Source organism: Lactuca serriola, chromosome 5 (assembly GCF_051521515.1).
Source record: "Lactuca serriola cultivar US96UC23 chromosome 5, Lser_US96UC23_V15, whole genome shotgun sequence".
NCBI lineage: Eukaryota > Viridiplantae > Streptophyta > Magnoliopsida > Asterales > Asteraceae > Lactuca > Lactuca serriola.
In genome coordinates this window covers 23,363,351-23,423,293 of record NC_136412.1, presented here as the reverse complement: position 1 = coordinate 23,423,293, position 59,943 = coordinate 23,363,351, and the positions used below count along the sequence as shown (strand labels likewise).

Here is a 59,943-nt window from a genome sequence, read left to right as displayed (position 1 = left end):
ACTTGATCTCGCATTCATAGTCGTTTAGCAATTCCACCCATCTTCGTTGTCTCATGTTCAGCTCTTTCTGATTCAAGATGTGCTGGAGGCTCTTGTGGTCCGTGAAGATGGTGCACTTTGTACCGTACAGGTAGTGCCTCCAAATTTTCAGAGCGAAGACCACGGCTCCCAGTTCTAGGTCATGGGTCGTGTAATTTACTTCGTGCGTATTTAGTTGGCGGGACGCATATGCTATCACCCTTCCACGTTGCATGAGGATGCAACCTAAACCCTGATTCGACGCGTCACAGTAGACTACAAAATCTTCCGTTCCTTCAGGTAGAGATAGTACAGGAGCGCTACAGAGAGCTTGCTTCAAGGTTCGAAACGCAATCTCTTGTCGGTCTGTCCACTTGAATGGCACACCCTTTTGCGTAAGCAAGGTAAGTGGCTTGGCGATCTTAGAGAAGTTTTGGATGAATCTCCTATAGTAGCCTGCTAGGCCTAAGAACTGACGAATTTCTGTGGGCGTAGTCGGAGTTGCCCATCCTTCCACAGCTTTGACCTTAGAGGGATCCACATGAATTCCATCTTGGCTAACTACGTGGCCTAGAAAATTCACGCTCCGTAGCCAGAACTCACACTTAGAGAGTTTGGCGTAAAGCTTTTCCGATCGCAGCGACTCTAGGACTTGTCGGAGATGTTGGCCATGCTCCTCTTTGCTTTGAGAATAGACGAGGATGTCATCGATAAACACAATGACGAAGTTGTCAAGGAACGGTCGACAGATTCGATTCATTAGATCCATGAATGCGGCAGGTGCATTTGTTAGACCGAAGGGCATTACGACGAATTCATAATGTCCGTAGCGGGTTCGGAAAGCGGTTTTAGGAATATCCTCTTCTCGGACTTTGAGTTGGTGGTATCCGGACCGTAAATCTATTTTAGAAAAATAACTAGCTCCCTGGAGCTGGTCGAATAGATCATCGATTCGTGGGAGTGGGTAGCGGTTTTTAACAGTGAGTTTATTTAACTCTCTGTAATCGATGCACATTCTGAAAGATCCGTCCTTCTTTTTGACAAAGAGCACCGGAGCTCCCCATGGCGAGTAGCTAGGTCGGATAAATCCCTTGTCCAGAAGCTCACTGAGTTGGCTGGACAATTCCTGCATTTCAGCAGGAGCCAACCGATATGGTGATTTAGCGAGAGGAGTTGCTCCTGGAACGAGGTCGATTCGGAACTCAACCTGTCTCTCTGGGGGTACTCCTGGAAGATCTTCAGGAAACACGTCCGGAAATTCACACGCTACCGGAATATCTTGGATGTTAGTTTCTTCTTTGGTCTTGTCCACTATGTGAGCCAAGAACGCCAACTTGTTCTTTCGCAGATGTTTTTGTGCTTTGATGCACGAGATAAGACGAAGATTCGTGCTAGGTTTGTCTCCGTAAATTACTAGGGTTTCGTGATTCGGGAGACGAATGCGAACGGCCTTCTCGTGGCACATAATCTCAGCATGGTGGGGGCTTAATCAATCCATGGCGATAATCACATCGAAACTCCTAATTGATACTGGCATTAGGTTTATTCGAAAAACGTGTTGGTTGAGGGTTAGGGTACATCCGATGTAGATTTCCCTAGTGGATTCGGTTTTCCCATTGGCCATTTCCACCATATAGGTTTCATTTAGCTTCTGGGGTTGTTGTCTTAATAAATGTTTAAACTTCTCGCTTACGAAACTTCGCTCCGCTCCGGTATCAAATAGGATGCATGCATAAGTGTGGTTTAGGAGAAACGTACCGGTCACAACTGCGGGGTCCTGAACTGCATCACTCTGACCCATAGTCAGTATTCTTCCTGCTCCCCTGTTTCCTGAGTTGTTGTTAGGGCAATCTCGGCGAAAATGCCCCGTCCTTCCGCACCCGAAACAGGTGTGGCTAGGCCCTGCATTGTTGCTGCCGGCGTTGGTGTTGTTGGTATTGCGGTGGTTGTTGTTGTTGTTCTGATTGTTTCCCTGACTCTGATTCTGGGGAGGATAACTCCTGCAGAACCTTGCAGTGTGTCCCCTTCGGTTGCAACTGGTGCAATGGAACTCCCTACATTCTCCATGGTGATGGAAACCGCACTTGTTGCACTTGGGAAAATTACCGGAATAGGGTCTTGAAGCATTTGAAGCAGCTGAGGCTGGAGCATGTGGTGTGGCTGGAACCGGTGCGGTGACAGCGTTAACTGCCACTGTCTGCTGCTTTTTAGAGGCCTCGGGGCCCTGACGCCCCTTTCTCTTGTTGTTCCACCCTTTCTTACCATCACCCTCCTTTTTCTTCTCAGTCTCCACTGGCTTCTCGCCCTTCTTGTTGTTATGATCATATAGCCTCTTTGCCAATCTCTTCGCACTGTCAAACGTTTCAGGGTTCGCAGCTATCACATTCCCCTGAATGGGAGGTGTCAGTCCCCAGATGAATCGTTCGATCTTCTTTCCTTCTGATGTGATCATACCCGGGCACAACAGAGATAGTTCGCTAAATCTCGATATGTAGGCATCGATGTTCGCATTCTGCACAGTGAGGTTCCATAGTTCCTGCTCCATCTTTTGTATTTCGCCTCGGGGGCAGTACTCAGCCATTAACATTTCTTTCATTTCTGCCCAGGGGATAGAGTTGGCGACAGGGAGTGTCATAGCTTCCACGTGTCCGTTCCACCAAGTGAGTGCTTGGTCCACAAAAGTACAGGCCGCGAACTTCACCTTCATCTGCTCGGGGCAATCGCATATCTCGAATACCGACTCTACCTTCTCGATCCATCGCTTCAGAGTGATCACTCCTCCAGTGCCGTTGAAAGTTCGTGGTTTAGCGTTTGTGAAGTCCTTGTAGGTGCATGTTTTAGTGGGTCCTTGATTCGTCCCGTTGTTCGAACTTCCGGATCCTTGCCCGTTACCTCCTCCGTTGTTCCCTCGGTGAAGTTGTGCCATAGCTACTGTGACCGCAGCAGAAACGGCTGCCTGGAAAGCAGTGGTGTCAACTTCGGGCGGGGTTGGTTCGGGATTTCCGCGAGTAGCTCGGCGAGGCATCTTTCTGTCATGAAACGGAAAGATGTTGAGTGTACGTGGTTCTTGTGAGGTTGTGATCCTACTAACTAGGTGTATGGTACAAACCTAAACTTTACTACTATCGGGCATACAATCATAACGTCTCAACACATAACAACTGGTAGTATCATAGCAAAACACACAAAAGTTCATTAATATTATCCGCATGTAATACAAGAAAATTTGCTCGTAAGAGCATACATAAGTGACACTAATCCGACAGCATAACGGCTCCATGAGTAGTGTAGTCACTTAAACATAGAGCCGGAGTACATAACATAGTTCCTAATGACCTACTATGATAAGTCTATCCCTAACCGTGATGAGCTGTGTCAGGAGGTGGTGCCGAAGATGTGGATGCTCCCTGAAGACGAGCCACCAAGCGTTCTACGTCCTGAAGTCGAGACTCCCACCTTACCTGCCTCATGTGAAACTCCCGGAGGACGTCACGCGTCTCCTGTTCCGCACGCTCGACCCTAGTCCACAACTGGTGTACTTGATCAGCAGTGCCCTGAGCAAGGTCGCCGGTGTCCCGTAATCGTCTCACCATGACCGGTAGGGCTCGGTCGGCCGGTCCTCCGTCCCTCAAGTCAAAGAACTCACGTGACATGCCAAACGGGGGTCGCTGTCCCTGATGTCTGCTCCATCTCCAAAGATCAATGCCCCAAGGAGGGGTAGGTCCAGTGGGACCCACACGATAAGCAGGCACCCTGATCGGGTAAGGGGGGTTGATGACCTCGGACTCCGCGTCCGAATCACCCCCTTCGCTGTCATCGAGCTCCTCTTCGAAATTCTCTTCGTCTTCTTCGGGGTCGGCAGGCTCGCCCTCGACTTCAGCCTCTGGTTCCCCGTCAGATTCCTCTTTGGGGTCTTCTTCAGGTTCCTCTTCAGGCTCTTCCTCAGGCTCCTCCTCCTCCAGCCACCCGTTGTTTCCCTGATTAGGGAAGTAGGGGTCTCCAGGGTGATGAAAACCAGCCATGCTGTCTGCGCGAGTACGTAAATATGCTAACATTATTCCTAGGGTACTATGACTATTATACAGGCTAAGCGAACGTTCTCTTTTTGGTGATAAGAGTATAGTTTTAGGTTCCCTAGCTATCCCGATCTCATCAAGACGTGTGTTAGTTTTACTTTGGAGGGAATGTAGTTGATCAGGCTACATTCACTCCTTGGTATCACTAAGTACAGTCCCGAATTACCCGGGATGCCAGCATTGTTGTGTTTGGTTCGGCGTTAGGTCTTTATTCCTAATGCAAGCAGGTGTGTTTTATTTACTTGTTTTGTTCAGAGTTATGTTAGTCCTTCTTTTGGTTTATAGTTGCATATCAATGTGTGGCTCGACATGCTAGTTCACTATAAACAAAGCTCTGATACCAACCTGTCACACCCCCGAACCAGACGGCAGAAACGTCCGGGGGCTGTTGTGACTCAATTGAATACCATAACATTGAATATATATGAAACATAACAACATTCGTCACCATGCATTAATATAGTACAACCAGTAGCGTTTATATGAAATACATTGTTTAAACATTACATTCCCAAAAATAAATTGTTCGACTCGTACATAAATAAACTGCAGGCCACCACTGAATATTATTTCCTTGGTATCACTGGTTCCCTGAGAATACAAGTATTTTGAAAAACGTCAACATATGAAATGTTGGTGAGTTCATAAGTAGTGTTTGAAATCCAATGTTTTGTATTGTTTGAAAACCACCAGAAAATCTGATATTTTCTGAAAATAGTATAGTCAAAAAGGTGTGAAGATCCATAGGTATGCTTGTTTGTTTCTATACTTGTAAAAATTGTTCATTAAAATTGTATGCATTTCGAATCCGTTATGTATTGAAAAACCCTAGGAAAACCCGATGTTTTCCTAATCCTTTGAATTCCATGAAGTTACGTTGAAACCATTGCAAAAAGAGTAGTCTCATTCCCAGGCGACGTTGGATTATTTTTGGGCATGATTAATTGCTACAAACACGCATTACACAAACGACCAGTTTATAGCTATACTAACGATCCCGTAGGAGTCGTCCGTACTAATCACGTTATCCAACCGCCCTGACTACGTGTAGTCCCACATCCGAAGAGGAAGAGGACACGAAGACCTCGATGACTCCATTAACCAGTTGGGGATAAAAAAAATGTGTACGAGGGGTCCCCGACCCGCCTCGCAAAAATGTAGACTTTACTAGCAATACCAAAGGACCCTTGGGGACCAGTAGTATACAAGCCATTGAAATTCCCTCTACGTTGTACCAAGTCGGTGAAACCCAACACTTTGTAGAATAAAGGTCTTCGGGCCTTAAGATCAGGTCATTGGGCTAGCTAGGCCCAACAAACAAGATTTTACACTTTTGGGGCCCAAAGATGGTGCGTAGACGTCTGTGCACACTCGCATGTATATTGAATTCCCAAACGTTACTTGTATGAATCGTAGTGTCGTCGTGTTAGTAGTTTCGGATTTTTATTGGTTCGAGACCGAACCAATTCGTTTAACAACGACTTTTGGTATTGTTGTGTATTGTATTTCATCGATAGTCGCAGTACCATTGTTTGATCAAATTGCATGTATTGAATTAGCCTTGAAAGTTTTCTGTTTCAGCCCCTCATTGTTTGTAAAATTTACTTTTTCAACCCTTTAGTTAAATACTTTCCGGTTTGGTCCTTAAATCAATTTTCTTGACATTTTAACACCAAAAATCATTGAAGTTGATGTTTTTCAGCATATTTTTCAATGAAAACAGTTTAAGTCCCTGAAATTTCAGTTTTCTCGGTTATAACCCTTCTTTTTCGCAACTTTGACAATTTTGGCCCAAATTGTAAAATTTTTGCAATTTTGGTCCTTTTTAAATTTAAAAAGCGTTTTAAACCTTTGAAAAGGATTTGGAACACTTATAGTCCATTGTTTTACAGAAAAATACAGTTTTGGCTCTCCAAAACAGAAAATCTCGCATAATGGGCCTCATTGGGCCGAAAATGTCATTTTTAGCCCATTAAGCTTGAAATTTATGTTTTTAATCCCCTAAATGAGTATATTTCCAGAAATTGTTTTATTAAAACTGTTTTGGCACACCTCATCCATCAGAATTCGTGATATGCCAATTTGGGCCCTTAATTTTGTATTTTTCACATTTTAGGCCCAAAGTTTGTGTTTTTAGCCCAAATTAAATTGTTACTAAACCACTTAGCCATTTTTCTTGAAACACTTTGTATGTAGAAATATATTTGATGCTAAAATCATTTAACATAAGATATATCTCGGTTTTGAGGGGTTTTATGGCTAGATCCAACATTATAGCACACAAAAGCATACATGTAAGCATGGAAATCATACAAGGCATACAAAACACATATAGATCTACACTTTCACTTGTATTCCCCCCCCCCACAAAACTCATAAAACAGAAAATAGGGGGTATGAAGCTCACCTTGGGTGTGGGTTCGGTTTTGCTAAGAAAAGATGGGAGAAAACTTGGTGATTTTTGGCCTTAGCACCCTTTTCTTGAAGATCTCGAGTTTGAGATGGTTCTAGGATGCAAGATCACGATTTTTGCCTAGATTAGGAAAGGATTTTGTTAACAAAAAGAATCTAAGTCATAGATCCAAGCATAATCTTACCTTAGATGAAGAATTTGTGGAAATTTCCTCTTGAATGCTTCCTAAAACTCGAGATTTTGAGTGGAGAGGGAGGGATGTTCTTGAGAGAGCTTGAGAGATTTTTGTGAGTGTGTGTGTGAGTATGGCCGAGAGTGAGAGAGATAGGAAGAAGAGATGACTTTTGAAGTGATATGCATGGAGATATGGACTAAGGTGCATGGAAACATGTTGGGTATTAATGAGGTGGCAAGCAAATAGTCAACTCTTCCATTTCCTCTTGGACTTGGGCCTTGGGCCGAGAATTTGGAAGGGAAAAGGAAAATTTTGGGCCTTTGCCCCTAAGCCCAATATTAGAGTTAATTTGGGTATGTTTTAAGCCTAAAAGAATGTGGTAGCATTTTTATATTTTTATTAGACTAGTTGAGGTCATTCATGTATCAAGGCTTTTAATTCATTTCATTCTAGGCCCAATATAGCTCAAAATGTTGAAATAAATTAGTGTGGATCCAATTAGAGCCCAATTAGGGTTCTAAGCCCATGATAGTCTAATTGGAAGCTTATTGGTCCATTTGGATCCAATAAGGGAGTCCTAGTCCAAAATGGACTTAAACAAAGACTTCTAGGGTTTCCAATTGTTTGATGACTATTTGTAGTACTTGTATAATGTATTTGATTGAAGTTTTTGAAGTCATAATCATAGGTGTCAATCATGTCCTTAAGTTTTTGATTCACATTGACTTGAGTGTATAGATTACATGACACATAATTTCCAGTTGTGACATCATCCCCCCGTTAGAGGGAATTTCGTCCTGAAATTCTGTTTGAAAGCTAGATTTGAGAATGCTAGAATAGGTGAGGGTACTTCTGCTTCATTTGATCTTCGCGTTCCCACGTGAATTCTGGCCCACGCTTTGCGTTCCACCGTACTTTCACGATCGGGATGCGACTTTGCTTAGTACGCTTCACCTCCCTGTCCATGATTTCGATTGGTTCTTCGACGAACAGGAGATTCTCATTGATTTCGATTTCGTCAAGAGGAATGACAAGGGTTTCATCTGATAGGCACTTTTTCAGATTAGAGACATGAAACACGGGGTGTACACCGTTTAGCTCCGCGGGTAGTTGTAGTTTGTATGCTACTGGGCCTATTCGAGCGACGATTTCGAAAGGTCCAATGTATCGCGGGTTCAGCTTTCCCCATTTTCCGAAACGTATAACCCCTTTCCAGGGTGAGACTTTCAACAGTACTCGATCACCGACCTGGAATTCTAAGGGCTTTCGTCGTTTATCGGCGTAGCTCTTTTGTCTGTCACGCGATGCTTGTAATCGAGCTCTGATCTGAACGATCTTTTCTGTGGTTTCGCGAATGATATCCGGTCCTGTTAGTGCCCTGTCTGACGTATGCGTTCTTGCTAGTTGGGTGTCACCTACTTCAGCCCAACATAACGGTGATCTACATTTACGCCCATACAGTGCTTCGAAAGGAGCCACCTTGATGCTCGAATGGTAACTATTGTTATATGAGAATTCGATCAACGGTAGGTGGGTATCCCAAGACTTTCCAAAGTCTATCACACATGCACGAAGCATGTCTTCAAGCGTCTGAATGGTTCGTTCACTTTGACCGTCCGTTTGTGGGTGATATGCGGTGCTCATATCGAGATGAGTTCCCATTGCCTTGTGGAGTGATTGCCAAAAGCGCGATGTGAACCTACTGTCCCTATCCGAGATGATAGATTTTGGCACTCCATGGAGTCTTACGATTTCTCGTAGGTACAACCGCGTCAGTCTCTCCATCTTGTAGGATTCTTTGATTGGCAGGAAATGGGCAGATTTCGTCAGTCGGTCGATTATTACCCATATGGTGTCCAGTCCGTCCGACGTCTTGGGCAGCTTGGTCACGAAATCCATAGAAATCCCCTCCCATTTCCACTCAGGGATTGCCGGTTGCTGTAACAATCCGGAAGGTTTCTGGTATTCCACCTTTACTTTGGCGCAAATGTTTCCATTTAATCCGTACTCTTCTCAACTAATGGGATTTTACCACAACCAATCTCAACCAATACCTCGTCCGAATGTGGATCTTGATCCGTTTGAAATGGTTTAAGAAATTCAATTCTTTTCTTAACCCCAACCGTAAACTAACTTTCAATCCTAACCACGCCGCCTACTCGACGAGTCAACTGATTCTTCCGAAGAAGGCCCTGTTGAAGATCCTGTTCAAGAATCATTTCAAGAGCCGGAAGTCCAACAAAAAAGGAAAAGGGAGGGCTTCATGCCAAGGGTGGTGTAACACCTGTTCCGTGTATCCTTTAATTTTCTTAAAATTTAGGGTTTTATGTTGGAACTCGACGAGTTGGGGAGCTCCAACTTGTCGAGTAGAAGTCATTTATGAGGATGCGGAATTTAGATCCTACTCGACGAGTCCGAAGACCTCGACTCGACGAGTAGGCGTTGTAAAGGACTTAATCTTACCACTTTTGGCCGACATGATCCGTACACACTAATGAAGACTTATGTATTTGAGATTCTGGGATATGTTTAATTGAGATAACATTTGATACATTGAGTTTTTGGAATGATTTATGCGAGACATGTTTTGTTTTAAGAATGAAAAATTGTTTTAAATTTCCATGCTGTTACAAGTTCCATAGTCCTTAGAATGCTAAAAACTTCGACCTTACTCGCCGAGTCTTTCAAGAGCTCGTCGAGTTCTCCTTCTAACAAAGTCAGGACCTTCTACAACTGACTCGTCGAGTTCATCCCTGAACTCGTAGAGTCCTGCATCATGCAAGATGGCACATCTAGTCCTAGACTCGCCGAGTTCTCCATGAACTCGTCGAGTTCTTCTTCATGCAGTTGGGGCTTAGTCTTGAACTCGCCGAGTTCCATGATCTTCAGGTCCACAATGAACCCAATTGGTTGAGTCTTCTTCCAACTCAACACATTGTTCATTATCAGAAGAGGTTTGGGGGAAACTGAGACCCGACTCGCCGAGTCGTATGAGCGACTCGTCGAGTCCCTCCATGTCTAAAAATTATTCAGTCGATGTCAGTCGGCCTTAATGCATCCAGAACATAGATCTAACCTCCTAGAGTCCATATTTCACGTAAAGTCACAAACTTTACGTCCATGCATGGTCTTCAAGCTCAAAAGACCGAAAAATGAGGTCCACAAGGTGCATGGGACTCCCATGGCCATAAAGTTGGCACCTTTATGCCATGGGAACCCTCAATGGTTCCAGATCTGAAGTCATACCCCCTTAGAACCACAAATCCTGAAAATGGCTCTACTAAAGCTTAGAAAAGGTAGAAACTTGCCATAACTAGAGATCTAAGAGATAAATGGTCAAGGTTGAAGCTTTTTTACCTTAAACAAGCTGGAAATGTGCCAAAACTTATGGATCTACTAGCCTTCTCTTGATCTCCCAAGTCTCCTCTTTTTTCTCAAACTTCTAACACACATAAAATGGCACAAGGAGCTTAAAATCACTCAAAAATTGATTAGGGTTTCGTAAGGATGGTCTGAGGGTGCTGGAGGCTGTAAAGGAAGCCGGTTAAGGTGTTTAAATAGGATGTAAACCCTTAAAATTAGGGTTTCATCCAGACAAGCCTACTCGTCGGGTCGGGGCATCCGACTCGTCGAGTAGGTCCTCGCACTGCGTCCAAGTTTCGCCTCGACTCGACGAGTTGGGGCCTCCAACTTGCCGAGTCTCAGAGTAAAATGCAAAAATTCATATTTAAGGTACGTTCCAGGAACCGAGTGTTACAAATATATTGAAGTTAACAAGTTAAATATATCATATTGATAAGTAATGAAGTCTTCCACTTACTATAATGTTTAAAACTAAAAACATATTTAAGTTAATAAATTAAGTATATTATATGGAAATATGAAGAATTAGGAGTTTTCAAATGAATGTGGTGAAAGAAAAAATGTTTCCTATAATATATATATATATATATATATATATATATATATATATATATATATATATATATATATATATACACACACACACAAAGTTACATGTGATTTAAGGTGTAGTTATATATATATATATATATATATATATATATATATATATATATATATATATATATATATATATATATATATATATATATATATATATATATATATAGTTACATGTGATTTAAGGTGTAGTTGGTTGCAGGTGGTATGAAAGAAATGGAAAAAATGTCATCAAAGCTTTAATGGTGCTACATTGTGGTGGGGACACCTTATAGGTTTTGTTATTATGTATAATATGTGAATTATATTTTTATTATCGATGTGTTTGAAATGATGGTTTTAATATTATTTAAATATTGATTTTTTTTTCTTTTATATTTATTAGTTTTAAAATATGGATTTGATGTCTATTTTGAATATATAATAAATCTGGATATTCATGAAATCTAAAAATTACTTTTATACTGCCAAAATTCGTCAATAATCCATTACAAGAAAACATGTAGATAATTTGTGGCAAAATATTTCGTCGGAAGTCCGTTACTAAATTATTCTGTTGGTATTCCGTTACCAATACAAATCCGTCGGTAATTTGTTATTGATTACCAACAATTAAATCTGTCGCTAAAATATGTCGTATCCGCCGGAAATCCGTTGCAAAGAAATATAGACAAGAATATACCGACACATTTGGATCCATGGCAATTCCACTGGTAAAGCCATTAGCGACGGATTACTGACGGTGTTGGCCGTTGGTAACGCCCTTCCTTTTGTAGTAGTGAAGGAAACCTATTATACTTTTCTGAGTGAATGTGGTGAATATCAAAAAACAAAAATTTGAAGGGTTTAATTCAAGGTTGTTAAGATCAGGATCTTAACCAAGATCGTCTTAGAGTTTTCAAGATCGTAATCGTAAGATCGGACCGGGATCGGAAGATCCTACTAAAATGAACTTGTATTCAAATTTGCTCGTAAGATTTTTGGTGTGTAGTATACATTATAATTTGACGTCGATTAAGCCATCAAAATGAAGTCAAATTTACATTTTTAAACATGAATAATAGTTTTTGTTGCTGTAGACCGTAAAATTAGGAAGAAAACATCTTAATTACAAACAAGATATCATGAGTGTAAGTTGTGTAATTTGAGATGAAGTAACAATGATTTATGAGGATTTTGCAACTTGCGATTTCAAGTTGAATATAAATTTTTTTAAAGTTTAACTATATAATAAAACTAAATTGGTGGGATCAGATCGTGTTAAGATCTTAAATCCTAGTTGGGATCCTAAGATCTCAGATCTTGCTTCAAATAGATCCTAATGAAATTCGGAATATTTTTGGGTTGTAGGATCTTAAAATAAAAAGATCTTAAAGATCAAGATCGGATCTTAACAACCATGGTTTATTTTATAGTTAACTTATTTAGCAAGGACTAGAACTGCAACGTGCTAACAATTCGCCGCAAACAGAGATTCTTATCGGAAAAGAGTCGGAAGACTCGGAATTGACGTTAACGTCTGAGTATTGGTTTGTTTGTGGTTTGCGTACAGATAAATACGAATCGTCCATTGTATTTTTGTTCAGTTGCAATGGCTTCGACGACTACGGCGGCGAGGGAATATGTGGAGAAGATACGAAGGACGAAGTTCTCCACCGACAGGGAACCGAATCCGTTTACGGGGGATCTTCATAATCATGCTGTTAAGAATCTGTCTGCCAAGCTTTACGCCAAGGACGTCCATTTTCTAACGGAACTAATCCAGGTATTTAATCATGTATATCATGTGTTAATTAATGTAGTATTTCGTTTCATTTTTTTTCTTTCGTTAATATATTTAAAGTAGAATCTGGTGCTCATACTTGATGTTTTCACTACACATTTTATGTTTTCTTTTGATTCTTCCACACGTAAATGTTTCCGGTGGTTAATCAGTCGTTGCTTCTTGGTTTTTGAAGTTGATCATTGAGTTGGATTACCTTGAAAGTGTACGAAACTTTTTGTAATATATTTAACAATTTTAACTTGATTTACAATTTTTGAAATATAAAACAGAGTTGTTAAATTTACTGTGAAAGGGCTATATGCAAGAAATAACAATGCACTTTTTTATTCTTCTTGTAGCATTGTACTTTTATTTTTCCTATTGCACTTTCAAATTATTTCTTAAAGCATTGTACTTTGATACGATTTACTGCTGATAATTAATCTTAACATGTGCAATTTCTTTGCACACATAGATTGCCCACGCTTAATTTACTGCTGACGTGGCAAAATATAATTTTATTTTTCCTTATGAAAAATTGCTCACATCAGGATTTTTCTTTAACCATAGCATCAAACTTGTATATTTATGCAATTATACATGTTTACAAAAGTTAAACATAAATTACAGAAGATAACAAAACTAAATATTAGTGGAATGGATTGTAATGGTGACAATGGAAATTAGATAATTTCCAAAAAGTGTTGCAGTTTTAAATTTTAATAGAAGTGCCGGGTTACTATGACTACTGCTACAAACTAATGTACTCTCATGTAGGTCAATGTGCTTTTTCTTAGCACTTGTATCTAACACCTAAAAAGGTTAAAAAGCACTAAATCTACTAAACTTACTCCTGTGTTAGAGAGAGACACATAATGAATGTGCTTTTTCTATAAGCATACAACTTCAATAGAAAACAAGTAAGACAGTAATGGAGGTTCATAACATTCTTGTCACCTTGGAACCAAACAAACTATGTGTATAGTACTGGCATGATTAAAATCATGCTGATGATTATTTTAAAATTGAATAGTAAATCATAAAAATAAGATCGAGGAGAATGGAATAAGGTACCGAGCAAGAACATCAGATTTTCAAGGTCGTCATAATTTTGCCATGTCAGCGAAAAGAAATAGAGATATGATAGATACAACATGTAGAAGGTTATCTATTGCTAGAGTGGTAAATTAATTTAAAGTGTAATGCCCTAATAATGAACAATTTGAATGGACAATTTCCTTATTATGATGTTTTTTTTTGGTTGAATGCTATTTCACAGAATGCAGAGGATAACGAGTATCCTGAAGGAGTTGATCCTTCCTTGGAATTTGTGATTACATCAAAGGACATAACAGAAACCGGAGCTCCAGCGACATTGTTAGTTTTCAACAACGAGAAAGGGTTTTCTGATAAGAACATTGAGTCGATTTGTAGTGTGGGACTTTCTACTAAGAAAGGCATTTATCAGTATGGTTATATAGGCCAGAGAGGTAAAATATTCTTATGTTTATCTTAATTTTTTAGGGTTAATGTCATTAAATAGTAATCAAGTTTCAACTTTGTTCCACCTTGATACCTCAAACATTTTTTAAAAAGGTTTTACCACTCTCGTGTCATTATTGTTCAATACGATACCATTTCATTCCTATGAAAAGTTAAATTGTTTTTGACACGTATAACACCTCCAATCAAGAATGAGTTCTTTAGCTAGACAAACTAATATTTTATTTTCCTCCATTATAGCCCGAATCTTCAGGACCAAACCCTTTTCTAAAGTACTTATGTCAAAATTATATAATTCTCTGCTTCCTAGCTAAGATGATAAGTATCTTTTTATGCATCAAACCTTTAGATAGACTGCTGGTCAAATGTCGCCCGTTTGATCTAATACCTCAAAAAATGTAATGTTATAATTTATTTTTTACATACTCACAACCGAGAGTTTAGAATATGCAAACAGTTTTATAAGAAATAGACCATAGTATCAATGGGAGCATCTACCTGATATATAATTAAAATTGTATATGCTATCAAGTTAAATTTACATGCTCACAACTATGATTTTGGAATTAGCAAACTCTTTTACAAGAAATAGATCTTAATTAGTATCCTCTGATGATCTGTTATTTTATTTTATTTCTGTAGTTGTTCTGATACATTGTGTAATTTGTCATCAGGAATTGGATTGACGAGTGTCTTTCTGATAACGGACCAGCCATACGTTTTCAGTAATGGGTATCAGATTAAGTTTTATGAAAAACCTTGCCATCAGTGTAACCTTGGTTATATTGTTCCTAAATGGGTCAAAAATATCTTCCATTCAAAGCATATATGGATCGGCTTCTCCACTACCAACCACAACTCTAGTATTGCCTCTAAAACCAGAAAAAGTCAAACTAGTCAAAGACCAGCTTTCAAGTGTCCATCCTGAAGTTGGTTTTATTTCTTTCAAAGATAAGGCGACTTTCTGTCAGGGAAGTCAATGAGGATCCTAAGCTTAACACTGTAAGCGCATTATCCATTTCCAGTGAGAAAGACTTAGTTACTTCAAAGAGCATGGATGTTGAGTCCTACACACTTCATGTTACTGATGGAATTAATAGAGAATGTGAATTTTGTGATGAGCCTCTCGGATGATGTTTATATAGAGCTATTGGCATTCATCGCAGAGGGTTGGAAGTCCTGCTCCTGGTTTTACAAGGCCAACATCAGGAATACACCATTGATCAAGTACGTTGGGCGTGATGGCAAGGTCGATTTATTCACAATTAATGAAGTCTCCGGTACAAACAAGTTGCTGGCTGCATATCCTGGTTACATCTCATGGTTGAGTGATTGGAGTACAGAATTCCGATGTGCAACAGGTGAGTTTTTTCTTCTCAAAGCTACACAAGAAGCCATACAATCACATTGGAAGAAGTCAATGCTAGTGTATTGGCTTAAAGAGGAGGTGAAGTTTAAATTTGTTAGTGTTTTTCAGTACGCTGAGCTTGTTAGTCGTTCACTCAACAATGACCGTGTCTTGGTTGTTTCTTATGCCCATTTCCTCTACAAATCTTTAAAAAAGAATTTCATGCGGTTGCATGATTTTCAATGTCTGTGTAGTGAGATGCCCATTGTTGATAACTACGGGAATGTACACATGGCAACAAGTAGGGTTCTTGTACCTTCCAAAGGAAGCAGATGGGTGAAGTTGATTGGTTCAAATCCTTGGAGGCAGCATAATTATGTTGAGTTGGGTGAAGATTATACACGTGGAGCTTGCTATTTTGGTATGGTGACATCTGGTGAAGAGCTTGTTTCGTTTCTTAAAAAATATGTTGGAGCTTCTGATGTTCCTTATATATCTCCCCCTGATGCTGCTATTCCTACTCTATCTTCTCCTTTATCTAAAAGAAGCACATTCTTGCTTTTGGAATGGCTTAGGAATTTAAGGGCATCGGGGGTTAGTTTACCAGAGAGATTCTTGTCTTCCATAAAAAATGGCAGCTGGTTGAAGATTTATTTGAGCGGAAGGCCTGGCTACCTCCCACCCTCAGAGTCGTTCATGCTAAAATCATCAATGGGGAATCTTCTACAGAATGGATCAGTTCTTCTTGATATCCCATTGGTAGATGAAAAGTTTTATGGTGATGATGAGATGAGGAAATACAAAGAGGAGCTACAAACAATTGGTGTTAGGTTTCATGATATGGAAGCTTGTTAATTTTTTGGTAAGCATATATCTCATGTCTCTTGCAGCTTCCTCAAAGCTTACCAGAGAGCATGTCCTTTCGATTCTGAAATTTATCAAGTATCTAGGAGCGAATCATATCTCCCCTGTAGAATTCATTAAAGTTATCAAAGGAGAAAGGTGGATTAGGACATCTCGAGGATATATGACTCCTAATGATTCTGTTTTATTCAGTCGGGAATGGAAAGCTGCTTCACAGATAAGTGACATCCCATTCATAGATCAAAAGTACTATGTGAATGACCTAATTTCTTTCAAGAAAGAACTAGCTCTTTTGGGCGTGGTTGTGAATTTCAATTATCAGTTAATTTTAGACAACCTCAAGTCCTCGTCTTCATTAGTTTTGTTGTCATCTGAAGCCTTGTTACTGATTTTAAATTGCATACGAAATTCGCAATCACCGGATAAACTGGTGCAAGCGATTAAAAACAATAGGTGCTTGAAGACTAACTTGGGTTTCAAATGCCCATATGAATGTTTCTTGTTGAACCCAAAATCTCAGTGGGGTCGTCTTCTTCATGTGTTCAGATCATTCTCAATCCTTGATGAAAAGTTTTATATCTTTTCAATGTGTAACGAATTAAAGAAAATCAGTGTGATGGTGGATCTTGATGATGCCATCGAAGAATGAATTTACTCGTACTTTCAAGCAACATGTTACCCTATCTTGTATCAGAAAAGAAAACGTATTTTTGTTTCTGCTGTGTTATGGAAGGTTAAAGAAAATGAAGGTCAAATTTCCTTTACAACTCACAAACTGCATATGCCATGAGAAATGGCTACAAACAAGACTCCGGGACTATAGATCATAAATGAGTGCATTCTTTTTGGTAAAAATTGGGAATCAGTTTCTCCAATCTCTCTACAGACGTCCTCATGAGTGCTTGCTATTCCATTCTGCTTGGGATCCTTTCTTGAAACGCAATGATGGTCCTTTTATTGATGAAGGGTTTTATGGATCTGTCATCAGTTCTTACAAAGCTGAGCTCAATCTGTTGGGAGTTATCACTGATATTAATAAGGGAGTCTAGTTGATGACTCATTACCTCAACTGTCACTCCAACTTTGAAACAATTGGTCGTATCTACAATTATTTGTCTACATTTAATAAGGGGTCACTTGATCATGAAGGCAACAAAAGCATATGCATCCCAAAAGTAACAGGAAACGGAGATTGGGTAATGCCTCAAGATTGTGTTCTCCATGACACAAACAATCTATTTGGTGAACAGCTGAACGTTTTGGAGAGTTGCAAATATGAGAACAAAATTCTCGACTTGTTTGCAAATACTTTCGATGTGAAAGTTCACCCCTCAGTTGAAGACTACTGCAAGCTGTGGAAGTCACGGGAAACTTCAGAAGGACGTCAAATCACACACAAAGAATGTTGCACCTTTTGCACTACAAGAAATGTTGGCATTGCCGGCGACGCCGGGCAATAGCGGCGACATGTAATGACATGTCACCGCTATCGCCCAACGTCGCCGCTAAAGAGGTCACCGCTAATGCTCACTAACAACGATCCGCGTCAAATTACCCCCATCCGTCCGAATGTCCGATTTGTTTTCAATCCAATGGTTGTAGAGGAAAGCGAAAACGCGTTGATTTTTCCCTCCAAGGTGTCGCCGCTATTGCCCTATTGTCGCCACTAATACCTCTGTGTCGCCGCTAATGCCCCTTACAGATAACACGTTCCAGTTTCCTTTTCTGTGACATTTTTTTTTCTGTTCTCTGGTTTCATTCTCTTGTTTCTTTGCTGCTTCTCATTTTCATCACTTGCAGGAGTAGACTTGCTGGAGGACGAAGGTAAAAGTCGGTGCTAGCCCCTCCTGCCGCTACAAGACCACCACACCTTCCCCCAAAACCTCCAAAACCGGTGACCTTTGAGCTCAATTCCGAAATTGCCCATATTCAAGGTCGAATTTCTCTTATTTTCTATTATTTTTTCTGTTTTGGTGCTAATTTTGGATGATAAATTGATAGTAATTTTCAATTTTGTTGAGTGATTATGTTTGTATTTTGAGATAAGAAGTGTTTTTGCATTTTGTTGGATTGTATATATTTTATTGGATTGTATGCTTTTTCATATTTGTGGGAAGTTTTTATGCATTTTGTGTATGTTTTTGTAATTTATATTTATACCACATTGGCTTAAAAATGAAATTTGGCATGAAATTGAAATTAGATATTGAAATTGGATGTATATATACATTTGTTTGATTTTGTATTTAGATGTATAAATTTGTATACATTTGGCTTAATTGTATGAAATTGGATGAAATTGGAATATGCAAATTGGATGTATACATTTGGCTTAATTATGTTATTAATAGCAACGTACTCCTAGTAATGTATTGTATATGGTTTCAAAGTGCTTAGACTTGTTAGTGACTTAATGTTTGTCATTACAACTTTAGCTTTAGTTAGGTTATTAATAGCAATGTACTTCTAGTATTTTTAATTTAATTATAGAATAAAATTAAATTAATTTTTAAAAAATCAATAAAAAATAATAAATTAATTGTAAAATCAAATTAAATTAGTTTTAAAATCAATTTAATATTAATATTAAAATAAAATAAAATTAGTTTAAAAAATTAAAATAATAAAAAAAATAAAATATTAAATTAATTAGAAAATCAAATTAATTTACCTTTAGAATCAAATTAAGTTACCTTTATAAAATCAAATTAAATCGGTTATAAAACCAACTTAATAGCAACATACTTTTAGTGACTTAATGTTGGTCATTATAACTTTAGCATTAATTAGGTTATTAATAGCAACGTACTTCTAGTAATTTTAATTTAATTATAGAATAAAATTAAATTAATTTTTAAAAAATCAATAAAAAAATAGTAAATGTAAAATCAAATTAAATTAGTTTTAAAATCAAGTTAATATTTATATTAAAATAAAATAAACTTAGTTTAAAAAACTAAACTAATAGCAAAAAAAGAAGATAGTAAATTAATTAGAAAATCAAATTAATTTACCTTTAGAATCAAATTAAGTTACATTTATAAAATCAAATTAAATTAATTATAAAACCAACTTAATAGCAACATACTTTTAGTGACTTAATGTTGGTCATTACAACTTTAGCTTTGATTAGGTTATTAATAGCAACGTACTTCTAGTAGTTTTAATTTAATTATAGAATAAAATTAAACTAATTTTAAAAAAATCAATAAAAAATAATAAATTAATTGTAAAATCAAATTAAATTAGTTTTAAAATCAAGTTAATATTAATATTAAAATAAAATAAATTTAGTTTAAAAAATTAAACTAATAACAAAAAAGAAAATATTAAATTAATTAGAAAATCAAATTAATTTACCTTTAGAATCAAATTAAGTTACCTTTATAAAATCAAATAATCAATTATAAAACCGACTTAATAGCAACATACTTTTAGTGACTTAATGTTGGTCATTACAACTTTAGCTTTAATTAGGTTATTAATAGCAACGTACTTCTAGTAATTTTAATTTAATTATAGAATAAAATTAAATTAATTTAAAAAAAACAATAAAAAATAATAAATTAATTGTAAAATCAAATTAAATTAGTTTTAAAATCAAGTTAATATTAATATTAAAATAAAATAAATTTAGTTTAAAAAATTAAACTAATAACAAAAAGAAATATTAAATTAATTAGAAAATCAAATTAATTTACCTTTAGAATCAAATTAAGTTACCTTTATAAAATCAAATTATATCAATTATAAAACCAACTTAATAGCAACATACTTTTAGTGACTTAATGTTGGTAATTACAACTTTAACTTTAATTAGGTTATTAATAGCAACGTACTTTTAGTAATTTTTATTTAATTGTAGAATAAAATTAAATTAATTTTAAAAAAAGTCAATAAAAAATAATAAATTGATTGTAAAATAAAATTAAATTATTTTTAAAATCAAGTTAATACTAATATTAAAATAAAATAAAATTAGTTTTAAAAATTAAACTAATAACAAAAAAGAAAATATTAAATTAATTAGAAAATCAAATTAATTTACCTTTAGAATCAAATTAAGTTACCTTTATAAAATCAAATTAAATCAATTAAAAAACCAACTTAATAGCAACATACTTTTAGTGACTTAATGTTGGTCATTACAACTTTAGCTTTAATTAGGTTATTAATAGCAACATACTTTACCTATTTCTGATTATTTGTTCATGTGTTCCTGTGTTGGGATACTTTTTGAATCATCAACTTTATGAATACTCTACTTGATTTTTGTTTCCCGTAGAGTAAACATTAAAGACTAAATTATGTTTCAGTTGCATCATGTCTATTGATAAAAGATGGACTACTAATCCACATCATCAATCTCCCGAGTTCCAACTAGGACTCGACTCTTTTGTCGAGAGATCCATGTTACACCTAGATTGTAAAGGTGAAACCAGATGTCCATGTGAGAAATGTGATAATCGTTACTTCATGGATCCGAAAGCAATGAGACATCATGTTCGTATATATGGTTTCAGTCAATCATTCAAAACGTGCATATATCACGGTGAACCTTTAATCCCTCCAGTTGTAGATGTCGTATCGCCAAGCAAAGAGATGGCTGATGTTATTGACGATGTTATGTGGGAGTCGAGAGAAAATGATACAAACCTCAATGAAGGAACCTCGAATACAGGGGGTAGCGGTGTCGATGATGATTTTAAAGAGTTGTTAGAGGTAGTCGAAACCAAGTTATATCATGGTCGTACATTTTCTTTCCTTGATTTTTTAGCAAAGCTGATACATATCAAGGTCAACAACAAATGGAGTGATAGTTCATTTGATCAACTCCTTGAGTTGTTGCATTCAACATTTCCACCAAACAACAAGGTTCCCCATTCATATTATTTAGCAAAAAAGAAACTGAAGAAGTTAGGTTTGGGTTACGAGTCAATACATGGATTGTTTTCTCTTTTGGAAGGAACACAAGTCATTGCAAGTTTGTCCCATTTGTAAAGAGAGTCGGTGGATTGATAAAAACACCAAGGGTAAGAAAGTGGCTCATAAGATGTTACGGTACTTTCTAGTGGCCCCTAGACTATGTCGTTTGTATTGTTCACGGTACACTTCCAAAAATATGATATGGCATAGTACTGGGAGATCAGAAGATGGTGTCATGTGTCATCCCGTTGATGGAGAGTCTTGGCAAAAGTTTGATGTAGATTACCTTGACTTCTCGAGTGAACCTCGCAACGTACGTCTAGGGCTGGCAGCTGATGGCTTTAATCCATTTGGTAACATGTGTAATCCGCATAGTACATGGCCGGTTGTACTCACCACATACAATCTTTCACAATGTCTTTGTATGAAAGAGTCATCATTCATGTTGGCCTTGTTGATTCCGGCCCTAAAGTGCCTGGAAAGGACATAGATGTTTTCCTTAGGCCGTTAGTGGAAGAGCTTAAGTTTTTGTGGCAATCAGGTGTACATATTAAAGACGTAGCGACAAACACATTCTTCACGATGAAAGATATGTTGTTATGGACAATAAATGACTTTCCCGCTTGTAGTAGTTTATCGGGCTGGAGCGGACAAGGGTATTGAGCATGCCCGACTTGCAATGAAGACACTCCCTCATACCGTGCAGTAAATAAAGCCGTTTATATCGATCATCGTCGGTTCTTAGATCCTGATGATCCATTAAGGATGAGTTTGAAATTTAACAGGCAACCCGAGACAAGACCCGCTCCGAGACACTTTACTAATGAAGACATACAAGAGCAACTAGGTCGTCTAATACTTTGTAAATGGGGTAAACATCCTAACACTCTCAAGGCAAACATGGATTGGCAAGGATTCGAGTTGAATTGGTTGAAGTGTAACATATTTTTCGAGCTCGAGTATTGGTCTTCTCTACAGTTGAAGCACAACATAGATTTGATGCATGTCGAGAAAAATGTGGGTGAGAGTCTTTTGGGTACTTCTATGATGAATGATAAGATTAAAGACACATCAAATGCACGTGAGGACTTGAGAAATCTGAATATCCGGTGTAATCAATGGTTGCAAAAAAAGGGTAACAAGTTCACTAGACCACATGCAAGGTACTCATTCAAGAAACCTGACCGCAAAATCTTGTGTCAATTTATAAGAGATGTTAAATTGCCTGATGGGTTTGGATCTGACATCAGTAAGAAAGTGGTAGATAATGATACTAACATTATTGGGTTGAAATCTCATGACTATCACATTTTTATGCAACATTTGATACCGATTGGAGTAAGAGCATTATTGGACAAAGAAACTTCTACACCAATTGTAGATCTTTGTACGTTTTACAAGCAAATTTGCTCCAGAACACTAAAGATGGAGGATATGGGGAAAGAAAAAGAAGACATTTTTAGAATCTTGTGCAAGTTAGAGTTGATTTATTCTTCAGAGTTTTTCGACATTATGATTCATTTAGTTTTGCATTTACCTGATGAAGCGATTGCCGGAGGCCCGGTATGTATGAGATGGATGTATCTGTTCGAAAGGTATATGAAAAACTAAAAACTATGTCGGCCGGAAGGTTGTATAGCTGAAGGTTATGTTGTTGAAGAAGTTTTGTCATTTTGTTCGATGTACCTTCGAGATGTCAATCGCCTTGAAAGAAACGAAGAAGACGTTGTCATTGAATTTCTTTTTTGGATGTTTGAGTCCAAGTGTCGACCGACGAGCGCAACGCAAATCAAACATCTTGATATAAGGGAGAAACGTAATATATAATGGTTTATATTGAATAGTTGTCAAGAAGTCAGACAATACCTCGAGTAAGTGTTCTTACTTTTAATTATCTTTCATTATTTATTGTTACTTTTTTCCATTCATCAATTATATATATATTTTTTCATCAATATAGAAAATTCAAATCTGAACATCCTGAAAATGACGAAAAGACCGAATTTCCCAACTTGTTTCTTGAAAGGGTAATAATAATTAATAAACAAATATATTTGATAAAAATAATGAATCAAGAATACATAACACATCAACATATATTTAATAGGTTTATCAGATGGAAAAAGAAAACTCTCCAGAATTCCACAAAGGGTTGTCAGCCCTTTTAATGGGTTCACAAATTGATGTTTATACTTACACCGCGTGCATAGTCAACGGTGTTAGGTTTATGGTACTTAGTCGTGATGCACAACGCAAAACACAAAACTCTGGGGTTCTAGCGGTTGGTGAGAATGGAGAGAAGTATTATGGCCAGTTAGAAGAGATATGGAGGTGCAATATCCATATGATTATTCGACTGTAATATTTCGGTGCAAGTGGTTCGATACAGGAGATATTCCTGATGATAATTTCATCAGTATCGACACATGAAAAGAAGCGTACCAAGATGATCAAATCAAATATGCTTTGCAAGCCAAACAAGTGTTCTACATCCGCGAGCCTGTTAATCATCGAAGAAACCAAAACAATAACCCTCGTTGTGTTGTCGAGCATGTTAATCATCGAAGTATTTGGGATCTACCATCCAACAATGCTCATTTCCAAAATGCTTACAGTGACTCTGTCCAAGATGTCGACAATGTGGAGGCCGAAAATGTTGACGTAGTTCAAAACAACTCTTCATCTGGAGCTAGACTTTTTATCGACTTCTCACAATACTTTCAAAACAATGTTGATGTAGCTCAAAACAATGTTGATTATGACGATGAAGACGAGACTGAAGTACCTCCGCCAACGGGTAGAATCGATAATGTTTCCGAGGAAGTGACTGATTATGATGATGACGATTCTGATTATGATACTGATGAATAAGACATTGAAGTATATGATGAAGATTCTGATTAAAAAAATCAAATATTTTTTTTGTAATAGAAACTTTATTTGAAATGTACCTTTAATTCATATTGTTTGTCTAACTTTTATTTATGTTGTTTGTCTATATTGTATATCTTACAATTTTCGCAGGGTAACTAACTTTTATTCATATTGTTTTTCTATATTGTACATATTGTAATTTACAGGCTATAGATGAGGTTTACTTTGGCGATACTCTTTGCCATGATGGCCGATGTTATGGGGCTTGGACATGGAGGTGATGGAGTCGGGGATCCACCACTTCCAGTAGGCTTTGGTCATGGTTAGCACGAACAGGATGGTAAGTTTATTATGATATATTTGTTAACTATTTTTATTATTTTATTATAAGTTATCGTGACTAATATTTTTAATTGTATTTTTTCAGCTGAGCTTTCAAAAAAAAGGGGCACGTCAAAAAATATCGAGTTGGGAAAGTTGATACGGGCAAACAAGGGAAAGCCCGTGGATTTGGATTTTGACAGAGAGATCACATATTCCCCTGTCGGGAAGCGTGGTAATTGGTTCACACATGAAATTAGGAGGTATTTGTGGAACAACATCCCTTTCAACGTATCTGGTTGGGACAATGTTTCCCCCGCCTTAAGGAACGCAGCAATTGTGCATCTAAAGGTAACTTGGATACAATTTTAAGTTTAGTTGTGATTGTTATTTAATTAACTAATTTTTTTGTATTTTGCAAAATAAATTTGATTTGGATAAGGTTAACATGGATCCAGAGCGTGCTCAATTGTTGCGGAGCATTGATTCGAGTCTTGCAAAAGTTTACAGAGGCCGAAAAAGTAAAGCTCATTCTTATTTTAAGGAAATCAGGGGGGTTGCAGATATCCCAACCGCATTAAACAACCCCCCCCCAAGGGTATGTCATATGAAAATTGGGCGAAGGAAGTCGAACATTTTCAAACGCCATAATTTTTAAGGCGTTCGGCGTCAAACATAGAATGTCGTGCAAAAGTAGTTGTAAACAGAGGGGGTCGAGCTCGTACAACAATGCATGTTTCAAAGAAGTAAGTTATGATATATTTAAGAGAAAATGACAAAAATAGCCATTTACACTAATTGCATTACAAAAATAGCCAAAAAAAAATCAAAATTACAAAAATAGCCAGCGATTTCGCAGATGATTTCGCAGGTGGAATTATTATTATTTTTTTTAATATTTTTGCTGTATATATAAGGGTAATTTCGCAGATGGAATAGGTCCATCTGCGAAATACTCTCACTCTATCTGCGAAATCGTGGTATTTTTTGTATATTTTTTTTTAAGTTTGACTATGAAATGAATTGGTTTGACTACGAAATCATGTTGCTATATAAAAAGTTTTGTAGAAAAAAATATCATTTTGGTTGTTATTTGTTTAGGAACTCTCTCTATAATTTTCTCAAAAAATGATTGAATATTTGGTTTGTCTTGTAACCGGTGGGAGATGGCAAGTTAATGGAACTAATCTGGAATACATATGTCCACAGGGAGGTATTTCTGAACTTGCTTTGATATTTTCTGAGTATATTAGTTATAGTGATTTTGTATCTTTGGTAAGAAGCAAAATTGGTTTGTTAGACAAATATAGAATTAGTCTTCGTTTCCACCATCCTGAATTAAATTATTATATAGCTATAGTTGAAGACATGGATGTTAGAATGTTGATAAATGTAATGAAATGTAGTGGAGGAAGGGCTGTGAAAGTGTTTGTGGTGGTTGATGAAGTTGAGGAGGTTAATGGGGGTAGTGAAATTGGAAACCAGCTTGTTGGTAATTTATGCAGTTATAAAGGGAGCAACGATCCGATAGGTACTTTCAATACTCCTAGTGTACCTCAGTTTCACAGTGTTGCTGAAAATGTTAATGTTAGTTATTCACCTATTCACTATGTGGATCCCGAGAATTACAAGTCTGTTGGTGATGATGATGTTGGTACATATCTTAATCATGTGGGTGGTCGTTGTGATGATGTTGCCGAACAAGAAGTTAAACTTATGAATAGGCGTGTGGTAGATAAAACTAAAATGAAAAAAAAATTCAAGTCAAAAAAATGAAAAAAATCATGTTTACGGGCATTATGTTGATGTTGGTGATGTATGTTTAGATATAACCGAGCTACAAAGCAATTCCGATAGAGATGAGTTGGGTGATGAAGTTAAAGCTAAGTTTCCCGATAACCTTTTTCACGGTATGCCCCCTGTACCAGCATGGCCAGTTGATATTAATGAAGATATCCCAACACAGATGGTAGACATGAATCTTCAAAAGATTCAATGTGAGAGTATATTTAAGAACAAAGAACTTTTAAAGCGGTGTATTGGTAAAAAAATGTCTTCGAGAAGGTTTCCAGACGAGGACAAGTAGATCCACCAAATCAAGGTATGAAGTTGTGTGTGTTTCGAAAAATTGTTCTTGGTTACTAAGCGCAAAAGCAATTAAAAATTTTGATGGAGTTTTCCAAGTGAATAAATTTGTTGATGTACACACATGTTCTTCAACATTGTTGCAACCTAATCATCGACAAGCAAACAAATATGTTTTGGGTGAATATGTTGTTGATGTTTTGGCTGAAGACTATAGTAGAGTTTATCGGGGAAAAGAAATTGTTAATGATATGAATGCTCAATTGAATATCAATATCTCATACCATCAGGCATGGCGTGCGAAGCAATATGCATTGTTGTCGTTAAGGGGTACGAAAGAGGATTCTTTTACCAAACTTCCGGCGTATTGTCACAACTTGGCCAAACATAATTCGGGTACTGTCACACATATTAAAACAGATGCTGATGATCGCTTTGAGTTTTTGTACGTCGCACTCAGTTGCTCGGTTAGTATTATCATATCCTAATTTAATTTTTTAATATTTATTTTGGTGTATTTGAATAGATATACAATGTATTGTAGGTACGAGCTTTTGTCAATTTTTGTAAGCCGACCCTAGTAGTAGATGGAGCTCACCTAAAGGGCGAGTTCAAAGGTACCATGCTACTTGCAGTTACTAAGGACGAACAAAACCAAATATTACCGGTTGCATATGGTATATGCAAAAATGAGTGTACCGATTCTTGGACATGGTTTTTTCAAAAACTACATGATTGCATAGGAAATATGCAGGAGCTTACAATTATATCTGATAGGTCTCCATCTATAGCAACATCCGTTGCCAACATTTTTCCTCACGCTCATCATGGAATATGTGGTGTCCATTTGTATTTCAACATAGTATCTAGATTCGGCAAGAGTAAGACGGTTAAAGGAATTTTTTGGGAGGCGTGTAGGGCGTACATAGTTGATGTTTTTGATGCTGCCATGGATGTTATGAAAAAGACAAAAGAACCAGTATGGGAGTACTTAAAAAGTATAAATCCAGAAACCTGGTCAAGGGCACATTTTAAAGGGAACCGATACAATCTTATGTCGTCCAACAGTGTGGAGTCTATAAATGCATTATCTAGACACGCACGTAAGGTGCCAATCCTTATGTTGATCGATTTTTTTCGTGCTACAATGCAACAATGGTGGTTTCAAAGACGTAACTTTGCAGGTATTAAGTAAATTTGTAATATTAATGTTTTATTAGTTTTGATGTTATTGATCTTAACTTATTCATTTTGGCTGTTTTTTTAGCGGAAGCAACAACAACACTTACCCCTTGGGCGGATGAAGTTGTAAAAGAAAACAAGAAAACTTTTACCAAATGGGATGTTCGCATGATCTCAAATACGAAATGCGAGGTCAAAAAGGGGGCACAAAATGTGATTGTTGATTTTCAACATATGACATGTACATGTAGGCATTGGCAACTTGATGGGATACCTTGTGGTCATCTCATAAGATGTTTAACAGTGAACAATTACCAAGACTGCTCGAGGTTTGCATTAAATGCTTACCTTACCGAAACACTGAGGAAAACATATGAAGAATCAATAAACCCTCTGCCGAAGCCATCCGAATGGGAGATCCCCGATGATTTGATGATTGTTAAGCCACCTATAATGGATAAACGTCAGCTAGGCAGACCAAGAAACACAGACCGCATTCCATCCCAAGGCGAGGGTCCAATTATAAAAGAGTGTTCTACATGTGGTCAATTAGGAAACACGAGAAATAATTGTACTGGAAGGGCGTCCGGTAGCAGAGCAGGTCACATAATTTCTACTGCAGAAATGGCATATAATATTGGTGGTTCAGCGGGTTGCTCACAAACCTATAACGCTGATTTTGATATAAAACAACCTTGAAATTAAGAGTAATGACGAGTTGTTAATTTATTATGTATTGTAATATTTTTATTAACTCTTACAAGACATTGCTATGCTTTCATATTTTAGTTAAGTTTGTTGATTATAACAATGAATGAAGCCTTTATATTATAAAATATAGTTTGCAGATATTTTTTAACAGTTACAACATGTTATTTAAAAAAACAACAAACGATCCTTTTGCAACCTAATCTGTTTCATGATAATATTACAACAACTTTGTAACTAATTTTTAAACTCAGGGAACTGCAACGGGTACTTCTCTTTCTCCATTGTTATATAGTCATCCCTAATTCTCATTTTGTCTTCGAAACGATCATTTTTTACCATAATGTGTATCAACTGCTCATCCTTCTCAGCAAGCCGTTTTTCAGTGGTTTTGATTGCCTTCTTACTCTTTTTTATCCAATCTTTATGCTCTCTGATTTTATTTTTATTGAGGTCAATCCATTCTTGAGCTTGTTTGCATTCCGAATCTATATCATTAGCAAGTTGAGTGAGAAGTCGGGATGACTCTTTGTCCTCTTCTTGTTGTGCTTCAGCCTTCTTTAATTCTTCAAAATTTTCATGTGACATATATGGCCCGGCTGAAGAGGGTGTAAAAAAAGGGTCTACCGAATCACAGTAATAACAATCTACTTCGTTGCATGAGCAAATTTTGAATTTGTGTGAGGAACTCATAATAAAGTCGATATTGTATTAAACTGGAGCAATAAGTGGTATTTATACATACTAGACAGTAATGAGAAGTCCAAATTTGAAATGACTAGACAGTAATGACAAGTCACTATAGTAACCTGCACATCACAGTGGGACCCTTAAGTGACAAGAGATAAATGACAGTTTGACATGACAAAACACTGCATAAAGCTGAAAATCATAGTCCAAATATAACCATTTCGTAGTCAAAGTATTAATTCATAGTCTATTTATTTATATAAATAGATGTTTAAGATCTATAAACCAAACACCCAAATCACCTAAACGAAACGAATTCCCATTATTAGAAATGTCGTCGAATGCAGCAAGTTCTTCGAATGAAGTACCTGGTTCCAATTCTGAAAGGCCATGGACGACAAACGAGGTGTTAGTTCTAACACGATGCTGGCTAAGTGTTAAGGATGGTGAATCGTTACTTGCTCCCCCGCATTGCCTAATTGGTGATGAATGGAGTCGCATCACATCTTTGTTTAACCATGAGATGGGAGAAGGACAAAAAAGAGAAAAATCAGATGTTGTTACTAAGTGGACGGATGTAAAGGAAGAAGTGACATGGTTCAATCGAGCATGTAGTTATGCGAAACGTAACAATGTTCGTTATCGTGATGAAGAAGAGTTCTTGGAAGTTGTTACAGAGTTTTACATCTGTGAGCATGACGGCAGAGACTTCAAATATGAGGATGTTTGGAAGGTTGTTAGAGATAAACAGTATTTCAAGTAGACCGCTCTAATTTCTGCTAAGAATAACCCATGGACTTGTGTTTTACGTTAATGTTTTGTTCGTATTATGTCGTTGTTTTCATGTAATTGTTGTGATGTTTTTAATGGTTCGTGGAATCCTTGTTACTAATGTATTCTAATTTATTGTGATAACTAATGCAATGGCCATTTATTAACTCAAGTTAATCATACGAGTTGCTCACATAATAAAGTAAAATATATTTTAAACAAATGAAATAAATACGAAATACATGAAAATAACCTAGTACTCACATAATAAACTAAAATAGATTTTAAACAAACGAAATACATACGAAATACATGAAAATAACCTCGTACATGAAAATAACCTAGTACTCAAATAATAAACTAAAATAGATTTTAAACAAACGGGATATATTTCAAAATATTCCAAGGGGCTTCAAACTGGAATTCCAACCCGTTACTTAATGACTTGTATTCCTCCTTAGCAGCTTCCAAGATGACATCCCCAGTAGCATTTAAACGGGTGTCGTCAATTTTGATATAAAGATCGTTGAATAATAGAACTTCGGTTCTTATTTCATACCATCTTGCTAAGATGTCTAGTTCGTCACGATCGTTTCTTGTAGCCATTCGGTTTTCAGCATTGAAAATATTGGTTAAACGGCTCCAAAACATTGGATCGTTCAACTTGCTTGTCTCGTACACATGAATATAAGCATGTGTAAGAACCAAGAACTCTTCATTGCTCCATGATATAGAACTCATTTTGATTGAAACAAAGAGAGTAGAATCTAAAAAACAATATTTGAACAACTTTATTGGTTAATTTAATAAAGTATTGCATGTAACTTAAGGTCAATTTATAGTAGTTTCTACACAAAATCGCAGTCCAATCTTCTAATATGTCTGCAATTCATAGTCAAAATGAACTGACGAATGCAGTGTACTATACTTATAACACAACAGATCACTGTTCGAGTTGACAATTCATCCCCGGTTGAATGACAACACAATACATTGTTGCTTGAATTGACAAGTCATTGCACCAGGAAAGTAAGGAGTCGTTATAAATAGATTTCAATATCCGTTGTAATTGTATTGTATTACTTCCCTCCTTGCAATTATGGACTCACCACATATATGGAGGAACGCAGAGGAGGTCGCTTTGGTTCAAGCTTGGATTACAACTGTAGAGGTGGATTTTCCACCGGGTTCCCCACAAGTTCGTGCTGGATCATTTTGGTCTCGTGTCTGTCATTTGTTTCACCATTTAATGAACCGCACTCAATATCGAAGAAGAAGAGATGTCAAAGTGAAGTTTCTGGATATGAAAATGAAGGTGAAACAATTTCAATGTATTTATAACGAGTTGGATAACGAACATGCAAATACGGATGAAGACATTCTACGGCAGGTGGCTTTGGAACTATACCGTTTTGAATATGATGGTAGCGAGTTTACCCACTTAGATGCATGGAATCTTTTAAAGAATGTCCCTTATTTTTAATACGCATATTGGTTAAGTTAATTTTTTTTCGTTATTTAAGTTGCTTGTTGTTGTATGTGTCTAGTCGTTACTATTTAATAAACGTCCATTTCTTTTAATGTATGTTGTTTCCTCAATAGCCAATATATAGAACGCAATAAAATATACATGGGGTACATAAATAACTAATACATAATACGACATAAAATATAAACTGGGTACATGGATAACTAATACGTAACACAACACTAAAATAAAAACGGGGTACATAAAAAACTAATACATAATACTACATAAAACATAAAGGTGCTACATGAATAACTACTGCATTGAGGGAGGTAACAGGACCACCGTTTCATTTGGTATTTCCCAATGCACATGTGATGGTATAGTATTCACCAACTCAGATCCATATGCAAGTCGATATACATAATTAGTGAACTTGTAATCAACCATTCTCTGAATGGACTCAAATGTACGGGTTCTTAGACATGCTATAGCGTGGCCACATGGTATACCGCTTTTTTGCCATTTACCACAACTACATACCCTTCGTTCAAGTTGTACGTTGCTGGTGGCAAAAGTGTCATCGACTTCAAATGTATCCCCATACAAACGTCTTGCATTACAATTATAAGACTTGTTGAGACTTTTTTGAACCTTACTCTCAACGTAAGGGGTCAACCCACCAGACAACCTCCCTGTAAAATTTGATATTTTAATAAAAATAGTAGCACAATAAAAAAAAACTAAATATAACAATCTCCCTTACCAGCCAGTTCGGCCCGTTCAGCATACTTTGATTGTATCGACGTGGTGGTTAACTCAATTATCGTTATTATAGGAAACTCACGTGAGGATATAATTTGCAAAATTTCAGGGACGTCAATCGATTTAACATTGTAACGTATTTTTGGGAAAAATGCTCTTGTCCATTTTGAAATCGGTATATCGTCAAGCCAGTAAATTGGACTCATAAGCAAGGTGCAGAAAGGTGGTTTCCTACATGTACTTTGCAACCTTTCCAAACACAAGTAAAAATCATCAACGCTATATGCATTGCATGACTTCCAAAACAACGATTCGACTTTCATATTGTTATGTCCGACAGACTCACGTATCTTTCGAGCTATATCTTTAGGACAATATCCATGATAGGAATCCGGGTAGGCACTCTGAACACCAAAGTCTATGTTATCACACAGGTTGCTTATGAAACCAACCTCTATGTCCTCACCTAAACAATCTCTTAACCTCATCATGAACCATCTCCATGATTCTTCACACTGTAAGGTTCCCAAACCAATTGCTAAGAGTAGTGGTTCATGATTTCCATCTAAAGCCACTGCGAAGTACATTGTTGTCAGAAAGCTCCCAAGAAGGGGTAAATAACCCACATATATCAGCGGTATCATGCACCTAAGGAAGGTACGAATCTACATAAAAACGAACACATATTAGTGGTAAGTAAAAACTAATCGAGATACATTACCATGAAATATTATATAACTCAATAAAAGAAGTATGTTATACCACGCAACCTAAAGCCACAAAACAGAATTGAAAGCGGTTGGTATCGGTTTTCTTAATGGCTGTGAAGGTATTAGGATTTGTTCTTTAAAGGTTATGCAAGAAAATTGGTAGTTGAGAAAAGGTTCTTTCGCTGTAACTACTCATTTTCAATACCGATGATAGTGCTCTACAATCATCACACAAATGCAATATGAAACAAATGCAATTATAAATAGAAAATATTGTATCTCTACTGATCAAAATTCATAGTTTAACCTTTTAAATTCATAGTTCAACTTTTTGAATTCATAGTCAAACCAGTTCATTTCATAGTCAAATTTCACTGACCGACATGACAATACTACAGAATGTACTTGTCTGCATTTCATAGTTCAACTTTTTGAATTCATAGTCAAACCAGTTCATTTCATAGTCAAATTTCACTGACCGACATGACAATACTACAGAATGTACTTGTCTGCATTTCATAGTTCAAATTTTTGAATTCATAGTCAAACCAGTTCATTTCATAGTCAAAAAGAATTGTCTGTAATATGATTTCTTCTATAAATGGGTGTCACTCAGTATGAAAAATTTAACTGAGAAAGTAACTCCGATTTAAAAGAAAAAGAAGGCTAATGGCATACTACAATTGCGGAGGAGAACGTATCGTTAGGATTTCGGGTACAGCTAAAAACCCAGGAAGATTGTTTTACGCTTGCCCATATTTGGTATCATGTTGTTAATGTCATTCAAATTTAAACCCTCGTGTTTACATCACAAAAATTTATTTTCTTACTGTGAATATTAAATTTAACAGGGACCAAAATGCGGGTTTATCAGTTGGGTTGATGAAGAGAAGGACCAATCATCTATGGTAATAGCTAAAGTAGCTAACCTTAATAAGCTCTTTCAATCAGAAAATAAGAAGTTAAAGATAGCGTTGGTTTGTAGTTGGGTGTTGTTCTTGGCAGTTCTTGTTTACAAGTTGTAAGCTTTTCAATATTGTTTTTATGGTTTTGAAGTTGTTAGGTCAATAAATTGTTGTATTTGTAACGTTAAAACAAATGTTGTAGTCGTTCTTATGTTGTATGTATTGATAAGTAATTAGTAGGTCATTAATTTGTTGTAATTGTCGTAACGTTATATTTTTTGCCATCCGTTGAGTAAATTGTAAAAATAAACTAATAATCAAATCCAACATTAATTTATATATACAATTATATAATCCAACTACATAGGACCAAGACTAGACCCCCAAATAATTTTTGTCATCCGTAGACGGAACTCTAAAGTTGCGTTCTTTGGGTCAATAAGAACACGTATTGGTTGACCTGAAACCAATTGCTCCATAAGCATACAAACAAAAACACCGCAATCTTCCAAATGACTACTTTGTTGGGGAACATTTTCTTCATAAATGAATTGCATATTCAATGGAATCCTTGGGATGTTCCTCCGGGCCCAATACTTAATCTTGTCCAAATAATTTGCCACCCGACGTTCAAATTTGGAAAAGATTCCTTCAGATTTGAATTTTTCATAAGCCCCTCTACCAAGACTGTCATAAATATGCACTTCCATTGACGCTAATCGTAGTTCCCCAAATAGCCAATGATTAGGGGATGAATGAATCGGCAATAAGACCTGTATAAGGATCAGAAAATAAAATTATGTTTATTTACATCACAATACAAAAACATAACAAAAAAACGATATTTTTTTCAATATAAACAATTAAGTTTACCGTATCAACATTCCACCAAGCAACCATGAAGTTGGGGTACGTAGCAATACCAACCATAAATGCCCTCCAGTCCTGTCCTTCTTCCAAAGCATGAGAAACAAAAAAATTTGGAGGCATTATTGTATGTCGGTCGCTCTCAAACCGTCTCTCCATCAATAGTCGGTACCAAATGGTTATATGCTGCACACATGATAGTTTTGTTATTGACTAAAAAACAATTAACTTTTAAAATAATTAATTAACAATTAATTTACCGCTGACTCCAACCATCCGTCGTGTGTATTCCCAAACAATGAGCTCCAAAAATCTCTATCTAACACGAAATTAAACAAACGATGCTGGACATCATATGAATGAAATACATAATTTTGGATGACAACCTCACCGCCTGCTACGTAAGGTTGCAGGCGCAACATGGAGAAGTCATGAGCAACATCAAAAACTGGAGGAGGAACGGGGCTTGTTGATTTGATATCAACCTTCTTTTTTGTTCTTCTTTTTTGCTTCGGTGTCGTGTGCAACTAAAAACAATATTCAAATGTTTAAATCTATATCTTTTAGATAATTCACATAAACATAAAATCATCAGTTTATAAATAAAACGAATACCTCGGTGTAAGGAGGGCACAAATATTGTGATGGTTTTCGAGTCCTCGGTTTATCGGGTGTAACTTCTTTGCCATCATCATCATCAAAATAATCTACAATTCCCGTTATTATTAGTTCGTCTTCGTCCGGCACATCATCATCAAATTTGTTCCCCGCATTGTCATTTCTCTCCTCCTACTCCTACATTAAAAATAATATTTTATACTTAATAACGAAATACACATAATTTAATAAGCAATAATATCTAAATAAACAAAATATTTATATTAATGTAACTATAAGAACCTCTTTAACTTCACTATAATCATTTACATCAAACACGTCATCATCAAATTTGTTCCCCGCATACTCATTCCTCTCCTCCAACACCTACATTAAAAATATAACTTTTTACATAATAACGAAAGACACTTTATTAAAAAGTAATTATTAAAATCGTAAAGGTAACATCTATAACAACCTTGTCGTCTTGAATATCACCAAAAACATTTTCAGTTGTATTGTTTTTATTCATCACTTCATCTTGCACAACCTATATTTTCAAATATAAAATATGAACACAGGTATTCATATATGTTAATAAAATTTAAAAAATAATGTAGCGTCTAACTAACCTGTTCATCATAATTTCTTTGTGACATTATCGGATCATCAAAAGTAATGTCGTTCCAAAATTGTTCATTATTCACTTCTTCAACAAAAACCTCTGTAGGTTGTCGGTTCATAAACACATGCTGATCCAGTGCATGTAGTCGTTTCAACACCTCGTCTAGGTTGTGTTTCCCACTGTCCCGACCTCTACCATGAGAGCGACCACTGGACGACATACTAGACGAAGATTCGTCTTGTCTCCTAAAATGGTCCCGTACTGGGGATGGAACTATTTTCCCTTCATCATATACATACTCTTGAAATGACATATAATAAGAAGATGTCATCTCACCATCACCCGGTAACATGTTTTGTCTTGGTGGTAGCCCCTCCTAAAAAATTAAACATATTAAAAATGCATATAAAAGTATAATAATCAAGTTTATTAATAATAAACGAAATATTTTTAAACCTGCATCTTTGACCAAATCTTGTTCACGTCAACCCATTTCAATTTTTTTGTTCCACTCCATCGTTTCATCCGAGGCAAGTCTTTATTTTTTCTCGATGCAAATCCACATGCACGAACAGCCGGAATCATCTCATATATCCATATCTACAATTTTTTACAATTAATAAGCATTAAAAGTTAAAATTAAAATAAAAAACATAACAATAAAACAATTTAAATATAAGAAAATTTTTATACCCTTATTGGAGCCGTAAATCCTGAGACGGAGTACTTTAAAGTTTGACCACGCTCAGAAAGTGATAAATAATTATGTATTTTGTTCCATGTATCCTCAAGGTCAACATAAGTAAAATCCCAGAGATAGCTACCCCAAGCGAAGCTAACAAAACAAAAAAAAACAAAATTGGTTATTATATAAATTATAACTTTAATAAAATAGAACTTTTAACGTAAACAAAATATACCTGTTCCAGAGATCCAAATTCTCAGCAAAAAAAAAAAACAATCTTGTGGCACCCGATTATTAACTTCTTTACCCAAAAAACCTTCACACAAAATGTATATCAAACGTACTCTAACTGCATCAACGTCGTCAAGTGCTAGGAATGTTCGATTTAAAATTAAACGTTTCAGGTCGTCGATTTTCACCAAACTATTAGTATGGTCCGGAAATAGCCGTTCACGCAATAAACATCTTTTTTTACTGCTTATTAATTTTTCCGACCCTTTTCTCCCAATGTTTTTTGGATACTCCCCAAAATTGAAGCCAATAATCAAACAAAACTCTTCCGGCCCATAAACCATTTTCGTATTGCCTACTCGAAAATATAAACGTTTTATTCCATCTGAAGATAAAACAGGGTCCGGCCGGATCTGATGAAGGAACATTTTATGAAACAATAATGCGTCCCCTTGTAAACGAGGGACATCAATAAAATAACCAAAGACGGTATCTCTGAAAATAGCACGTCTGACATCATCTAAAACTTCAAATACTTCCCATGTGTTACCGCCCGAGTCTTTTAAGTTCGCAAAGGCTTTCGTATTCATTAAACTAAAATCATGCTGCAAAAAAAACACAAAAACAAATTAGAGAACTAAAAAATATTTTTTTTTTAAAATATATGATTACGAACTGCACTAACTACATAAAAAATTAGTAATGCAAATACAATTTCTTAATTACTAATATATATATTTCCGATAAAAAACAATAACATACACATATATAAACAATTTTCCAAGTTATACAACAAATATATTTACGATAGAAAACAATATCATACATAATTATATAAACATTTTATTAAACAAATTTTCAACTTAAACGACAAATATATCAACGACAAATTTTCAACTTAAACGACAAATATATCAACAATTTTTATCTTTCTAATTAAAACTAACATTTTATAACCATATAAACAAAAAAATTTAAAAATAAAACGACAACCAAATTAACAATTTTACAAGTTATACGACAACTTTATACAAATTTTCAACTTACACGACAAACATAAACAATTTCTAACAATATATATACGACAAATTTTCAACTTATACAAATGTTATACTTATACGACAAATATATATATACAAACGACTATTTTGCACTTTATATAAACAATTATACGATAAGAATATACAAGTTTTCAGGTTATACAACAACTAAAAAAACAACAAAAATAACAAATTGTAAACATTATCTACGCAGTCTCCACTTGTCTCTACTTACATTTAAACTTCAAGTATACTAAAAAAATATTAAAACTATCAAACACAACAAAATTACCCTTTTTTAACACTAAATAATACAACAAATGATAAAATAAAAAACAAGTTTAAACATTAAAAGAGTTAAAATCTAACCATATTTTCGGGATTGTTGACATAATCCTCCATTTTCTTCAAAAACTAGCCAAAATTCCGAGAGAAGCCCAAAGTTAGAGAGAGTTTTTGTGTAGAGAAGGGTGAAAAATGGAGAAAAAAAACGTTTATATACTCAAAATCGAGGGTATTTCGCAGATGGCAGCCATTTTGCAGATGGACCTTCTCATCTGCGAAAGTACAAGCACCTAAAGCACAGTTGTGCTTTAGGTGCTTGTACTTTCGCAGATGAGAAGGTCATTTCGTAGATGGGACCTTCTCATCTGCGAAATTGCTGGCTATTTTTGTAATTTTGATTTTTTTGGCTATTTTTGTAATGCAATTAGTGTAATTGGCTATTTTTGTCATTTTCTCTATATTTAAATATTTATTTAAAGTATAAGTAATCTAATTTTTAATGTTAAATAGGATATCAGTCGAATCAAAGTTTTTCGTAAGGCTAATTCCAATCGTCAAGGGGTATTTTATAGTCCTACAGTCGAGCAACAATAAGTAAGTGATTAATTTGTATTTTCATATAAATGTTTATATCGTCAAGGGTATTTAGTAATCTAATTTTTATGATTTTTATTAATTTTTTAAAATACAGAATGCTTTACTCGAGGAGATCAACCAACGAACCCAAGCTACTTCTGAAGCAAGCGGTCTAACACCCACTGATATAAAAAAAACTGTTTTGAAAGAATATTGGTTGTTCGACGTGGACATATCAGAGGCATTGGGCGTAAACCCCCTACCGTTGTGTCCATGTACGATTAGGAACAACCAGTGACACAAGAACAACCACAATCACAGGTAATTGTTAGTTTAAGTTGAAAAGTATAATGATATAATGGAAAATACAATGCTATAATGGAAAGTAGAATGCTATAATGATATGTTGGTTATGATTTGATATGTTGATATTTTGTAGTTTGATAATTTTTGGAAAGTAAATGCTATAATGGAAAGTAGAATGCTATAATGATATGTTGGTTATGGTTTGATATGTTGATATGTTGTATTTTGGTAATTTTTGGAAAGTAAAATGCTATAATGGAAAGTAGAATGGTATAATGATATGTTGGTTATGATTTGATATGTTGATATTTTGTAGTTTGGTAATAGTTTGGAAAGTAAATGCTATTATGGAAAGTAGATGTATGTTTAAGTGTATATGATATGTTGATATGTTGATATGTTGATATTTTGTAGAATGGTATAATTTTTGGAAATTATAATGTTATTATGATATGTTGGTAATATATTGTGTTTTCTTTATAGTTGGAAATGCTGCAAACAATACTAAAGGACCCGGCCTGTTCTGCAGCATTGGAAGAGTGGTTTCGCTCATTGCCGCCACCAAATAATGAAGGAAATGATGAGGACGAGTAGTTATTTTAGGATTTTATGAAATGTTTTGTAATTTGGAAGAATACTTTAGGTTGTGGTATGGATTGATATTTTGGATTGGCTGTGTATGGATTAATATTTCTATAAAAAGTTATCAGATTTTATAAATGTTATATTGTTTTTTTATAAATTTAATGTTAAATTAAAAACAAAACAAAACTGTTTTTGCGGCGACATCTATGTATTAGCGACGACGGTGTAGTATTAGCGGCGACGAGGACCCTTTAGCGGTGACTAGATGCGTATTAGCGACGAAACATCACCGACGACGCATTTGCAGCGACAAGTCGTCGCTAAAGGTATTAGTGGCGACAACCCTAACCTTTAGCGACGACACCCGTCGCCGCTATTGCCCAGTCTTCTTGTAGTGTTGGGAGTTTGTGGTTCGAAATTGGAACCCTAGAATAGAAGATACTTTCAGGAACAACTTATCAAAACTCCCTGTTTTGGATCCTAATTCAAATGGAATTTTTCTGTTTGACAAGCATGATGTCTTCATTGGTGATGATCTTTTCTTGACAGATCTCTTTTAAAAAACTTTCTCTCGTCCCATATTTGTATGGTTTATCAACCCAGTCAGAAAACCCAAACCCGAACCAAGCTAGTGGAGATCTACACCAGACTTGGTGTCCGTACATTGTCTGAATCTGTAAGGAAAAACACATCTGATTTCGATCATGCTGCATTCAAGCCGGTTGATTCAAAAGAAAAGATAATAAAAAAGTGGTTGTTAAAACTCATTATGGGCTTTCTTGTTGATCCTAAACTTAAAATGGAGCCAGATAAGAGACATGAAGCTGTTAGCCGTGTAATAGCAATCGAAGCTTTTGAGACCCGGGAAAAGATGATGGTGAGATACAGTGTATCTTTATCGTGTGAAGATGTGATAGATGTGGAAGGAAGGCGAATGATTCGTTGGGACAAACAACAATCTAAATTGTTTATGCAGAAGATGGAGGGATGTTCATGTCAAAAAGATGTTATGGAATATGCGTTTCACTTTGCTGAAGAAATAGCAGAGTGAGTGTTGTGGGAGAATGAAGAACTTGTGTGTGACATCCCCATTTTCACGGCCAGAAAAGACCGATTTGTTTATGCTTTGTTTTATAAAATCAGAGTAATCTTTTAAAGAAAACGGTTGCGGAATTTGTTCCCAAAACAAGATATGATAAAAACTTATCAAAACATTTCTCAAAGAGAATGTATTTTCATTTAATAATAAAACCTCGGGATGTCATGTTCCGATACAGACATATAAGCATAAACAGAACTTACATTCAATTACACTAATGATTTATATCTCCTTTAAATCTCTCTATGAAATATGTCTTCGTATCGATACCTGTGATACAAAGAAAACTGAGTGGGTCAGGCTTGGGAGCCTGGTGAGCATATAGGGTTTTCATCCCACAATGTTATATCATATATTTATAAATATAGAACATTCAAACTTGCACAATTTCACCATATAAAGGCAACTCTTAACCCACCCCATCGATCCTCACAATGACACGATCTAAACTCTCGTATCTAAAATTTTCCTCTTTACCTGATCCCTACTCATGGATCTAAAACTATCCTCTTCACCGATCCATACTCATGGATCTAAAACTAACCTTTTCACCGATCCATACTCACGGATCTAAAACTACCTGATCCATACTCACGGATCTAAAACTAACCTCCTGATCTGATCCATACTCCCGGATCAATAATTGTACCCAATCCATACTCCCGGAATAAGGACAATTAACTATACCCTAATCCTGATCTGATCCATACTCCCGGATCAATAACTGTGCCCAATCCATACTCCCGAACTAGGGACAATTAACTATACCTTAATCCTGATCTGATCCATACTCCCGGATCAATAACTGTGCCCAATCCATACTCCCGGACTAGGGACAATTAAGTTAGTCTTAATCCATACTCCCGAACTAATAACAAGTTTTATCTCTTTACCTGATTCATACTCGCTGAATAACTAGATCAACAACAACAACGTCAGGGCCTCTCATCTGTTTATCACACATCAACTATCTACCCATGTTCCACCCAACATATTAGTAGATAAAAATATATATTTTTATACATAGTTTAAAACCTGTATAACATTCTCATTCAATACCTATTCCACATAACAGATGAGGCACACCCACATAACACGTATTTCATAGAGAATAAATCAGATCTATGAGATAGAAGAAAGTGAATATACATTCACACACATAACAACAAAATTATACACATAATACGTATTTCGTATAAAATACTTCATAATTATGCGTTAGAAGAAAGTAACCACACACTCACTTGATCAGAAGATGATCGGACAGCACTACGACTTGCAGAAGTAGTATTCTTCGGTAGATCCGGAAGATCTCCACAAAAAACGGACTTCTCGCGGGCAGAGCTTCGGCTCGAGAATTGCACTTCTCGGGATCTCGGGAGCGTAAAACTTCTTTCTTAACTTGGATATGAGATCCGGGGTGTCGGGATGGCTTCGGGGGTTTACACGCAGAGCTTCGGCACAAAAACGAGGAGAAATGAGCAAATAAGTCCGGAACCCTCGCATCCTATTTATAGGAGGCTGGAGCCTCGGAGTACGCGGGGCGTACTGCGCGTAAGGCTCCGAAATCGTCACTGCATGCGTCATCCGAAGAACTCGAGTGCGAGGCGTGTCATGCTTCGCTGTACGCTGGGCGTACTTCGAATATGCCCGGTGACTCCCCTTCGGATAATGTCGGGATTTAATAATTAAATTTAATTATTAATTCTTTAATAAACTTCGAAAATTCATATCTTCTTCATACAAACTCCGTTTTCGACGTTCTTTATATCCACGCGAAGGTGAGACTATGCTCTACAACTTTCGTTTAGACTTCGTCGGCTAATTTTGACTTTATTTTTATTATTTATTTTTAATAGGCCGGGACAGAAAATTTCGTTATAAATTCATAACTTCTTCGTTTAACGTCCGTTCTCACCTAACTTTTTATCGCTTCGATACCAACAACGAGATCTTCGATTTTCATTTAGGTTGCTTCGGCTAAAAACCGCTCGATCTCAAATCGAGTACTTCGGGTTGCATACCGCTAAGTTGAAACTTAGAAAAATCATAACTTCCTCATACGAAGTCAGATTTGGACGTTCTTTATATGTACGGAATCCTTGTAACATATACTACAACCTAGTTAAGATTATTCTTTCAAAATAATCTTCCATCAAAAAGTCATTTTTGACGCTTAACGTCTTTAAATTGACTAGCCCTGATCTACGGACGTTACATTGTGGCAGATCTGTGTGAAGTGATAAGATTGGGTTATTTGGTGGAGTTTGATGGGGAAGCAATTGAGTTCCTAATGCAGATCAAGAATTTGCAGATCTTTGTGGAGGATCAAGACTACCTTTTTTCCACCTTTTTATCTTCATAGTCGGGTGTCTTATTTGATGAGTCACATGTATTTTTAGCTTATTAATTCATTGGGTTAATTGGTTTTGTGCATATTTAATTTATCTTTTTAGATAAATATTTATATTGCTTTGTTTTAGATAATTGCTTTTCCTAATCTAATTTGATATAATAGTGTTATTGCTCTTGTAATCTCCGTTTTTTATATATAAATAAATTTTACTTTTTTCATATTCATTGTTGCAGTGACTTTTTGTGTTCCGTATATCACTCTTTCAATGGTTTTCTTAATACTTAAGGCCGAACGGAACCGGGCGCAAGATGAGTCGCGGGAAGCTTCCCGCTTTGATGAACATCGCATCGGCGGTGCGGGGAGGAGGTTGGGGGTGGTGGTCGGAGTTTGATGCTTCAACTGAGGGTGGGATTAGGACAAACATGAAAGAGAGAATGAAACTTACTCAATCGATTAATATATTCGATGCGGTTCGGTTTTTTTCCGGGTTTTTATAACTAAAAACTGCATCGTACATAAAGTTTGTTGTTTTTGAAAAAACAAAAACCTCACTGTTGTTTTTTGTTGCAATTTCGATTTTGGCTGTTGGGTTCGATTATTTGCTTAGGTCGTAGTATGGAAAATGATAATTTAAGACAAATAAATTAAAAAACAATATAGAATAACATAACAAATAACTTTATCGGTAGCATACATTAACATCTTTGGATAGGTAAAATAAAGGAGCTTCTAGTTTACTGTTTATCCTTACCGCTATAAGCTAAGTTGAAGTGTTTTGATAGAAAACAGGAAAAATCAACTTATTGCGGTGGGATAAGCTAAATAAACTAATTTTAATAAGTATTCCCCCTATTGATTATAGCTTATTGCTTATTTCTAATCCAAACACTTTGCAAAAGCTGTTTTCTTTCACCACTAATAAGCTAATAAGCAATAATAAACAATAAACTAATAAGTTATAACCTAATTTAAGGCCCGAATTTTTGTATATTTTGTACTATCCTGTGTTCATATTTTGGCCCAATCATATTAGGTTAAGTCGTTAAGGAATGGATGATCAAGATGTACCAGGCGAGAGTGATTATGATATTTCCATCTCGATTCTCATAAATTCTTATGATACTCTATCATACGTTGATACGCAACAGAGGAAAGTTGCAAAAAAGAATGATGACAACCGAATTGATTTGAATCCTTCGCAGCAGTCTACCATATTACCATCTCGATTCTCGGTGACTCTATCATTATTAGTTCATGTCTTGTGGTTCTTTACCCCTCAAACTAGTTCTTCAATCTTTGTAATTTATATTTGCTGCAGTGTTGCTTCAATTTTACTCGACTACTTCGGTCCTATTTTCTCATCGGTAAACACCAAATACAAAAAATTTATGTGTTTTAGTCTTTTACATCCACGATGTTATTGAAACAATATCTCTCGTCTGCACACTCTTTCCCTCATTGGTTTTGCAAATTGTCTTTGTTATATGTTCATTTTAATTGCAATCTAATTTTAATTTGATGTATACTGATTTTTCTTGCTAATCATATTAACTGATGATGTCTAGTTAAAAAGAAATTTAATTCTTTAATGAATGGATCATCTGTGCTAATTTCTATGTTTTGAATTTTTTTTGATAATATATCAACATATCTCTCTAGATTTTACTTGCGAGCTGTTGATTTCTAAGAGAAATTTGCTTCAAGCGTTTTTGCTTTCTTTTTATGTTCTAACCATATAAGTTCATTTTGTTGGCTGTCTGCTGATGTATCTTAGTTATTTAGCCTTTGGGTTAAGGGGAGTAATAACATTTAAACATGATTTTTAAAATCAAAAGAACTTTTCCAATATTCTTTTGGTTATTTAGCTTTTAGGCTAAGGGGAATGGTACAATTTAAACATGATTTTTAAAATTAAAAGAACTTTTTTCAATATTCTTCGACCATAACCGATGAAACTGTCATGGATATAATGACAATACTTTTAGGGCCTAAATTTGATGAATTGCACAGGGCCCTTAAAATGTTAGGGCCGGCCAGCAAGGACTAGAACTGCAACTTCCCAACAAATCACCGCTAACAGAGATTCTTATCGGAAAACAGTCGGAAAACTCGGAATTAACATCCTTCAATTCCTCAATATTTTCGTCTTTGTGTGTGTTGGTTGTTTGTGGTTTGCTCACGGAGGAAGACGAATGTATCTTTGTAAAAATGAAATGGCGTCGACGACTTCGGCGGCGAGGAAACATGTGGAGAAGATACGGAAGACGAAGTTCTCCATCGGCGGAAAATCAAACCCTTTAACGGAGGATCTTCATCAGGCTGTTAAGAATCTGTCTGCCGAACTTTACGCCAAGGATGTTCATTTCCTAATGGAACTAATCCAGGTATTTAGCATAGCATCTCTCAGTTTTGTTGTATTTAATTCTTTTTTTCTGTTAATCTTTAAAGTAGAATCTGGTGTTCATACTTATGGATGCTTTCACTACGCATTTGATGTTTCTGGTTTGATATTTCTGCATGTAAACATTTAGAGTCGTTAATCGGTCGTTGCTTCTTGTTTTTTGAACTTGATCAGCGACCTGGTCCTGTGGTCCACCTGAATTACTTAAAGATCTTTGAAACTTTTTGTAATATATTTTAACAGTTATAAATTGATTTCTAGTTTTTGAAATATAAAAGGGAGTTATTAAATTCTGTGAAAATGCTAATAGCAACATATTTTCTATTTTTGTCTTGTTATTGCCATAAAAGATATTATTTTTTTTGTCATTATTCTAGTTTAGCCTATTGGTGGATCCATAACAAAATATATGAAGTAGCATACATAATTTTAGGGGTAGCACATCGGGTTACCCCAGGCCGGCCATTGGTTTAGCCATGACGACTATTTTTGTTCCTATTTGCTATTATTTTGAGAATCTTTTCATTTTTTACCCTTTGGCCTGTTATCACTAGGTTAGATAGGTTAGATGTGACATGTTAGGGTTAATGTTATAAAAGTCATTATTTCTTCGTCCTCATTCGGTTTTAACCTTATTCTTTATTTGCCGTTATTTTTTGAAAAACTTTTCATAAAATCCATATCTTTCTACATTCATTTTTATGTTAATGTGGCATGTTACTAGGTTTATGCAATGCAACTTAATAAAAATTAAATATCATAATTTTATAAAATTAATGTTTTTGGCACCTATCTTATAAATGTGTAACATTTTTCAGGTTGTATCCAAATGTATATGATTGTTATATCAACAACCAAAAAGCACAAGTGATCAGATGGCATACAAAAAAAATCATGTTGCTTATAATTTACAAACATATGATCGATACTTTTATCTTCAAATGTGGAATTTAAAAATAGGTGAAACTAGAGAATTACAAACATATGAAAAGTTTTTATTAAAAATAATGGCAAATAGAGAGCAACAAAGAGGTTACAGCTAAATAGAATAGTAACAAATAAATAATGGCTTTTATGATATTAACCCAACATGCCACGTCAGCCAAACCGACATATCAGTTGGTAACCGGCCGAAGGATAAAAAACGAAAAGTTTTTTAAAAATAATGCTAAATAGGAACTAAAATAAAAGTTCGGGCTAAAATAGAATAATGATGTATAAATAATGGTGTTTATGACATTAACCCTTTTTCTATTGCACTTTCAAATTATTTTTTATGGGATTGTACTTCAATAAATTTTATTGGCATTAGCAACAAGTAACCTCCTGATTAATGTAAACAAGTTTTATGCAATTTTTTTGTCCACATAAATGGCACACATGTTATTTACTGCTGACATGGCAATAAAGAAATTCATATTTTCTTAATGAAGAATTGTTCACATCATGATTTTTCTTATATAAGATTGTTCTTTAATTGTATATAGCATCAAACTTGCATATTTATGCAAGTATACATGTTGAATTACAAAAAGATAACAAAAACTAAGCATTAGTATTTAGTGGAGTGGATGTAATGATGACAACGGATATTAGGTGATTCTACCTTGAATAAGTCCCCAAAAATGTTGCAGTTCTAATCGGAGGTCGAGTTACTAATTTTACTAATGTACTACCATGAATGTAGGTCAATTTGCTTTTTCTTAGCCATAGCTTGTATCGAACACCTAAAAAGCACTAAGGTGCTGTTTGTTTTTTTGAAGTCAAAATGTCTGCAGTCTGCGGACCACATCTGCAAGCCTCTGCAGCAGAAGAGGTGGACCAAATGTCTGCAGTCTGCAATAAGAAGACTGTTTGTTTTTAACGTCTGCAGCTGTTAAAATAAATTAATTTTTCAAACTTAATTTCATGTCATAAAGATTAAAAATGCATTTTCAGCAAAAAGAGAAAGAAAAAAAAAAACGGGTGGTCTTTTTTTTTTTTTGGTTAAAATGAGGTCTGAAGACCTTTGAAGACAGTGGCCCATGTCTGCGCCAGGAAGACCTCGTGCAGACGTTTTTTGGTCTGCGCACTTCCAAAAAACAAACACTCTACGAGGGCATATGTCTGCGCGGCACAGACAAAAGTGGTTGCTCAGCTCTTCACAAAAAAAACAAACAGCCCCTAAATCTCCGGAACTTACTTAAGATTCTATTTCTACTATAAAGCATAGAACTTCAATAGAAAACAAGTGAAGTGTCAACTACCACGGTTTCTGGTGAGACAATATATAACATATGAAACAGAAGCTCACAACATTGTTGCTGTCTCATAACCAAATAAACTATGTATACATGAGTTCTATGATTAGTATCATGTGTATGATTATTTTACAATTCAATACTAAATAATAAAAATAAAATCGAAGAGAGGGAAATATGTTAGTAAGCAAGAACATGATATTTTCCATGGCATCATAACTTTCCATGTCAGCGAAAAGACATAAATAGATAAAAAGATACAACATGCATGTAGCAGGTTACCTATTGTCCTATTGCTAGAATGGGTAATTTTTCTGAAGTAAAAGGCCCTAATAAGGAATAATTTGTCACTATAATGGTGTGTGATAAGTAAAAATAAATTTATAACGTTTTAATAGAAAGTACATTCCTATTTCTTGCATTTAACTATATATATATATATATATATATATATATATATATATGTGTGTGTGTGTGTGTGTGTGTGTGTGTGTGTGTGTGTTGTTTCACAGAATGTGGAGGATAACGAGTATCCGAAAGAGGTTGATCCTTCCTTGGAGTTTGTGATTACCTCAAAAGACATAACAAACACAGGAGCTCCAGCGACACTTTTAATTTTTAACAACGAAAAAGGGTTTTTATCAAAGAATATCGATTCAATTTGTAGCGTTGGACGTTCTACTAAGAAAGGCCTCCGTAAGTGTGGTTATATAGGAGAGAAAGGTACTTCTAATTCTTATGTCTATCTTATTCTTTTATAGCCTACTTTGTTTTCCTGTTATCAGTTATCGCTTATCAAAAATCAAGACTCTTTATCATCATCATCTTCATTTTTGGTTTTGAAACATATTGATATATTGTTGCTTTAGAAACAGATTTTGCTCATATTTTGTAACAATGTAATGGAAGAAAATATTGGACGAACTTCTTATTTTTGGATGAACTTCCATCTAGGTACCTTAAACTTTAATTTCTTGTAGAGGTATTAGCACTGAAGTTTCATTTTTGTTCCTTTTATGTGAAAAAAGGTAAAATGTAATTTGTTACTTGGTTTACTATTGACTTCATGATGATGATGCATCAATGACATGGAAACATATTTAGAATAATTTCATTAAATAATAATTATTAACAAACTTCAAAAAGAATTTAGTTTCCAATATTGCAGTGGAACCATATTAAAGTATTGGGGTATTTAAGTGGAACAAAAACGAAACATGAGTGATAAAACCTTTTTAAAGGAAGTTTAAGGTACCTAGGTAGAACAAACCCAAAACTTCATTACTATTTGATGACATCACTTGTTCTGATACATTGTCAAATATTTCATGATCAGGAATTGGATTCAAGAGTGTCTTTCTGATAACAGCTCAACCATACATTTTCAGTAATGGGTATCAGATACGGTTTAACGAAAAGCCTTGCCAGCAGTGTAACCTTGGTTATATTGTTCCTGAATGGGTCGAGGGGGATTCAATTCTATCTGCCATTCAAAGGGTATATGGATCGGCTTCTCCACTTCCAACCACAACTCTAGTATTGCCTTTAAAGCCAGAGAAAGTCAAACCAGTCAAGGATCAGCTTTCAAGTATCCATCCTGAAGTTCTCTTGTTTCTTTCAAAGATAAGGTGGCTTTCTGTGAGGGAAGTGAATGAGGATTCTAGGCTTAACACTGTAAGCGCAGTATCCATTTCCAAAGAGAAAAACTTTGTTACTGCAAAGAACATGGATGCTGATTCCTACACACTCCATCTAACTGCTGGTGATGGAGTTGACAGAGAATGTGGGTACTACATGTGGAAACAAAGATTTCCTGTGAAGCTTGAAAATAAAGTTGAAGCTAGAATGGAGATAGATGAATGGTCAATCACCTTTGCTTTTCCAAATGGGGAAAGGCTCAAAAGAGGTTCAAGTTTGCCTGGAATCTATTCCTTTTTACCAACAGAAACACTTTCCTTTCATAATCCAAGCTGATTTTCTCATGGCATCTTCAAGGGAAAATATCCTCTGGGACAACAGATGGAACCAGGGAATTCTTGATCTTCTTCCTGTTGCTTTTATAAATGCGTTTACCTCGTTGGTGAAATCAACAAAAAATGCATCTTTTGTTTCCAGTCTCCCAAACATGTTTCACTTCTTACCTATCAACAAGTCATCTCATCCAAAGCTGAACAATGTCAGGGACACCATTAAAGCAAAGTTGATGAACGAGAGTATTGTCCCATGTGAGTCTTTCACTACACAGAAGCTGTTCCAGAAACCCAATGAAGTTGGTAGGCTGAAGCCCGCCTTTTGGAGCATAATCAACAAGGCAAGGAGCCAAAAGGTGAGTTTTTGCAATGATTCATCATGTGGAACCTATCTTCTTGCTTCTTCACTCGATAAAAAAGAGTACAACGCTGTTCTGGATTTTTTGGAGATTAAACTTGTTAAGCATCAATGGTATGCAAGATTCATTGTGAGCTCTAAGCTTGCAATGGGTGTCTCAGAGGATGTTTATATACAGCTTCTGGTATTCATCGCAGAGAATTGGGGGTTTGATTTTTACCAAACCGACATCATGAAAACACCATTGATCAAGTATGTTGGGGGAGATGGGAAGGTTGATTTAGTTACTCTGGGTACAAACAAGTTGCTAGCTTCTGATTATGATGATATTTCATGGTTGATTAATTGGAACAAAGAGTTCCAAGGTTCAACTGGTAAACATTTTTTACCTAAATCCACACAAGAAGCCATAAGATCATGTGCAAAGAAGTCAACACTAGTGAAGTGGCTTAAAGAGAAAGCAAATGTTAATTTTGTCAGTGTTTATGAATATGCTCTTCATCTTCTTACTAGTAGTTCAGTTAACAGAGACCACAAGCTGGCTGTCACTTATGCTCATTTCCTCTACAGGTCTTTACAAAAGAAGTACTTGGAGGAATATCAGGTTCAGAGTCTGTGTAGTGAGATGCCGATTGATGATAACTATGGGAATGTAACTCAAACAAGAAGTGGAGTTCTTGTACCTTCCAAAGGAAGCAGATGGGTGGAGCTGATTGGTTCAAATCCTTGGAGGCAGCATAATTATGTTGAGCTGGGTGAAGATTATACACGTCGTGTCACCTATTTTGGTGATGCTACTTCAGGCCAAGAGCTTGTTTCGTTTCTTCAAAAATATGTTGGAGCTTCTGATGTTCCTAATCTATTCCCCCCTAATGCTGCTATTCCTACTCTCTCTACTCTCACTAAAAAAAACACATTCCTGCTTCTAGAGTGGCTTCACTATATAAGGACAAAGGGGAGTACATTACCAGAAAGGTTTTTGTCTTCAATAAAAAATAGCAGCTGGTTGAAGATCTCTTCGGGCAGTGGTTCTGGCTATCGCCCACCATCAGAGTCATTCATGCCAGACTCATCAATCGGGAATCTTGTAAAGAAAGGTTCGAATCTTGTTGATGTCCCATTGATTGATTTGAAATTTTATGGTGTTGGGATGAAGGATTACAAAGAAGAGTTACGAACAATTGGTGTTGGGTTTGAGAATGCAGAAGCCTGTGAACATATCGGTAAGCGTCTCATGTCTCTTGCAGCTAATTCTAATCTTAAAAGAGACGATTTCATTTCGATACTCAAGTTCATTAAGTATCTAGGAGCGAATTATATCTCCCCTGCTGAGTTCATTAGAAGTATCAGAGGAGGAAAGTGGGTTAAGACATCTCGAGGTGATATGACTCCTAACAATTCTGTTTTATTCAGTCAAGAATGGAATGCTGCTTCACAGATAAGTGACATTCCATTCATAGATCAAAATTACTATGGGAATGACCTAATTTCTTTCAAGGAAGAACTTCAACTACTTGGTGTGGCTGTGAAGTTCAACCAGAGGTATCAGCTTGTTGTAGATTACCTCAAGTCCTCATCTTCACTGGCTTCTTTGTCATCTGAAGCCATGTTACTCATATTAACATGCATTAAGAGTTTGGTATCTTCAGATAAGCTTGTCCAAGAGATTAAAAATACGAAATGCTTGAAGACAAATTTGGGTTACAGATGCCCATTTGGATGTTTCTTGTTGAATCCAGAATCTCAGTGGGGCTGCCTTCTTCAAGTCTTTGGATCATTCCCGGTTCTTGATGTACAGTTTTATGGGAGATCAATCTTTTCGATGTCGAATGAATTAAAGAAAATCGGTGTCATGGTGGACTTTGAGGATGCCAGTTAAGAATTTACTCGCACTTTCAAGCAACAGGCTTTGCTATCTTTAATCAAAAAAGAACACGTCCTTCAATTTCTGCAATGCTATAGGAAGCTAAAGAGGCATGATATCAAGTTTTCTTTTGATTTCCAGAACTGCATTTCAAAAGAGAAATGGCTACGAACGAGACTTGGTGACTACAGATCTCCAAAAGAGTGCATTCTTTTTGGTAAAGATTGGGAACCATTTTCTCCAATCTGCCACCTTCCCTTCATTGATGACAGCAACAACTTTTATGGTAGTGGGATCCATGAATATCGTGCAGAGCTGAAGAGGTTGGGTGTTATCACGGATTTCAAAGATGGTGCCAAGTTTGTGTCTAATGGTTTTTTCTTACCTCAAGATTGCAGTAGCCTTACTCCTGCAAATGTTTACGCCCTGCTTGATTCTGTTAAGAAACTGAAAGAAGAGAGTGGAACGGATCTTCCTGCTGAATTCCTAGAGAAAGTTTCTCAAAAGAATTGGTTAAAAACCTATTTTGGCTACAAACGTCCTGATGAGTGCTTGCTTTTCGATTCTTCCTGGGATTCCTTGTTGAAATGCAAAGATGGTCCTTTTATCGATGAAGGATTCTATGGAACTCGCATTGGATCCTACAGAAAGGAGCTTAATGCTTTAGGAGTTATCACCGATTCCAACAAGGAATGCCAGTTGCTTGCTGGTTACCTCAACTCTCACACCAATTTTGAAACAATTTCTCGAATATATAATCACTTGTCTACATTAAAGTGGGAGCCTGCTGACGAAGACAAGAAAAGGATTTGGATCCCTAGAGGAAGGTGGGTAATGCCTGAAGATTGTGTTCTTCATGACGATAACAACCTATTTGGTGAACAGCTGAACGTTTTGGAGAATTGCAAGTATGAAGACAAGATTCTCGGCTTCTTTGCGAAAACTTTCAATGTGAAAGTTCGTCCCTCGGTTGAAGACTACTGTAAGCTTTGGAAGACATGGGAAACTTCAGGACGCCAGATAACACATGAGGAATGCTGTGCCTTTTGGGAGTTTGTGGTCCGAAATTGGTACCCAAGAACAGAAAATACTTTCAAGAACTACTTATGGAAACTCCCTGTTTTGGATCCTACTTCCAATGGAATTTTTCTGGTTGATAAGCGTGATCTGTTTATTGGTGATGATCTTTTCTTGACTGATCTGTTTAAAAGCTGTTCTCGTCGCATTTTCGTATGGTTTCCTCAACCCAGTCAGAAAACCCTAACCCGAACCAAGCTTGTGGAGATCTACACCAGACTTGGTGTTCGTGCATTGTCTGAATCTGTAAAGAAAAACACATCTGATATCGATCATGATGCATTCAAGCCGGTTGATTCAAAAGAAAAGATAATAAAAAAAGGGTTGTTAAAACTCATTCTGGGCTTTCTTGCTGATCCTAAACTTAAAATGGAGGCAGATAAGAGACATGAAGCTGTTAGCCGTTTAATAGCAACCGAAGTTGTTGAGACATTGAAAAAGATGACCATCCGTTACAGACTTTCTTTATCATCTGGAGATGTGTTGGATGTGGAATCAAGGAGAATGGTACGTTGGGACAAACAGCACTTCAAATTATATATGCAGAAGATGGAGAGATCTTCGGGTCATAAAAATGTTATGGAATATGCGTTTCATTTTGCTGAAGAAATAGCGGAGGGAGTGTTGTGGGAGAATGAAGAGCTTGTTCCAGATCTGTGTGAACTGATCCGATTGGGTTATATGGTGGAGTTTGAAGAGGAAGAAATTGATTTCCTGATGAAGATGAAGAATCTGCAGATCTTTGTGGAGGATCAGACTACCTTTCTTCCACATTCTTCTCTCCAAAGGTATGCTCTTCACCTGTTTTTACCTTATTCCCTCTTTTGTATTATCTATTATTATAACGTGTTTCCTAATAATAACATAACGATTAGCTAATTAATATTTACTTCATATATATATATATATATATATATATATATATATATATATATATATATATATATATATAATGTGTAGGGGAATTCACAAGAAATACCAATTAGCCCCAGGGGCAGGAAGAGGAGGGGACAGAATTCTATGGAGCCTTCTTCCTCTTCTTATGAGTTACAAAGTACAGGGAGTCGAAAACGAAGAGACACCGTATCCCTGACCCCAGTCACAATTGTAATCCCGGATTGACAATCCCTTTGACTTTTAAGGTATCAACTTTTTGTTCCTTTTATTTGTTGTTTGTTTAGAACTCCTGGAAATTTTATAAAATAAAATAAGTAAATAAATAAATAGCTGGACAAAAGAAACTAGCACTTGAGGAAAATGATTCAAGGAACTTAAAAGAAATGAAAACAGTAACATTCTTGCATTATGCATAGAAAGGAAAGGCCCAACCAAGGGACAGAAAAAGCAACGAAGTTTAGGGGGCCCAACAATAATAGCAACCAAAATTAGTGAACACTTGGAATTTGATTTAACTTTTTTTTTAACAGGTCATTGTACCTTAAAAACACTTTACACTTGGTTGATAATTGACATTTCGAAATATGTGAATGCCAATATAATCTGACATTGCTATTTCTTGCTGATAGTCTTTTTATGTACAAATTTTTACGTTTTGTGTTTTAATTAGCTGCAGGATCGGGAAAGCATAACAAATCAGTCGGTCATGGACTTATGGTAGTGATTGATGCGTAAAGTGGCAAAAAGTTAGTTGGCGAAGCTTTTTGGTATGAATGTTTATCTAGTTAATGCCCCAATCTCCAATATGGTAATATCTTCCTTATTTTCCCAATCTAAGTTGTTTTAACTTTTTTTATTTAATGATATGGAACAAAGTCATGACGATTGGTTAAATTGGCAAAGCTTTTTGTTGTGTGATATTTCACAACTTTGAATTTCACATTGGTTATCAAATTTGCATATAACTAGGCAGTTGGTAATCGATCAAAGTTCTCATTTGTTTAAAGCAGTTTTATCAGCTACTTCATACAAAAATTAAGCATGCATTTCTATAAGAAATCAATATTCTATATACAGGTGGTTAATGGTTCAAACTGTGTACGCCCAAAATATCAATGTTGCATCACGATTTACCCTCCACATGATGGGTCGTGGAGCGGGTTCAGCATGGGCTGTTTAGGGTGTGGCTTACCCTTTTTTCAATATTCATCTTGATTTTAGATAAACATTCTTGAAGCATTTATCACAAGAAAATTTTACTTGCATATTTAAATTAAATAATATAACAATCATCATGCAACAAATCATTTTCATATGTTTAAACAAAACATTTTAATCGAGTTCGGTAGATGGTTATCACATCTGGAGAGAAATTCAAACAATTGTACAAAATGTTGACACTTTAGCATGTGTTAGAGATAAGATTGAGGCACGCAATAAAGAAAACAATACGCAAGCAAGGAAACAATAGGAGTACAAGAGATTCTAACATGGTGTGTCCAAGAATTGGACACTTACTCTACGTGGCACAATGTTAATCATTCCATCCAATTTTGGATGATTCCTTTTTCTTTTCCACCAACTGATCAACTCTGAAGAATGTTGATGTTGCAGGATATCCAACCATTCTCTTGGAGGTTCAAGGTCAACAATCTTTTAGCACAAATTAGAATAATAAAAGCTTTCTCAAATACTACACTTGATGATGCTATTCGGAGCATAACAAGTGCTAGAACTTATGAAACATTGAGATAGTGTTTGGTAGACTAGCTAAAAGCTAACTACCTTATCAAGTTATCTAAAATATCTTTCTAAAAAAATAGCATATTAACAACATTAGTTGCCTGACCAAATGTTACATTGCAATAAGCTAAAATATAATCCGTCTTATAAGAGTATCTCTAGTGATAAGCTTATATTAAAGGTCAAAAATATTTTTACCTTACTATTTTATCATTATTGACCTCTAATTAAATTGTTTTTTTAATGGTTAAACTTTTTTACGACTTTTTTTATTATTAATTTAACTACTTTATACTTATATATCTAAAATGTTATATAATAACCCTTCATTTAATTAATCGTTTTTTAAACATATCGTATGTTAATATAAAATAAAACATTCACTCACGTACGATTCATATAGTAATATATTACTATAGTATATATTTATATATATTATATATTTGTTTATCTATATACTTTAGATTAATAATAAATACTTAAAGTAAATATATGAGATAAAATGAAATTGTAAAGCCCTGTTCCGAATTGACTTCTAGTCTAAGGATGTGGCCCGAAGATTGGTCATCATAAGGATTAGGGCTTTTGAAAAAGTAGGATCTAGGCCCATTTGGGTGCGGGTGATGTATTATAAGTGATTCGGGTGTTCGATCCGTGTTTCGGAGCCAAGGGGTATATCGGTAAAGTGGTAGTTCGAGCTCTTTATGAAGTTTGGATTTTTGTTCAGAAGGTTTTGAGGTGAGGATAAGTTGATGGATGCGTAGAGCTTCTCTCCACCTTTTCGTGGATATAAGGATCGTCAGAATCGGGCTTATAACGAAGAAGTTATGGTCTTCGAAGTTTCATGGTTTTCAGGCGTACATGTAACGTCCGTAGATCCGGGCTAGTCAATTTAGAGATAATAGGGGTCGAAAACGACTTTTCGACAAAATATTATTTAGAATAAATAATCTTAACCAAGTTGTAGGATATGTCTCAAGGGTTCCGTATGTGACATCCCCATTTTCACGGCCAGAAAAGACCGATTTTGTTTATGTTTTATTAAAATCAGAGTACCTCTTTTAATAAAAATGTTGCGGAATTTTTTCCCAGTAAAACATGATAAATACGTTATCAAAGCATTTCCGAAGAAAAATATTTTTATTCACTTTAAAACATTTGGGATGTCATCGTCACTACAGAAACATAAACATAAACAAAACTTAAATTCATTATCACTAGTGATTTATATCTCCTTCATCTCTCAGTGTAATGTGACTTCATAACAACACTTGTGATATAAATAAACTGAGTGGGTCAGGTTGGGAAACCTGGTGAGTACATAGGGTTTTCAACCCACAATAATATAATTATTATGTTTAAACAATTAAGCAATCAACTCTATTACTCATCCCCATTATCTTCTTTATTCTTAAGGATCTACCCTAAGAATCAGCTATTCCTCGTTCATTTATTCCTAAGGATCATCCTAAGGAATCGGCACGAAGTCCATCGTTGTCGCGGTTTACACAACAGGCACTAAGTATGCATAGTCGCCAGGATTTAGGCATCAAGTCTGCATGATCGCCAATGTTTACACAACGGGCACCAAGTCTACATAGTCGCGAGGGTTTAGGCATCAAGTTTGCATGATCGCCAAGGTTTAGGCACCAAGTCTGCATGGTCGCCAAGGTTTAGAGTACACCGGGTGAACAAATCGTTCACAACACCTACAGGTTGCGAGCCTGCTAGTGTTCCACTGGACTGTCTAAAATAGTTTGTGGTTGTCATCCATACTCTGCTGAATGACAGGGCCATCGTTTGGGAAAAGGCTTCTCACATCGTCCACCTCTCACCCTCACCTCGTGGTCTATAACACCTCTCAACTCATCATCAAACTCATATTCCATCTATTACATCTACCCATGTTTTACCCCAACATTATCGTAGATATAAAATACATATACAGTTTAAATCATTTAAAACATGTATAAAATCGTTCATCCGGCATAGACAGCAAATATTCAGATAATATGCACACATAGCACGTAATTTATATAAAATACTTTATATCTATGTGTAAGATGAAAGTAACTATGCACTCACCTGAGAAGGTGGTGACTCGGTACTCGGACAACGCTTCGTTTACTTTAAAATAATTTCCTTTGACGAAACCTAGTATTATTACCACTAGATTTTAGTCTAATATTTACTGTGACTAATTATTAGTCTTATTATTATTATATAAGCGTCTAAACAATACTTTACAACCACTATGTACAGACAGAGGTCAAACATAAAACACCGGAGGGCATGACCATTTTGGCGTATAACACTTCTGAAATCCAACAATCCTATGCGGCCCTTTAAACCAGATTCCCCGTACCGTGAGTAGTTAAAAAGATATTATAACGACACTTAGATAAGTCATAATAATAACTCAAATATTTATTATAAGTTCATAATAACAATATTAATTTTAAATATAAGCTATATTAAAATAGGGTAAGCATAACTTACTTACAAGGGGATTTTAGCTAGGAGTCGGGATCTATAGGGGCAGAACTTCGTCGCTGAATCTTTCTAAGAAAGATTCGTGCAGCGCTTCAACGCTCACCTTACTATACTAAAAACTACAGAAAGAGAAATCGAATCACGAGGGACCGAAATGTTCGGGGGATAAGGAGAGAAAGACTCTTGAATCAAGAGAATGGTGCAAGAAATATGAGAGCCCAAGGCTCTTATTTATACTAATTGAAATTTCAAAAACTACCCTCCATAATTACTTAATGACCTTTTAGTTTTTTTTTTTTTTTATGAAAACAGCCTTCAATTAAAGAAACTCACCCAACACAGCAAGAAACTATGAGGGGAGAAATAAGGTCAAAATGTTTCAGAACAAACCGAAAAATGTAAACAATTACAGTGGGAAGGGACAGACAGTGAAAGCCTCCCACTTACACATCTCTTCACTATTTCTAAATTTAAACCACATATACACCATTGACTTAATTTGGTTCACCACTCCGTTTGGATTTGTGAAGTTCTTCTGAAATATCTTGTTGTTTCTTGCTTGCCAAATTGCCCACCATGTGCCATAGCATATAGCAGTCAGTTTCTTCCTCTTTTTTGGACATCTACCCCAGCTTGCAGCAAATTGAAGTATTTCTCCTACATTCTGAAATTGTATCTGATTGATATGGCACCAGTCGAAGATACTTCTGAATATTGACACCGCAAAAGGACATTTTACCAATAGATGATCATTATATTCTGTTAGATAATTATGTGACCACTTCATATATATGTAATGTTATCATGAAATCAATTTATTATGGTAAGAATATAAATTGTTGATGGACCGATTTATAGAATATTTACTTACCATGTGGATTGAGTTCCCGGTTTGACTCAAGATCCTCAAGATCCCTTCCATCTCTCACATTAGGGTTTATATCCATCTATAAATACATGTGATGAGGAGTAAATCAAGACACACGAAAATACACTAAGAAATTCGTATGGTTCATTGTTGGGGGATTTTAGAGAGAACTCTTGAGATCAACTGGAAAACTCTTCTTAGTCTGTAGATCCAAAAATCTCAATGGAACAATGTATGTAATCATTCTTTCATGTTTAAGTTTTCTTTTAATCAGATTCGAGATTAAAGATCCAAAGTTTATGCTTCCGCGTTTTATGTTTTGGTTATGAAAATAACCAACAATTGGTATCAGAGCTAACTCAAATATGTTATCAGAAAATTATGTTTGGGTATAAGATTTATAAATTTTTTTGGTTATTTTAAGATCGATATGTTTTTTTTTTTGGCTTGAAATCTTTAAAATGGGTTTGAAGTTTACCTACCTGTAAGGTCATAAGATTTCTTGAAACTCCAAAGTTATTAAAATAAATAAACAAAATAAGCAGGCATGTTTTTTCTCGATGTAAAAAAAAATAATAAAAAAAAAAAATAACAGTTGATCTTAATTCCCCTAGTCGTCTTGCTGCTTCCGATGTTATACATATGGCTGATATATGCTTTAAATTTAGGAAAACTTATTTAATATTAAATGGGATACTCATCCAATAATTTCCTTTGTAAAAGCACCCATCTGGATTACTTCTAGTTTTTCATGGATGTGTTGGTAGTGTTTACCATGCATGTTGCGTGTGTATATGTTATACTAATTCACCATTTTGTCTATTGGTCATCTTTGTAATGTCAGACCAAAGAGTAATTCACAAAAAGGCTGCATTTGATAATAAGGATTTTAGATCAAGATGTGTTTCACAGGGGCAATTTGAAACTTTTGTTTTGATATAATTAACGAAAATATTAAATAGAGTTTTCAAATAAGTTAATCCCACAATATTGTTAAAATTCTTCCGCTATTATTGATAATGCTTATCACTTTTGAGTTTTGATAATCGTGATGGTGATTATTTTTTTGGTCGACGTTTGAAGGACTTATGGAACCCGTTTTTTTTATTGTATATATTTTCGTGATTTCATAAGGTTCAATTTTTTTAGCACATACGATTATATAGGGATTACATTATGATATATTTTGATTTTATTGTTGTTGTTTCTATTACAACAATGTCCATGTAATTATCTTCATAATTTAATTG

At 35.7% G+C, this 59,943-nt stretch overlaps 3 protein-coding genes and 2 long non-coding RNA genes across 5 annotated transcripts; 2 read left to right on the top strand and 3 right to left on the bottom strand.

Annotated features, from left to right (window-relative positions):
• Positions 1-34,044: 34,044 nt before the first annotated feature.
• Positions 34,045-34,686, bottom strand: LOC145049338 (uncharacterized). Its single transcript, XR_013683266.1, has 3 exons — positions 34,658-34,686; positions 34,404-34,583; positions 34,045-34,303 (listed from the first exon to the last, which is right to left on the bottom strand). It is a non-coding gene; the product is annotated as an uncharacterized LOC145049338 (long non-coding RNA).
• A 500-nt stretch (positions 34,687-35,186) lies between these two features.
• LOC145049381 (uncharacterized) lies at positions 35,187-35,875 on the bottom strand. The gene is made up of 4 exons (XM_078997797.1): positions 35,627-35,875; positions 35,473-35,544; positions 35,298-35,381; positions 35,187-35,192 (listed from the first exon to the last, which is right to left on the bottom strand). The coding sequence occupies exons 1-4, from the start codon at positions 35,837-35,839 to the stop codon at positions 35,187-35,189; spliced, it is 375 nt and encodes a 124-aa protein (XP_078853923.1). The 5' UTR covers positions 35,840-35,875.
• A 28-nt stretch (positions 35,876-35,903) lies between these two features.
• Positions 35,904-36,619, bottom strand: LOC145049335 (uncharacterized). Its single transcript, XR_013683265.1, has 4 exons — positions 36,540-36,619; positions 36,313-36,454; positions 36,076-36,219; positions 35,904-35,995 (listed from the first exon to the last, which is right to left on the bottom strand). It is a non-coding gene; the product is annotated as an uncharacterized LOC145049335 (long non-coding RNA).
• An 8,376-nt stretch (positions 36,620-44,995) lies between these two features.
• Positions 44,996-49,397, top strand: LOC145049380 (protein NO VEIN-like). Its single transcript, XM_078997796.1, has 4 exons — positions 44,996-45,166; positions 45,234-45,284; positions 47,936-48,146; positions 48,760-49,397. The coding sequence occupies exons 1-4, from the start codon at positions 44,996-44,998 to the stop codon at positions 49,395-49,397; spliced, it is 1,071 nt and encodes a 356-aa protein (XP_078853922.1).
• Positions 49,398-49,404: 7 nt separating this feature from the next.
• On the top strand, positions 49,405-54,769 carry LOC145049378 (uncharacterized). Its single transcript, XM_078997795.1, has 3 exons — positions 49,405-51,606; positions 51,757-53,480; positions 54,667-54,769. The coding sequence occupies exons 1-3, from the start codon at positions 49,405-49,407 to the stop codon at positions 54,767-54,769; spliced, it is 4,029 nt and encodes a 1,342-aa protein (XP_078853921.1).
• The last annotated feature ends 5,174 nt before the right edge of the window (positions 54,770-59,943 follow it).

Coding starts and splice junctions, on each gene's coding strand:
- LOC145049380 (XM_078997796.1), top strand. CDS start 44,996: ATGGCGTCGACGACTTCGGCGGCGAGGAAACATGTGGAGAAGATACGG. Junction 45,285..47,935: donor CTACGCATTTGATGTTTCTG/GTTTGATATTTC, acceptor GTTGTTTCACAG/AATGTGGAGGATAACGAGTA. Junction 48,147..48,759: donor TGGTTATATAGGAGAGAAAG/GTACTTCTAATT, acceptor TTTCATGATCAG/GAATTGGATTCAAGAGTGTC.
- LOC145049378 (XM_078997795.1), top strand. CDS start 49,405: ATGGCATCTTCAAGGGAAAATATCCTCTGGGACAACAGATGGAACCAG. Junction 51,607..51,756: donor TAAAGAAAATCGGTGTCATG/GTGGACTTTGAG, acceptor TTTGATTTCCAG/AACTGCATTTCAAAAGAGAA. Junction 53,481..54,666: donor CCACATTCTTCTCTCCAAAG/GTATGCTCTTCA, acceptor TTCTATATACAG/GTGGTTAATGGTTCAAACTG.
- LOC145049381 (XM_078997797.1), bottom strand. CDS start 35,839: ATGTCGTCCAGTGGTCGCTCTCATGGTAGAGGTCGGGACAGTGGGAAA. Junction 35,545..35,626: donor AAAGAAATTATGATGAACAG/GTTAGTTAGACG, acceptor TTGAAAATATAG/GTTGTGCAAGATGAAGTGAT. Junction 35,382..35,472: donor GTGATATTCAAGACGACAAG/GTTGTTATAGAT, acceptor TTTTTAATGTAG/GTGTTGGAGGAGAGGAATGA.